Source organism: Aquila chrysaetos, chromosome 2, assembly GCF_900496995.4.
Source record: "Aquila chrysaetos chrysaetos chromosome 2, bAquChr1.4, whole genome shotgun sequence".
NCBI classification, from domain to species: domain Eukaryota; kingdom Metazoa; phylum Chordata; class Aves; order Accipitriformes; family Accipitridae; genus Aquila; species Aquila chrysaetos.
In genome coordinates this window covers 67,914,167-67,986,255 of record NC_044005.1, presented here as the reverse complement: position 1 = coordinate 67,986,255, position 72,089 = coordinate 67,914,167, and the positions used below count along the sequence as shown (strand labels likewise).

The window sequence follows — 72,089 nt, the reverse complement described above, 5'->3', positions numbered from 1 at the left end:
TCTACTTTGTCCCAACACTTACTGCTCCTCTCATCAGAACACTGAGCCCGTGCTTTGCTCTGTAAGTACTCAGGAACTCAATGTGAGTTGGTGACGCCTGTGCCTCTGCCACTCTTTTTCACTCCCTCGGAAGGACTGGAAGCTTTTGGAGAGGCAGAATCAGTCTTGCACATCCTTTCCCTCCAGCAGAGTCTTCACTCAGTGCCGTGAGGAAGGTCACGATAGATGGGCCAGCAGACATGGGCATTGAGAGGCTTCTGCTGACAGAAGCACAGCTAGCTCTGAGACTGCTAGCTCTTCCCTCCCCTTCCCTTCATCTCCTCCAGATCATGGTGGTTAAGTAGTATCTGCCCATTCCTAGCAGAAAGATTCAATCCGTTCTCCCTATTTCCTTCCTCTGCTGGTCTATTAAAGACAGCCCACTGTTGTTGCCAATTGCTTGTGTTTAGTTTGCTTAGCAAAAAAAAGTTCTTAATCTGATGTTAAAAAGTTAATGTACATTTTTATTCTGTCACCCATTTTTCTTTGGAAACAAAGCAAAACAAAACAGCAGCTTTTCATTTGGCTTCATTTCTAACAGAATATTTTTATTTTGGTTGTTGAAAATAAAAAAAAAAGAATCCCTTTTTTTCCTGCCAAATGACTGTGCTGAAACTTGATGAGGAAAAAACTATGAAAGGTGACTAAAAAGGAAAATAATTGAACTGCTTACTTTTACTGCATGTATTTTAAAGAATTAGTTTGGATTTTCTTGTCAAACTTCCTTCTCTCTCCTTCTTGCACCAAAAAAATTTCCTTGTTCTTGTAGCAGTACAAATATAAAACTTAAAAATGTCAGTCACTGAATAGATAAAATGTTTAAAAAAAGATACCTTCTACTCCAGACATGTTGAGTAACCTCCTTCACAGGGAACAGTTTGTAAGTTGTGTTTCTTCACTTTTGATAGTTTCAACCTTGAATCCAACAATGACCATAACACCAATTTTGGGATTCACAGCTAAGCTTTTGAAAATTCCAATTTTAAATTAAAAAAGCATACAGTTCCTCATAGCAATGGTAGGATATAGTTTACTCAAATGATACATTTATTTTGGTGATTTCTGGTCAAATGATACATTCAGATAAACTAGTGGTATTCTATTTCTCTGTGTGTCAGCTTGATAGGAAGACATGAAAGCAGGACTTTTGTTACAAAATATTGCAAGATGTCTTGCCTTTATCAATTATAACCAGAAACTGATGCAGAGAGCAGAATTAAAGCACTGATGAGCTTTTAATGTCATTTTCAATGAAGATTATGAGTTTCAAGATTCAAATTCAAATTATGTTTTATGCAGAGATCAGTTTTGGTTATCTCTGTAATAGATAAAGCAGTCAGTAAAACTAAACTACTGGAAAAAAGAATAATTTTGTAAGCAGTTCTGCAAGATAAAAGAAATTTTTTTTTTCCATGTTTTTTGTGGATTCAGTTTTGGACCAATGAAGGTTTGCTTGAAGCACTTTGTAACATTAATTCAAGATGTTAAGGAAAAAGAGAGAGAAAGAAAGGGTTAATATAGATATTCCTGTATTTTTTTGGAGCCCAGCAGTATAGCTGGAACATTGCCGAGTTACGGCATTTTGTGAGCATTTCTACTCCAACTGAAATATAATTTAAGTAAATAAACATTTTCCTCCAAGGAATGTTAGGAGATGAACAATTAGTCACGTAACTGTAGTTAGATCTTTTGGAGCAATTTGGAGAGCAAACATCGCTGTACGACACTAATAAAGCCCTCATTTAAAGGAGAACTTTAGGAATTTCCTGTAGTTTCACTGCATGGGAATGGTGAGAAGGGCTTTGATGATGTCTGTTTGGGCAGAAGATTCCTTTTGTAAATGGCTAGGTAAAAGAGAGAAAATTTAAAGAGTTTTAGAGGCTCTAGATTCAAAACTCAATTCAATCATGTAGCCTCAATGAGTCTGGAAGTATCCTGAGAGCCGGTCTCGGCCCTTCTTCATTCCTTCTTTTTAGGTCTAGGAAGATGTCAATCTTTCATTTCCTCTCATGTACACTCTCTGATATCAGCATTCAGTCATAATTTTAACTTCTCTAATTCCTCTCGTTAGACAGCTGAGAAGGCAGAATTTGTCCCCCCACAAACCCAGAGAATTAATTTGAAATGTTAGTCAACAGCTGAATCCATAGGGTTCAGGAAAAAAGGAATGCCTTCTAGTAAATGCAGACATATTGCCTTGAAGAGTCCCTGTCACTCCTATCGGAAATCAGAAACTAAATTTGCTTACCTGTGTCAGCCTGCAGCAGTGGAGCGCTGAACTCTCTTTACTTCAATAGGTAGATATGGAAGTAGGAAATCTGGAGCAGTTCTGTGTTCTTCTCTGTCCTTCTGAGTGAAGCAGGCAGATTATTCCAAGTGAGATGTCATTTACCACACTATTGTTAATTTTATACATGGCCTACACAATTTGACAAGTTTTCAGAACTTGGCTGAGCCCATTTCTTCTATTTCAGATAGTGCACAGGATGTAGATTAAGTCATTAGAATTTGTTAATGGAATCAGGAGCATCGCCCTTGACTGTAACAGGTGGTAGAACTTGTTTGATTTGTTCATTCTTAACTTATACTACAAGTATACTGCAGTAAGTACACATATTAAAGTAATATATTTCTACAGTAAGAATATATTTCTAAAATATATTACAGACTAGTCTACATCTTTCTGACAGGCAAAAAGGGAGGAAAGCAGTGTGTTATTTTATTGCAGGAGTATGGGGCTGATTGTTTGGAAGTGAGGGGGAGAAAGCTCCTTCTCTGAGAGCAATCTAGTATGGGATGGGGTAATAAGTAGGGAGCATGCAGCCTAAAAGTGGCCTGCGAGTCTAATGTTGAAAGGAACAGGGGCCTATTAGAATACTGAAGTAAGGCTTCAGAGATGGTGGAAAAGAGTCATCCAGATTTTGTTCCAACCATGGAGTTGCCTAAAGTTGCTGGATTGCCAAGAAGAACAAGAGGAAAGGCCTTCCATTTGCTACTGGAAACATGCAGTGGCCATGACATAGATTTACTTTGAATTGTTATTTTATTTTGTAAGCAATCTCAGCCAGGGAATCTGCACTTTCCCTGTTTAAATTGTAGAAGTTGCTGGCTTTTTGAGAACGAAAATTTTCAATGTACTTTGCTTGACTTCTGTTAAAGAAAAGATGAATAGTTCCAATTTAAGACTTCAGTTAGCTGAGGTTTTACCATAAACACTAAGACTCAAACAATATTAGGGCACAAAAGAAAATACTTGAAATTAATAAATATAAAACATAGGCAAGAACAACATTTCTATGCATAACTTCACAAATATAACATTTCAGTTTCTGAGATCATAGTAGATGTCCAAAATTTTCATTTCTGAAAGGGTAATACATAGGTCTTTGTGCTGACCCACAAAAATGTATAATTGATTTTCAAACCAACACCTGTTTCAGTACACAAAAACTCTGAATACCCACAGACCAAATCATACCCTTTCATTCTTGAACTGAGGTAACTTTGAAAGAAAATTACTCTACTGTGAGGGGAAAAAGTTTCCTGTGGTAGAGTATTTGCAAGCTATTTTTAAGGTACTGAGGAAGTTGTAATGTTACATCAAGACGTGATGACAGGTGATGATATTCTATTTGTGTTGTTCTGTATGCTGCTCTTATATTTTGGATATTACACATAAGTACCTGAGGTTATGCACATAATAGAGGTAAAACTGGTTATTCATGTAAGTAGTTTTCAGCTGTTCTCATTGCAAAAGCTGTTTAAAATTCAAGTGGCACAAGTACCAACACATTCTTCCATGACAGCCATCAAGTCACAAGATAGTGTCTTTAAAAAGCGGTGACTCAAGTCCAACCAGTTCTCATAGCAGATAAGAAAACAGTCACTTCTTAATGTAGGTGGGATTCTAAGTGAAGAGGTTGGGGCTTTTGTTTACTTTTGTTTTCCAAAGCTCTTGTGTGATTTCATAATGCACCAAACCAAGGAAACAACTCCACAATCAAAAAAAGTTACAATACACATAGCTCCAGTACTCCTAAGATTTGGGGACAGTGGATGATAGGCAGGAAGAAAACACTTTGAAATGAATCCAATGTCACGTCATTGAAAACTCTAACTGCAAAGATTAACTTTTTTTTTTTTTTTTTTTTTTTTTTTTACTTTTTCAGTCTGCAATGATTTACAAAGCTTCAAATGCCCACAAATCTACTAAGCCAGGCCATTTAAAGAATCTAAATAAGCTTGCACGGTTTTAAGCTTTCTGACTTTGAATATTAGCTTTGAAGTCATGCCAGAAACTGACTGCAGCAGAGCTGCTTTAGAACTGAATTCCTGACACTGGAATTAGTGTTGGGTGTGTGGCATGCCTAATGATAATCTTGACCACGCTTGCTGTAGACAGCCATCACACATGGTGCCTCTGAGTCAATAATTCTCCTAAGATAAGATGTGGAGCATCTTGGTTTTTTTTCATTTTTATAGACTGGTGTTTTGGACACTGTCCATTCTGCAAAGACAGCTTGCCTAATGACACATGGTGTTTTTCCACAGGACAGAAAGATTGCTTGTACATTCCTTTAGTTAGTTCCTGGTGAAAATGTATAGCAGGAGCTTAAGAAAAACATTAAAAGTTAAAATGCCTCACATATAGGTTACAACCACAATTAATTGTATTCTCAAGCTTCTTACATTTCTAAATTTATATAGCATCAGTGTTTTATTTACAGAAAAGCTTAGTATTTATATCAATACAAACATGGTCACTGTGTAAAAGAAGTAAATTTAGCATGCTACTTCATCTATGTAACAGCACACATGTTCTGTGTCATATTATTTTTACCTGTGCTGCAGTGAAGAGTATATGCTTCTCTTACTGAAGGCTTTTGAAGTAACTGTTATGTTAGAGCTAAAAAGAAAACCATATACAAGTAGAGGTTTTTTCTAAAACACATGCACATATGTCACTGTCGTCTTAACAAAATACTCCTATCCTATGTTCAGAAAGGTAAACAACAGCATTTTCATTGAATTTGGTGGAGCAGAATCAAGTTCTAGGTTCCCAGAAAAGAAATATGTCTTTCACTCAAACATTAGTCACTGTGAAAGAACAGATAATTCATTTGAAATATTGAACTCTTAAAATGCATTCTTCTTCCTGGCTAGATGATTTCATTTAACTTTTATGACATGATTAGTCATCCTATTGTGATGCAGCACAATGTAACTGAACACATCAGGCGTTTCAGATAAGAGTTGCCTTGCAGATAGAGATGTTGGCAGTGGTTTCAAAGCGCATTCTGTCATGAACGTACGAGAAGATTACACAAACAAGGCAAATATCAAAAAGTGGCATGTGTATTCTATACATTGTGGGCTGTATATATTAATTTTCCTGCATCTGAAGTGATATTCCAGTCCTACCTTTAGAAAGAATAGAGGGAAAAAAACCAGAATGTAAACTTTAAACCTGTCACCAAACCTCATGTTTTGAAGACCTTTGGCAAATATATTTGCAAGTTTCTATATTTCTATGAAAATTATGTGTTGGACTTTATTGAATACTGGTTCATACCTTGTGAAGTTATTTCTGCTTTTACAAAGAATAAAAAATATGACACATAACATAAATGAATTTTGTAAAAAAACAATAGTCATCTAGAACTCTATATTTTAACCACAGAAAGCCTACCAAAACCAGCAAAACAAAATATAAATGTCTATTTAAGGTGAGAAAGCTAAACATAAATAAATAAGAAATTACTTGATGCTCAGAAGCCAGGTTAAATGCTGTTCCTTTCACATTAACATAACAACCACCGACTAAATTTTATTCTGATGTTCTGAAGTAAACCCAAAAGTGCTGTGTTACTACATCTTGGAATATTTGATGTGTGAAAAATATGGTGAAAATTCTTAAGATTCTCCTTGAAAAATAATTGTCACAATTTTGTATCATCTATTGAATGTTTGTGAAATGATGGTGGTTTTTATAACTCACACCTCTAAAATATTTTATTTTTGTTTTAATGGTCTAAAATTTGCTGGTAGATGTTACATGATTTACTTAAAACATTTAAACTTTTATTACTTACACTTTCATGGATTGATTATGATAGATTATAGACACACATTAGAAGTTTTATGTCTAGCTCAGAAAAATAAGACAAAAGCAAACCAGAAAATATAGGAAGCTAAATGTTTTAATGTACAACGTTCAACATCTCAAATCTATCCTCCATTTTGCTAAAGCAATTCCTTTCGTGTCATGGTTAACATCAGTATTTTTGTGTGAGTGAATGTTTCCAAGTGTAAAATAGTCTGCAGTCTATAACAAAAACATGCTTTCAATAATTCCCTGAAAAGAACATAGCAGACAGAAATATAATGGTTGTGAAATGCATATACATTGTCTGTTTGTAAAATATGCCGGTATGTAAAGTGTTAAATTAAAATATAGTCAGTTATACCATTTGTTCTGGTTTTAGTTCACTTCATAGTCTCATGGTGCATTACAGCAAAATATTTAAAGTTTCTTAATTAAGAATTCTTTTGTTTTCAGTAGTCCACTTAAGGAAGAAAGGAAGTAGAATTACATTTACTAAAATTTTTTTTCTAGAATTATAAATCTTACCCTTTATGTTTATTTTATAACAGACATTCTAAGGATGATTTTGATTTAGTTTTAATTTGTTTTGTATTCCTCCTTTACATGACTTTCTACCTGCAGGAATAAATGAATATTTTCAAACAAGACATTGGTTAATGGAGTCATAGTAGAGTTATAACTACCATGATGGCTGAAGGATACAGGCAGAACAAATTATGAAGGGAGAGAGACTGTCTCTTAGGCTATGTGTTAAAAATATGTTTCGAATTCATATGTCACTGACACAGTCATGGGACGTAAATGTAATTCTAGAAAGACATGAATTCCATGTAAGTGAGTAGGTAAGTAGCCATTTCTTAAGCAAATGAAGTCTCCCTCTCCACTCATGTTCAGCTGTAAATAGTTTAAAATATTAGATTGTGGTATAGAGAGAGGTTTTAACTTTAGAAAAAATATATTTATTTAAAGAAAAGCATTCTCCCAGATTTTTGCTAATATAGAATCTAAAAATAAAGAGGATCTTCTGTCTTTTATTGCTAATTCTGTGGAAGTGTAATGCCGTTAGTCTCAGAACAATTACTTGTGGGATGAAAATCCTGGCTCTGCTGAAGTTGTAACTCCCACTGACTTCACTGCAATCAAGAGATTGCCACTGATTTTTATCAGTGTGAGATGAAACTCGGGCTTCAAGATATTGTCTGAAATTTGACAAACCAAAACCAAACAGCTTCACTCAGGCCTAGCTACAAACAGATCTGTTCATTCTTCTGAGTCTTACATGGAAATGCCAAATGTCAGCCGCTTCGTAGGCTGCCGTTTAGAGAGTCTGGCATACCCTGTTTCAAAAATTGGCCTTCAGAGTGGAACAAGTGCATCGAGAATGCAGCCAGCTTCTTTCTTCATGGGAGTAGTATAATAAATTCATGTCATCTTCCTACATGCAAACTAAACAAAGGTTCTTCATGGGAGTAATATAATGAATTCATGTCATCTTCCTACATGCAAACTAAACAAAAGGAGAGTCAAATTAGAAGTTACCATAGATAAGAAATCTGCATCCAGTACCTCTGCTTGTGTGAACTGACTCTGTAGAGCTCACCCTCTTCCTCTGGTTGGGGGTATACCACAATGACATAAGTGGAGAAATAACTTTTTCGTTGACTGCAGAAGAAAAGAAATGCTCTATTGGATCTCAAATTTTCTTGACATGGCAAGGAAGATTTTTCCATTAGAACACATGCATTTTTCTGAAATTTTTACTAAAGATTATTGTATATGTTAAATTGTGACTATATACATAAGTGTATGCATGCATATATATACACCCTGCCAAATGCAATGAAAGTTTGCTAAGAAAGCCAATATCTAAGGAGAAGTTATTTCTTAAGACTTGTTTGGTTTGTTTTGTAGAATCCTAGGTCAGATAATTTTTCCTCCATACATTATTTCAACTTCTGCTTATACCATAACATTTGAGTTCCTTCTGTTCTAATTGTGTAGAGGGCATGATTTCAACGTTCTAGCTTTAAAGCTTGAAATACTTGGACTTCCTGGGGCCACAATTTTGCATTTTAGGAAAAAAAAATCCCAAACTCGAACAAAAAACAATGCTGCAATTTATTCTTCTGAGACTATTATTTGTGCTTTACTTTATGTTCATAGTAGGATGGTGCCCTGCTTTCTATACATTGCGGCAATACGAATAAAACTCAATGATTTATTTGAGAAAAGAACTTTAGGTGGTTTTGAAAGGGAGTAAATGTACGGTATATGTATGTGTAAGTAAAGCTTCTTTATCTTGTCTGAGGGCGTTATACTTTGTTTCGGTGGTCTATAGTCTAGTTTTCTTTGGAATGAAAATTACTGTACAAATGGTAAATATTTACTTGGTCAATAGTTAAGGCACTATGTCAGAAAAAAGGCATGTATCTCTGTAAAAGCATAGATCTCAGAACCAAAGTAAACACTCACAAAAAGTCCTCCAAATTACTTTAATGATTTTGGGGCCTGATTTTTTTTTTTTTAATGTCTGGAATTGTTAACACAGAGGTAGGAGTAAAATGGAGAATAAGCCCCACGTTTTCTCCCTTTTAAACTTCCAGCTGGATCTCTTGCCTCTTAATACTTTCCACAGGCTTTGAAATGGCTGAAAGTAAATCAGACATCAAGCCCTAACCTTTACCTTCCCAGAGATACAGACCTATGAAAAATTCAGTTTTGTTTGGGACCCAAGAGCCAAGCGTACTAGAAATTACTCCCATCCCTGTATTATTAGTAAAAGCCATGGCTGTGCAGGCAGACAAAAGATTTCTATCAAAGCCAAGAAAAAGTAGCTAATCTGCTTTCAAGTTTTGAACTAAATCCCCCTGAGATCCTGTAGCTCTAGAAAGGGTTGTTTAGGTGGTTTTTTTTAAGTATGTTTAAAACTAGAAAAAAATATATATCATAGACTGTAAAGTGTGGAGCACTTTGCAGTTCTCTTTTAAAGTGCTTGTTTAATTGATTTTTTTGTTGTTGTTGCAAATGGAGATTTCTCTCTCGACAACAGCTGCTGTGTTTTTTGTAGAGTCTGGTAAGCATCAGTGCTCCAAATGAGCCTGAGTCTCAGGAGGAGGAAGCAGGGAATCAGAAAGAGCATTGTGCCTCTTTTGTCACTATTCTGTTAGCAGCCTTGAGTTAATGTATGCCTGCCTCTCAGGCAAAAAAAGCTCGACAACTTGTCCTTGTTTGAAACGATAATACACCACTGGCTCAATTTTGTAAAAATCAGTCTGCTCAGCTGTGGAAACAGACATGTTTTTTCTGTTGTGTGATATATGCAATGAGTTATCACCATACGCCCAGTACTTGGATGATGGGATTTTAAATGTCAGGAAATAAATGAAAATATCAACAGTTTGGCAATAGGAAGATTTCTGTTTAATGTGAACCTGACTTTCTGAGAGTCTTTTTGTGAGCTTCTCCCTAAAACCTAATCGCTGAAGATTAATTTTAAATTGAAAAATGACAGCAGATTTGGGTTTGCCTGTGTGTGGTGCATTTCATTGAGGAAGAACCAGAAAATTGTGTCTTGTTATGGGTACAGTGAGAGGGATACTTGAGGCAAGATTAAATCTGTTTCACACTTTAATTTGTCAGATTAATGGAAAATAAGAATTTTCAGAGTATTTTCAATTGGTGAGATATTTACCAAAATTTAAGGAGGTATTTTATAAAACTTTCTTATTGAAATGTTGTCCTGTTTTCCCTGTTTTGTTTGGTTTATACCCCTCAACATTCACACATACGTACACTCTTACTCATTCACTCTTAAGATAAACAAAATAAATACTCCCCCTTTCATAATTAAATTGAGTTTATCCCAGAGTTTCTGCTGAAATCCAACTGCTCCTTATTTGCAGTACCATCTCCCGATGCCCTAACTTAAGGGAGCATGTCTGTGAAAAACAATTTATTTATTTGTTAAATAAAAATATACATGTAGGTTATAGTCCTGTTTTCTGTGTGAAATCTGAGAAAAGTTAGAGTAATCATGAGAGTTTGTAGGTTTTTATGATGTCACTAGTAGGGAAAGGAGTAAAAAAAGGGTAATGAGGACAGTTATGAATGTTTACCAAGGTTTTAGAGAAAATAGAGGGTGGGAATAGTTTGGGTGAGATATAGCCATGAAATGAGATGAATGGCAATGCAAGGCCTGGCATATGGAAAGGAATTCCCCTATAGAAAGATATTTGCTTCTAATTTTGTTTCCATTACAGTCAATAAGAAAATCTGAAAATATCTGTCACCTTCATTGGCAATAGGAAAAGGCCTATGAACACCTTTCCATGCATGGGAATAAAAAAAAATGACATTGCTAAGACTTCCATTCACCTAAGAAGTTATTTATTTGCCTCAGTGTCTTTTGTGGGACTGACAGTATAGCAATCCTCACTCTGCATGTATGTGCACATGTACATATATATATGTGAATAAATGCATTAAAATATACACATACTAGATGGTACAAGCCAGCAGTGCTGAAACAGTGCAACCCAGACGTTCCTACATTAATTGTTTATTCTGAGTTTGAAGCAAATCTATTGTAATATTCCCTTCAGCCATCAGCATACTTACTCCATTGTAATATAGAGCAGTGAAGGTCAGTGTGATATATTCTTAGTGTGTTTTGAAAAAGATTAATGGTTAGCAATGAACTCCATATGAAAGATTTCCTTTCAAACAACTTCTTAGGTTCACTGATTCAGCGTAAAACATGAGCTTGTATCATAAAGGTCACAGTTAACACTGTACTTGACTGTCGGGTCCCTGGTTTAATGTAAGCTGAATTATATTCCACTTTTTTCCCCATTACAGAAATTTAAGACTAACCACCACTGAAGCAAGAAGTTTTTTCACCTGTTACTTATACACTGACAAGGATTAGACTCCTGGAGGGGTCCTTCACATAGGCCACCCCACTGATAGGGAATTGCTTTATTTTATCTGTCAAATATGTTAGAAAGTGTGATGTGGCTACAGTTCAACAAGGACTGTGTTTGGCTCCAAGGTAATGGAGGGCATCTCTGTCCATCTGGACTGAAGAGGCCTGAGCCCTCTCCTTGGGTTAGGATCTACAGGCAGTTCAGTCCCAACTGGAGAAGGAGGAGGGGCTCTTTGGTTCAAGCTTTCTGGTTCAAGATCTTTCTTCTATTCTGCAAAGGACTGAAGTGAAAATCCCTCTGCTGACAGGCTGGGGTTGAGTCCCAGTGTGAGTGTCTTCTTGCCTAATTAGATATTTGAAAGTGAGACGTTCAAATCTGAACCAATCTATCTAGTTTCCCTTTGTAGTTAGCGGTAAGAGGATGGGGGTTTCTGCTGATTATCCCAGACAGCTATTCTAGGAGGTATCTCTGGATGTGTCTATTTCTCTATGGATTATAAAGTCAGCCTAGGGTAACTACTTCAGTCTTATAAATGAAGCTTTTAGTTGCCTGAGTCAGGACAGATGAATCCCTCTCCAAGTCTCTAACCTTAATGATAAAGTACCCTAATAGAGTGAGTCTTGGTTAAAGCTGTTTCACTTTGAATAAAAAAATTTGCAATATTCACTTGGAGAGGAAGGCAAAGGAAAGATTTCCTTACCAGCTGATTAAGTCATAGAAACCTGGAGTGTCAGCCCAGTACATGGTCTAAAGAACATGTGTATCAGGAAGAGTAACACAAACAGGAGACAGTGACAAAGGCTCACTTCACAATATGTAAGAGTCCAGCATGCTTAAGGCTGTGGGTGCCCACGAATCAAATCCAGTAGAGAAAGGAAGATGTTCTAACCACTAAACTTAGTCGTAAAGGGTAATTTTTCTCCTCATTATGCATAGATAGACTAGGCCCTAGAGGTGCGAGTGGTAGCAAAATCCTTAATTTTTTCCAGCTCTGCTGATGTGAGTCAGACAACAGCTGCCACTGCACTGTCAAGAATTTAAAGCTTCTGCCAATGTTCAGGGCAGAAATTAAAGTGTTTATGCTTGACAGATTTATGCTACTAGGAGATTTAGGAGCTACAGGGTTTATGTTGTGCTTTTGAAGATCTAGCACTGAAAGGGGAGTTTGTAATAAAACAGATGGACACCAAGAGCTGCAAGAACCTCCTAGACTTGTTGCATTTCAGCAAAAGATTCTATTGTACAGGAACTGCAACCATAGATTTAGCCCAATGAGAAAGACATGAATAATTTTTTTTTTCCTTTAGTCTTTCCAGTTTGGTATATGCAGAACTCCCCCAAATGGTGAAGACGCTGTGTCAATTCTTAACACAAACCTAAAGAATGATTTCTTACAGTCACTGAGCAAACATTTTGTTCTTCTCCAGCTTTTACACTGCAGTCAGTGCTGTGAGGTCTAAGGATCGTGTTGCCAAACTGCAGTCCTCAAGCATCAAGGCTCTAGTCACAGCTTTTCAAACAGACATGCTCTGTAGTCAATGGAGAGAGAGGGGTCCTGGAGAAAACAATTCGTCTAGCTAGCAAACGACCTCATCTCCAGATAGGTGTATAGATAAATCACGCTCTGGAAAGGCTTATCTGTTCCCACTAAACCACAAAGGCAGCCTAGGTGATGAACTGAGCTTACGTGGCTAGGCCTTCCAGTGGCTTAAGGGTAGATGAGATGAAACTCGTTCGGCCTCTCCAGCATGCATGCAGTCTCTCTGCAAAGACAGGTCTTCACGTTGACTCCATTTTTTGTTGATGTTGTTTAGAAGGATGCTTTGTTTGTTTTGGGGAGGAAGATGAGGAATGGGATTACAGTAGTTGGGGTTTTTTTTCCCTAGAAAATGTAAGTAAATCACTGTTCTGATAACTTTTTGTCCCTCCATTCGCTATGTTTTATGCACAAGAATAACCTTGATTTACTGGCAGTAGATAAATGCTCAACTGTATCTTCTAATATTAGATAAGGTAACCTTCTCATCTTTCACCATGTATTTCCTCTGCTTCATAGAGGTTACAACTAGACTACAGTGCTTGACTGCTGCTACATTTCTATACAGTCAAAAAGTAGATAATCTACTGAGACAATCACCTTCTTAGAGAAATCATGAAAAATCCAAGAGGCAGACACCATGCTAACAAATTCATAATAAAAATGGATTAATGTCAAAACACAGACTTTGAGTGTGTATGTACACAATGAGATCTGAAAAAAAAAATTAAATTATGAATCCCTCTCTAAATGGCTTTTCCACTTACTGTTGCAGAAAACATAAATTATATACTTTGTAACCATCTGTAATGTCAGTATCAGCAGCTGCTCCCAATTTACTGTATAGTGCTATTGTACATATTATTTGCTTTGGAAATTACTTGCAGTTTCTAGAACTACAACTTGACCGTTTGATTTTTTTTTTTTTTTATTTTTTTTTTAAATGCACTCCAAAAATTTACAAAGCTATAGCTAGTTAGCAGGAATGACTCTACACTAACAGTATTTTTGTAGTAGTGATTTCCTTTTTGCCATCTTCCACCAATGTTTATTTAATATGTTAAGTACATAAGAGTAGTGTTTGAGTATGTGTATGTGTGTAAATTTACATGCTGGCATATGCTGACACAGTTTACTTTCCCGATGTTTGTGGAAACTGGTTGCGAATCACTTCTGTTAGTCTGACTTCACATCATTTAGATATCTTATCCTCTTAGGATAATTTCCTAACTATGGAAAAGAGAGTGCTAAAAAGAATAAAAACACTGAAGAGAGCAGATGTAAAACCTGTTTAGAAGGTAATACTTCAGGGAAAGTTGAGGAGGAAGGAAGAAATAATTACATTGCAAAAAAAGTTCCAGTGATTTCAACTGTAAACTTCCTCAAAGTTGAAAGAGAGAGTATTTTTAGGTTTCTCTTAGGTATCAGTCTTATTCTCACACAGGGCTTCATGGGGATGGGACAGCCTAGTACGGAGGTTAGAAGTGTGTTCTGCCCTGTTTCCTGGGTGTCATGAGCAAGGAAAACAAGCTTGTATTAAGCAAAAAGTCTAAGACACTTCTTACTGGAATGGTACGTTACTCATATAGTGTGTGATGGATAATGAAAGATAACCGTGACTTTGAAATTTAGTCATTTTATTCCATTCTTGGTAAAGGACTATAGCATTAGGCTCTTGTTGTCTGACGTAACTGATGGACTGGACAAATATTCAGCTGTTTTCCTGAAACATATCAAGAACGTTCATCAGAAACATATTTCTGTAACAGCGTCAGCCTTATACCTTTGTGGCTCTGTGGATCATAGCTGCTCCAGGCTGTTAAATATCAGACCTTCACATTCTTTCATTTTGTAGTCAGCAAGAAATGTTCTGCAAAAAGATGTTGTAATAGACGAGAGAGCCTCAAAAGGTCTGTTTCACTAAACTTTTAGAAAGTTCACAATTTAAATCACTGGAACCTTTGTGTAGTGTAATAATTTCTTCTTTTCTGCTTTACATTCAGAAGGTAACTTCTGGAAATTTGATCATCTATTTTCTTATACAGTGGTCTCCCCCGACCTCCCTTCTCTTTTGTCCTTACTCTGTTTTTTTTTCTTTCTTTCCTTCCCATCTTTAGTATCAGATTTTTTTTTTTTTTTTTCCCCTCTTTTCTCACATTCCACACTCAAGTTTTAAATTTTATCTGTGGGTAGATTTGGGGCTTGGGCATAGCTATAATGGACTACTTTTAAGTTGTTATCAGCTAACTAATACAGTCTTTCATAAATGATGTCCCAGAACTTCGTGGAAACAAAGTATTTGGTGAGTCAGTACTTGAAGTCACCATTCTCAAAAGTCTGTGAGGGTGTTATGTGTTTGTTTATTTATTTTCTTTCCTAATGATCAAAGTTTCTTGAGTAAAAAAGATCCACTGACTTTCAGCTGAAGTTTCTTTGACAGTTTTGGAACTGTTCTTTCTTGTCTCCATTGTTTCCAAGGTGATAAATTTCAGAAAGAGTAAATGTATTACAGAAATACTAAACCAAAGCAGAAATAAGGGTTAATTGTTGCTCTTAAAAGAAAACAGAAAAATAACAGCAGCAGGTTGGGGGTTTTTTTGGGGGGGGGGGGGGGGAGAAAAAGTTTAATTTTATCCTGAAGACAACAGGCATTTGCACCTCCTTTTGCCCTTCCTGGAATTTCAGTAATTTAAGCTATTTTCTTCAGGAGAAACCAAGGTGATGCTAACTCCTGCACATCCCCTCTGTTTCATGCATTATCCCCAACAGTAAGAAAGACAGAAAGAAAAAAAAAAGACAATAAAACCTGAAAGAAATATTTAGTTGGCAATTTTGTGGGTAGTTTATATGGTCAAAAATAGTATTTCTTTGTTTTGATAGGATTGAAGGGTATTCTAAAGGTGACAAAAAACAACACAGCCATAAAAATTATTTTCTACTGGCCTTATATATGTAAAGAAAAAATGAAATACCAGAAATATTGGCATTCAAATATCAACAGAGGAAAATAAAATAAGGTCAAATTAAATAGAAAGTTCCTTTTTATAGTTATGAATATTAGCATGGTATGCCTCACAATGCATATACATCTGAAAAGTGTAAGTATCTGGGACTAGGCTGAAAAGGCTCGGCAGTTCTCGCTGTTCCTCTTCTGCCCCAGCCTTACCATGACCTTCAGCAAGCCCTTCATGCTTCCTATCAGTAAAACAGAGACAATGATATTTAAAGAAGAAATCTGCAGCTACAGCACTTCAGCTGCCCATCTCACCCTAAGAAGGATTCCCAGGCTGTTAGTGATTATAACAGTGGGAACGTATTTCTGGTAATGATACCACTATGGTGAAAAATTAAGCTCATGTCCTGTCCTTAAAGTTCCTGTGCATGTCCCTTTTTGCAAGAGGTGTTAACATCAGAGTCCTAGCTATGTTCTGTCTCTGTTTATTGCTCTCCAAAATCCACTTGCAGCTGAATATAGCCTTTATTTCCTGCCTGAGACCCCTGCAGGGCGGCAGAGTGTGATACTGAGCTGTCATCGTGCTCCTCTTGCGGGAGTGTGACATCCGGATGAGGTCTCTGTGTGTGTGTGTGTGCGCGCGCGCGTGTGCAACTTGATTCCTTGCTCCTTTACAGCTTATGCAGTCACTTCCTTTTGTGTAAAGCAAAAGCAGAATTGGGAAAAGTTGCTCTGGCGATATTCTTTACGTAGGTGGAAAGACCATGTGTGAGGTAAGGCAAAGCCAAAGTCAGGCTAGATATTAGGAACTGTTTCATGGAGCCAGCCACTGTCTAAGGTAGGTCTATGAATAGCGTACTTCACATAAGTGTTGTGGTTTTGCTGTCAGTACACTGTGGTTTTTTGAGCCTTTGTATTGTTACAAGCTTGCTGACTGCAAAACACTGCTGCCATTTTGTGTTCTGGCTGGCACCAAAAGAGAGACTTATTCCAGGCTGCGTGCAAGAGACTTCACTGTTGTTTTCCTTTGTAGGTTTCACTAAAGCTAATCTAAAGCAAAAATTAAAGAGGCATTTGTATGTGGATGATCTCTATTACTCCATTTACTAAAACGTAAAAATGTTCTAACGAAACTAAAAACTTTATAAAGGACAACAATGAAAAGTGTTAGCCTACTAAATGTCTAATTTACTAGCTGCTGCTCCAAGATCTCTTACATCACACTTTGAAGAACTGTCTCCTACAAATGTTGCAAAGAATCAAGGAAAGAGTAAAACAAATGAGATACACATACAGTTTTGAAAATTAATCATGAAGAAAATGCCAGAATTCTTGATGACTGAGCTAATTAACAGGGGATGAAACAAAAGATGACACGATGGAAAAAGCTGTATCAGAGACTTAGTGTCACAGTACTTTACTTAGCTAAGCAAAACCCATTTTCAATGGAACAGTAAACATTAACAGGCCCTTTTTTTTTTTTTAATATTTCTGAAGCACAAGAATGTTCTCAGTAATTAATATCATAGATGCTATTTGCTTCAGTCTTCAAACACACTTTTCAAAAAGTAAGTTTTTCAGGCAACTGAAAGCATTAAGGACTCTAATACAGCACAAGAGCACATTAATTTGTAGGATAAATAAATAAATAAATAGGAGTGTGGTAACACTGAGTTGCCACACAGGTTCAATAGCTTAACTGAACTTGAACTAGTAACTTCTAGCAGAGAATGCTTATGAGTTCAAAATTAAATATATTCATCTTTCATTTAAATTCTGTGTAATTGATTTTTTTTTTTTTGCCAAAAGTACTTCTTCAGCCTTTTCATTCTGCATCTTAAAAGTTATTCTGGAAAAGCCTCCATCATTATCCTCCTCTTCAGTTCCCATTTAGCCATCAGTTACACCTTTAAAATCCATTCTCAGCTGCCTAACTCCGTAAGTCCCTGCACACACAAAGGTGCTGAAGCTGGACCCTGCTAGGAGTTAATTAGTTGCTTGAAGCTTTTGTTCAAGTTAAAATTCCTGAGAGTTTCCAACTCTGCCAGGAGAAAAGCCTTCTTATAATAAGATCATGATCCTTTAGGTTCAGAGCATGCCCAGAAAAATACCCTGACAGATTACATAGCAGGGAAGACCTGGACATATACATTGTGTGAGTGGCTACCAGATCGTGCAGCATATTTCTCTCTCTCCTCCAATATGTAAAACTTATTTATATGTGATGGAGTAGCTCCAAAAGAAGATTTAAAGACACAGATTTGTACCAGAGTAGCCAAAAGACCATGATGAGGACAGTCAAATATAAAATAATCAGGATCAAAAAATTCCTCTTTTAGCTTACTCAAGACAGCCTGGTAATAGGGATGTTCTTGAAGGATGTAGAAAATTAATTTATATCTCTTCTCTGCATTCAGCACCACATAGGGGATTTAAGACTCCTACAGCACCAGTGGGTAACCTACCAACTTACCAACTATTCCCTCTCTCTTCAGATTTTTGTTTGTTTTGTGCTTTTGTCTTTTCTCAAAGGAAAGGGAGTAAAAAGCATGCCTTGCCTTAACAGGGGACTTTGAACAAGAGCTTAATTACAGATTAATGTTCATAGTTCAAGAATCCAAGAGAAGGAAGTTATGTATAATCTCAGAGACGTTTACTCATCTCTGGCTACTTTTACCAGGTAACTCCCAGCCTCTGCACATCAATCATAATTAGCTCAAATAGTGCCTTGCTTAGTTAGTTTCTAAAAAGTCCTTCCTCCGACATCTAAATCTGATCAACTAATCTAGAGTTAACTGAAGATTAGGCATGAATTATTGCAGGCACTAAATATGTTTGATGATCTGACTCTTAAATCATGAGCTCAAAACTCTCAAAAACCTCAGCAAGGACTCTCACCTATACCCAAGAAAACAGGGGAGAAGGACACCCTAGGGACTCACGCAATGTGAACATCTCTGAATGTTTTATTTATACAGTGCTGAGGGAAATTCATCCTCACTCCAAATGCTACAGCTGGGCTAATGAACTTGGAGGCATCAACTATTTGCTTGGCCCTGTTTTTAACAATGCTGTAGTTAAAAGTATTTTCAGTCTAGGGGAATCTTCAGTAAATGCACTAGAAGAAGACCTCATTCTTTATCCCTTACAAATATGTAATGGCAGGGCAGGATAACACACTGCTTTGCTTCTGTTCAGAAAGGAGTTCACACTAGAGGGATACGTGATACAGGTTGACAGATAAGTACATCACTCTGTTTAAATAGCCTATTTTTCTTTGCTGTAAAAGGCTCAAAGGGATGGATACCCAGCCCCTACAATAATAACACTGTAGTTGGGAGGCTCCTTGTGAGGCAAGTGGAATCCGGATTTCATTGCACTGCATGATTTCAGCATTCAGTGGGAACAATATTAAACCAATTCTGCTTTTGAAAATCCAACCTATTTAGTACACGCCAAACCAAGATAAATAGTTTCAAATATGTTCTATTTGCAAACAAAATATCTAACTGAAAAAAAAAAAATTGCATTAAAAAAGACGTTTTGAGGCACGGCAAAGTCAGCTTGCTTTTCAAATAGTTATTCAAATATGTAACAGAAAAAAAAAAGGAAACAGAAATTTATAGTTTATAAAACACAAGCCGTAGTACAATATCTACAGTGTGAAAAGAACATTTGCATATTTCTTCCGTGCAGTGTGCAAGAGAGATTTATTAGGAGACGTAAGGAAATGTACTACATGATATTGAAATTAACTTTTCCCCCTAATGGTTGGGTCTCACAGAAATGTACCAGCTGCTGAGGCTGGCAGACTTTTTAAATTCCATGCCTGCAATTCAGAAATAATTTGGTTTTGGGAATAATCATGAGTATGACAGTTTGTCTACAAATATGTCACTATCTGTTTACTTCACCATGTGTCAATTGGATTAGTTCCTTATTCAGGGAGAAGAAGCTGAATCAGCCGCTGCAGATTCCCTGCTGCCTGGTCTGCCTCTGCAGCCTGGAAAGGACCCCTCCTGCTACCAAGAAAAGCAGGGAGTGAAAACCCAAATACCATGCCCTTGACTTGGTTATGGAAAAAACAGGTTAGTAATAAATTAAAGGGGCTTCTATGGAGACAGCCGTTAGCTGTATGCATCAGGTTACCCATTTTCTGCACAATAGTTTGTGTAGGTGTCAGAGGAATCTCAATAGTTCACCAATTACTGGAAAACTCTTGGAGTCAAATGTTTGACTGAATGATGGCTGGATGGTTTTTAAGTCTGCTTTTCCCTCTGCAAACAGCTGATGCCTGCATTAAGCTAAGATCAAATGAAAAATGTATTCAGCATTTCAGAGATACCCAGAAGCAAAATAACAGTATCAGGAGCTAAGCTTTCTTATGCTTCCTTTGTATATGTCAACTTATATTATCCTGTGCGATGTATCATCCTTCCCAGTGTACTTAATATTATAATGAAAGAGGACCATTAATATGGAAAGTCACGAGACTGTTTCTTTCATATGCAAAATAAATTGCATGCAACCACACCTCTGACCTGAACTTTTGAACCTAGAAACTGTAAAATCTGCTTTTTATACAGTCCTGAGAACATTGATAGGGCCTACTACCGTTTTTTCCTGACAAATGAAAAATATCCCCGTTCATAGTGTGGAACAGCTGCACTAAAGCTGTGATAACTGAATCACTGAAAGTATATATGACCCCTTCCTAAAATGTTTGTTCTTATTTCTTTTAGTATGAAGGTGCAGTACAGAAGTGGTAAACTCAAAAGAAATATTCTCTAATATCCTAGGAGGGATAAATCTTACTGAGAAAAAATAGTTTCTTTCTCTCTTATGCTGTCTTTTTCTCTAACTCTCTCTAAGGTACAAATCCTTTTATTTCTCTAGCTGTGACTTGTGTTTTGCCCCTTTTGTATTGGTGTCTCCATTTTATTGTGGGGTGTTTGTTTGTTTGCTGTTTTTTTTTGTTATTGTTGTTTTGTTTGTTTGGGTTTTTTAAATTTATGTATACTTAATATAACCAAGATTAAAAAAAAAAAAAAAAAAAAAGGAAGGGGACACAATTAAGCACTGAGCACATCATGCAGACTCTGGGTAGTGCTACCAGCTCCAGGGGGCTAATTCTTCTTCCTTAGAAGCCAGTTAATGTTATTAGAGATTTTCATGACATCAGAGTGGGGTTTTGGTTTTTTTTGTTGTGGTTTTGGTTTTGGGTTTTTTTGTTATTATGTAAATTCTAAATAAACTACTCAGATTATATTTAGGGGAAGAGCAGTTCCACTCTTTATTGTAGATATTTCACCTGACCCATGTGGAGCAGCCAGGATGAGACCACCTTCCTCTCAGCTGCTTTGTGACAGCCTTTTTAGCAAAATGTATTTCACCTTAGCATAGACTACAAAAATTTTAAAGAAAAATCCCAAACAGTTATGAAATCCTTTCCATAGGTCAAGGCAGCTTAAGGTAAACATGTGCTAGGATGTGGCAACAAAATCTTTTTGACAAGCAGATAAAAAACACCGACTAGCAAAGTCTTCTGTAAGGGGAAGGGAAGGGAAGGGAAGGGAAGGGAAGGGAAGGGAAGGGAAGGGAAAGGAAGGGAAGGGAAGGGAGAAGAGAAAACAAGAGAAGAAGAAAAATGAAAGGAAAAAGATTCCAGAAGGACCCATAAATCACTTCCATCAGGTCACTCAGAAGAAGAGGCACCCTGCATATATACATCTCCATCACCTAGCAAGCAGATGAAGACTTCAGTTTTAAGTTTAGGCCCTTGACTTAATATCTCCTACCTAGAAATTCAGCAGAGTCTGCAATGTCGGACCTGAGTATAGAAGAGCCTCTTTTTTTACAGCTATGACAATATTTGTCTCTTCTGGATGTAAAGTTCCCTCTCTAAGGGGCAAGGGAGATATACAGCCCAAAGGAAATACAGGGCACTGTATTTAAAGCTAAATTGAAATAAGTATCTAAGCAAACTCAGGCAAAGTATGTTGTATTGATGATGAGTTTAACAGCTTACAAATATATATTCAAAGAAAAGGACCCTCACTGGCTGTCTTAATATTTCCAGTATATGTGGTATCTCATGTTAAGCCTAATGGTTTGCCACATAATTGCATCATTAGTAAACCAGCGTTCATGTTCAGTTTCAACTTTCCATTGGCTTAGAGAAAGGATTTCAAATTTGCATTTAAATGAAATTGAGCAAAAAGTGATAAAGGCTTCAATTAAAAGGCCACCTGTTTTTGTTAATTCATTTTTAATAGGAACAGTAAATATTTTCAGTTGATGCACTTTCTGCTGCAAGATTGGTACATTCTTCTCTTCTTTATCTCCAGTGTCAGACACCCCTCATTAGAGGAGTCTATCATTTTCTCTGACTAAAGGAACCTGTCCCAAGCTTTATGAATCTGTTGGTACAAGACAAAAAAGTAAACCAAATAGCTATTTAGAAAATGTAAGCATAACAAACCACCATGTGATCAAAGTAAATTCTGCAAATAAATTATTTAAAAAAATCAATAAGTTCAAGTGGAAAAAAAAAATTGTTTCCTCGAAATAAGCCACATCCTTTTTTCATTTACACTCTTCTTGGAGGTTACTGACCTCACTTAGGCACGCTGGTATGAAACAAAAGCAATCTTCTATGTCATAATTATGTAATGCAGTTAAAACTTAAGGATTACAAATATGTAAAACATAAATCACGACAAGCAGTTTTCATGGAGTATACACCCAACTGGTGTTCAGGGAATATGAGCTTCAACTGGCACCTGGAAACATTACGTCCTCCTATAAAATTTCCTCCTTTGATGATAAATCGTTTGCTTTTTAGTCTTGCTTTATAGGTTTACAGCTCTAGTTTCATCCAGTTGCCATTAGTAACATAGTAGCTCATCTTGTTTTTCTAATACTTTTGAAATAATTTGTAGCCATAATTGCTTCTCTGTTTTCCATTTACTGTAACCATAACCACTAATTTGCTAACAACTGCTACACTTCGGTTACAACCAAAGCTTAAAAATACAAGTAATTTCCTCAAGAACAATTTGCACTGGACACCCTTCTCTTTGGGGATGCAATGTGAGCATTTAAATAAAGAACTGGAGCATTTAATTAGTGTGTGCTTGCTTCCTGCTAGCAGGACATCACACTAGTGAGTAAATGGATTAAGTTTCTTGTAACGCAAGCCAGGAGACATCTTGACAGTTGTGTTTTTCATTCTCAGATGTCTAGTTAAGGGGTCTAATCCCACCTTTAAAAACTTTATCTTTGACTTAAATTATTAGTGTTTTTTAATGCTTTGTGGTTTTCCACAATAAACTTAGCAAGGGATTGTGTTTTTCATTTCTGGTTGAATGAAGAAGGGAATTAACAGAAATGTAAATAGAAGATATTCACGGGAAACTGTCGATTAGGGGATATACCCCCTATTTGTTACAAGTTAAACATTTGCAGAAGAAAATAAATACTGCAGAACTCTCTCCTCACCTCTTTCCCTCTCCACCCACCTGGTATGTATTTCTGATTGACATACCCATATAATTTCTTTGGTTTTTTATTTACTGGATGAGGGAATGTACCAGGAGTTTTAAATAATTGATTTTTATTTGGCTCAGATTCTAATTCTTAACTGGTAGCTGCTGCAGTTGTTTTCTTTTTAAAGCTTACAAAGCCAAACTAAAAATATCTCTTGAAGTTCAGCATGAGTACATGTTGTGAAAGGTTTGGACCTAATGCTCTGCCATTAAATAAATATATTAATCTTCTTCTTTAAAGTTAGAAGGCTAAAGAAACTGGAACAAAGCATATAAATAACTGATTTCAGTTCAGCTCAAAGGTTCAAAAGACTCTGACTAGTTACTATGCCTATGGAGAAGGGACTGCTTAATGCTCTCCAACCCACTTCAAAGGACTCGGTGCTCTTTCTCTCACTCCCCTGGTAAAGCTGTGTATGAGTAATTATTGCCATAGCTGTTACAGATTAAACTGAAATGGGGAAAAGAGACTGCATTAAAATCAAGGTAAAGTAGTGGGAAATAGCAGCTTCTCACTCAATCGCCACCTGCAGCCCTAGAATATGAATATTGAAGTTGCTGACCAGATCAGTGTAAAGGCCACAGCATGCTCTGTCTTATTGATTGAAATGGCAAGCACTGAAGGTTACGTGCTCATCTAATTCCTATCAATTTCAGCAGGATTTAAATGTCTAGGTATATTTTCCAAATTTGGAAGTGTACATTACCGTTATTGTAATTTTAAGCATCTAAGTTCATTTGTGTCCACAGAAGAACTAGATTCAATAAGAAGCTAGGTTTTTTGCAGCATTTACCACCTATGTACCTACAGGAAAAAGACTCTCTCCAATAAAAGCATAGTTAGGAATGTCACCAAGTGGAAAACTTCTTTTGGAAACCTGAACACAACAAAGTTACATTAAAGAAACAACAATCCTATTTTCATTTGCAGATTTGTTTATTTATTTAATTAAAAAAAAAAAAGTTTAAAACTAAAAGTGGCTTTTGGCATCTTGAGTTTTCCATAGAAACATAAAAGTTTTACTGAAAACCTTTTTTTCCTCCAAAGAATGCTTTAAAAACCTACTTTGAGACACAACTCTATTGTCTCAAATTATAAATACTTAATTTTTACCAATGCAAAAGGAGCAGTATTTTTCAGATCAGCCCTCTTTTTTGATGGGAGGAAGAAATTTATGACTATCAGATTAAATTTTTATGATATTTGGATAATTGCACAATATTCCTAGTGAGGGCAATGAACCATTTCTCAGCAAAAAAATAACTGGTGCTGAACAGAATTCACATAATTCTAATTGTGACATTTATTGGCCAGTAGAGGAAAATATTTAAACATCTCATTTTACTGGACTGTGAACATGAATCTAAAGGATAACCTATAATTGATCATTTAAAACCCTGCAGAAACTTATCTTTCAAAGAAAACCAAAGTAAGTTCAGAGTCCTGTCTTTGAGTTTTTGTTTGGTTTGGGGGTTGGTTTGTTTGTTTGTTTTGCTCGTGGATTGCAGAGGTTGGGCTGAGAGCACCTTCAGTACTGATTTCCTCTAATTATACAGTGGTGGTCTGTGATCCCGACCTGAATAATGCAATAGGGTAGGAATTTATCACGGTAGGTTGATTGCATCTGGAGAACAGTTAGCAGGAAGCAGCAACATGACAGGTAGATCTATCGTTATGGGGCTCCACCAACTGCTGTCTACCCCTTCCCGTGGACAGAATGAAGATAAATGGAGTAGGCATGTCACTGTCATTGGGTTGAGTTGCACTATTCCTTTCAGCTGTTCTGTCCTCCTCTAAATCAGTAAAGAAGCCATAAACCACACTTTACATTTAAACCACCCTTTGGGCTTCTGTCCATCTCAGGAGTAATACAAGCCAGAATTGCAAATTCAACCTATCCTTTTTCTTCTTCTGAGGTCTTTTTGAATTACCCTTGTCATGCAGGAGGTTTAAAACATCTGAGGGGTTTGTTTAACATACCCTTATGAGCAGTGGAGGGCAGGGGGTAGGACAGGAATTTTAATAATATGTCAAGTAGAGGTTAATGATATTGTTTTCTGCTAAATATGTCCCCCTGGAAACATTACTTTGTCCTGCCATGCTGTTCCCAATTCAACTCAATTCATTGCATAGGTACCATTGAAACTCTTCAAACTGGTCCAAAACCTGGGTGACACTGTACCCGTCTTTGTCCATGTAGTCGGATCAAGACACATCAGAAGAGTTATAGTTCAGCTTAGTACCGAATTAATCAGAAAAGGTCATGAAGAAATCTCTTGCTCAGCTTTAATTAGGATTAACCAGTCAGAGGTCATCCTCTATTCTGGTTAATACCGCTTGTACCACCTGAAAAATAAATGGATTATAAGATTAAGTCTAGTTTCTGAATATGTTAAAAAAACATATTAAACCTGTAGATGACATTAAAGTATAGTTAAAAATACATTATGAAAGAGAGGCTTCACACACTGATTTTTTTTTAATAGAGCTTAGCTCCATTTTTCTTTAACAATCCAATTACATTTGTAAACAGTCTAAGACGATTTTACGGCCTCATATCCCTGATACACAACATATACACAGGATACCTCATATAACCAGTGGAGTTTGATCAAAGAATCTCAGTGTCACTTCCTCATTGTGTTGCTTTCTCCAAAAAACCACCAAACTCCCCAAACATTTTTACCTCAATAATATGGAAAATTGTATTGGGTCTGGCTGAGATGGAGTTAATTTTCTCCATAGCAGTCCTCATAGTGTTGTGCTCTGTATTGGTAGCTGGAAAGGTGTTGGTAACACCCCCGTGTTTTGGTTGCTGCTGGGTAGTGCTCGCACAGCATCAAGGCTGTCTCTCCAACATTTCTCTCCCCCCCATCACCTGCAGGCTGGGGCTGGGCAAGATCTTGGGAGGCGACATAGCCAGGACAGCTGACCCAAACTGACTAAAGGGATATTCCATACCATATGACATCTGCTCAGCAATAAAAGCTAAGAGAAAGGAGGAGGAATGGGAGACATTTGTTATTTACGCTTGCCTTCTGGAGCAACCGCTATGCGTACTGAAGCCCTGCTTCCTGGAAAGTGGCTGGACATCGCCTGCTGATGGGAAGTAGAGAAAAATATCTTTTGTCTTCCTTTGCTTTTGCATGTGACCTTTGCTTTTGCTTTATTAAACTGTCCTCTTGACCCACGAGCCTTTTGTTATATTTTCTCTCCCCTGTCCAGTTGAGGAGGGGAGTGACAGAGCGGCCTTGGTGGGCACCTGGCATCCAGCCATGGTCAACCCAACACAGTCCTTTTTGGCACCCAACGTGGAGCTCAACAATGGCAGTTTTTTATTAAATGTGTTATAGCTATAGTAGTTATTAAGTGGCAAGCTCCTGTCCAGATCACGGAGTTTGTTGGCTGCACTGCTTATCTCTTTATTTTGCTGAGCTTGGGAACATGTTAATACAAACTATGGCTATGTGCTTTACTCTGGCATTAATGGCCTTGCTGTGCTGGGGACCTATCTTGTGGAGGAGATGAGGGAATATATCTCCCTCTCCCTACCCAGGATGGATGTGGATGGTTTTATTATGCAGGCTCCCGAAGTCCTTGTTCACCCTTATGCAAGCTATTTAATACTACTAATTAATACGGTTAGCATATTATGATTTTTGTGGAATCTGGTCTCATCCTGGTGTAAGAGAAGACAACTTTTGGGTGAGGCAATACTGAAACGTGCCCTGAGGTGGCCAGTCCCTGGGTGGCAGGGTGTGTAGAAGGCTTGGGGCAGATTCCTAGGCTGGTTATCACCTCCCATAACCTGGGACTTTACACCCAAACAGGCAAGCAACTCTGGCAAACTGACGCGCCACCTGTTAGAGGAGTGCCTTGCCTACCCCAGTGAAAACCAACCGCTTCTACCACTGTACTGGGGCCTGGCCTGTGCCTATTGAGCCACAGTTCAGTACTCTTAGAGGACTGTGGTTGAGGCAGGGACTCAAACTGCATCTGAGGACACCATGCTTGAGATGATAGAGACCCAAACAACAACAACTACAGTAATTGCCCCAGTAGTGAAAAAGAAACAGTAGACAAGGAGAACAATGGGTCCATATCACCAGTTATTAAGGGAGGAGGAAGAAGAGGAAAGGTTTGATCAAGAAGCTGGTCCTTCGACAAAGAAAGCGGAGGAAGGACTGAGGGAACTCAGACAGGAAGTGGAAGCTGCCCAGTCCCTGACCTCATCAAAACTTCGAGACATGCAGAAAGTTTACAACTGCCAGCCCGGTGAGCAGATTGCTGCCTGGCTGCTCTGATGCTGGATTAATGGGGCCAAAAGTCAGCAACTGCAAGGTAAGGAAGCCCAACAACTGGGATCCCTTGCTAGAAACTGGGGAATTGAAAAAGAGGCAGCAATTTATAGTCTCTGGAGACAGCTCCTCTCAAGTGTGAGGGCAAGATATCAATTCAAGGATGATCTTGTGAACTCCCCAGGAAAGTGGACTACCACAGAGGAAGGCGTCCAGTGCTTGAGAGAATTAGCAGTGCTGGAAGTCATCTACAGTGATCTAGATGATGATTAGGTCTCCAAAGATCCAGAGTATGTCCTGTGCACGCGGGCCATGTGGAGGAAGGTGATTCAAAGTGGCCCTGCGTCATATTCTAACAGCTTGGCAGCGATGTATTGCCTGGATATGGATATACCAAGTGTGGAGAGAGTGTCTTCTTGGCTCCAAAACTTTGAAGTAAATCTCTGTACCTCCTCATTCCTAGGGGACAGTGCCTTGGCTGTTAGGGGCATCCCAAGAAATCAGTCCTCTCCTGCCGCGGTTAGAGGGAAAGGGAGCCCTAGGTGCATGCCGTGTGATGCACTCTGGTTCTTCCTGCATGACCAGGGGGAGGACATGAGGAAGTGGGATGGTGAACTTGCCTTTAAGCTGGAAGCCAGTGTATGTGAACTAAGAGGGAAGTCAGCTGTTAAGAAGGGGTCACCCAAGAAGGCTGTCAGCGTAGTTGTTGTAAAGACATAAGAAGGCAATCAGCGATCTCCCAGACATAGAAGAACTAAAATAATGTCCCTTGATTCTGGTGAGAGGACTTGTGGTCTGGCACTGCAAGGGTCAGACATTGAATACTCTGACGAGGAACAGGAAGAGAGGGTGTCTGCCTTTTGCCAGGAGGAGGAAAGGCATGACCGGGTATACTGGACTGTGTGGGTTTGAAGGCCTGGCACATCAGACCCACAGAAATATAAGGCTTTGGTAAACACTGGTGCCATCAGGGTATAGGGGCACAGAACCCATCTGGATCTCTGGAGAGACAGGGGGATGCCAAGAATTGTCTGTGTTGGAGGCTGAGGTGAGCTTAACAGGGGACAAGTGGGAAATGCACCCTATTGTGACCAGCCCAGAGGGCCCCTTGTATCCTTGGGATAGCCTACCTAAGGAGAGGGTACTTCAAGGACCCAAAGGGGTATGGATGGGCTTTTGGGGTAGCCACTGTGAACACAAAGATAAAACAGCTGTCTACTCTGCCTAGCCTCTCAGAAGATCCCTTCGTTGTGGGACTGCTGCAAGTTAAAGAACAGTAGGTGCCAAGTGCTACCAGGATGGTGCACTGGCAGCAATATTACACAAACTGAGACTCCCTGGCTCCCATCCATGAGCTGATTCATCAGCTGGAAAGCCAAGGAGTCATCAGCAAGACTCACTCACCTTTTAATAGTCCCACATGACCAGTGCAAAAGTCTGACAGAGGGTGGAGGTTAACAGTAGACTATTGTGGCCTAAATGAAGTGATGCCACCACTAAGTACTGCTGTACCAGACATGTTAGAGCTCCATTATGAACTGGAGTTGAAGGCAGGCAAGTGGTATGCTACAACTGACATTGCCAATGCATTTTTCTCAATTCCTTTGACAGCAGAGTGCAGGCCACAGTTGGCTTTCATGTGGAGGGGTGCCCAATACACCTGAAAACAACTGCCCCAGGGGTGGAAGCACAGCCCTACCATTTGTCATGGACTAATCCAAACCACACTGGGAAAGGGTAATGCCCCTGAACATCTAAAATACATCGCTGACATCATTGTGTGGGGCAACAAGGCAGAAGAAGTGTTTGAGAAGGGAAAAAGACTAATTCACATTCTTCTGAAAACTGGTTTCACCATAAAGAAAAGCAAGGTCAAGGGACCTGTACAGGATGTTCTGTTCTCGTGAATAAAATGGCAGGATTGATGCCATCATGGTGGTCAACAAGATAGCAACTATGTCTCCACCAGCTAACAAGAAGGAAACACAAGCTTTCCTAGGCCTTGTGGGGTTCTGGAGAATGCATATTCCAGGTTATAGTCAGCTTGTGAGCGCTCTCTATTGAGTAACCCAAAAGAAGAACTGTTTTGAGTGGGGCCTTGAGCAACAACAAGCCTTTGAGCGTATCAGACAGAAAATAGCTTAGTAGGTCTTGGGCCTGCCCAGACAGGACCAGCTGTGCAAAATGTACTCTACACTACAGCTGGGGAGCATGGTCTTACCTGAAGCCTCTGGCAGAAAACATCAAGAGAAACCCAAGGTTGACCATTAGAGTTTTGGAGCCGGGGATATCAAGGATCAGAAGTCTGCTATACCCTGACTGAAAAAAAGATATAAGCAGCATATGAGTGGGTTTGAGCCACTTCAGAAGCTGTTGGTACAGAAGCATATCTCCTTTTGGCACCGTGATTTCCTGTGCTACGCTGAATGTTCAAAGGGGACATGCCCTCTACCCATTGCACAACCAGTGCTACATGGAGTAAGTGGGTAGTGTTGATCACGCAATGAGTTCAACTGGGGAAACCCAACCACCCAGGAATCCTGGAAGACATCATGGACTGGCCAGAAGGCAGAGAATTACTGTCATGATTAAAAGCACCATTGGAAAAAGGTTTTGCTCCTGAGCTCAGCCATGGCACAAAGATTTCAATGGAGAACTTGCCCGTTAGTAAGCACCATTTCATGTATTGCAAACAGTCCATCTTTTCCCAGTTTCTGCTCTCAGCATGGCATACACATAGTGCTGGTCAGTTTTTGTATTGAACTATCTACTTTTTGGTATTTTTAATCAAATTTCCTTCTCCTCACCATTATGTGAGATCCCTTATGCAGTGGGTATGTTTCTCTTTAAACATCCCTGAAACTAGAATAGTTGGGTTTTGCCTAATAAGGAGCTCAGTTGAACTAATGAAATATCTACTCTGCTGCAGCATTCCTCATACTTGTCCCATGTAGAACCATTTTAATGATTTTGAGCCTCACTAAATACTTTATTATTAACACACACATGCTAATATTTAATGTATTTTTGATCTAACACTTAATGTTAGAAAAACCCTCCTTCCCCCACTCCCCAAACAACTGTTTGGTTAAAGAAGGTGGTTAAGCTTTCTCTACATAAGATTCGGTCTAAAATTACTTGATACAGGTCAACATTTACACCAGTTTAGAACCATACCCAATACAGAACCAAACCCCAAATAAATAGAGAGGTGGCGGCAAATTATGTGATCCTGGATATATTACCTGCTTTGAGCATGCCTGCTGCATTGGATATTGTTAATGGGATGACAAAAAGCCCTTTTAACCTCCCTAGTAAATCTGCAATTTATCCCTGTTAACACTGTTGTGGTTTAACCCCAGCCGGCAACTAAGCTCCACACAGCTGCACGCTCACTCCCCCATGGTGGGATGGGGGAGAGGATTGGAACAGTAAAAGTGAGAAAACTCGTGGATTGAGATAAAGACAGTTTAATAGGGAAAGCAAAAGCTGCACACACAAGCAAAGCAAAACAAGGAATTAATTCACTATTTCCCATGGGCAGGCAGGTGTTCAGCCATCTCCAGGACAGCAGGGCTCCAGCACGCCTAACGGTGACTTGGGAAGACAAACACCATCACTCCCAACGTCCCCCCCTTCCTTCTTCTTCCCCAGCTGTATATGCTGAGCATGACGTCCTATGGTCTGGAATACCCCTCGGGTCAGTCGGGGTCAGCTGTCCCGGCTGTGTCCCCTCCCAACTCCTTGTGCCCCCCCAGCCTCCTCGCTGGTGGGGTGGGGTGAGAAGCAGCAAAGCCCTTGGCTCTGTGCAAGCACTGCTCAGCAGTAACAAAACCAGACCTGTGTTATCAACACTGTTTTCAGCACAAATCCAAACCAGAGCCCCATGATAGCTACTATGAAGAAAATTAACTCTATCCTAGCCAACACCAGCACACACTGATTTTTTTCAAGATTGTCCATGAATTGTATTTTTTAAATGTCTTTTTAAAAATAATTAAACTCCAGAAAAGTAGTATTTAGAAAGTATTATACATGTGGAACTGAAAGCTTAAAAAACTGTATAGCCTCTCTGAAATAAACAGGTCTAGGCTTCACCACCTTTCATTGCATGTCATAGAAACCACAGGGAAAATGGCTTTCTTTTCAGGGTTGAGAAAAAAACATGTGTTAGCATATTCCATATTTTTTGCTCACCTACTTATTATTATTGTCCTTACTTGTATCATTATATTATCATATACTTTCATTTGTTGTTTTAAAAGGTATTTTTCAGTTTTCATGTATTCCAAATTTTTTTAAAAATCATTTCATGTACATATGAAATTAATTTGAAACTTAGTGTTAACTGATTCATTAATAGAAAAATATCTGTAATATTTCAAAATTTGATTATTCAAAGGATTTTTTTTTAAATCTGGTGAACTTGACAGTAGAGAGATTTTCACCACACTTAAACACCTTCAAAATGACAATTTCATAGTGTATAAAACCAAATTCATATCGCTAGAAAATGTAGGATACTTTTAATCTGTGAGATGATTATCACTTTGGAGATGTGCCTTAACATTTCATTTGAACACTGATAACGTGAAATATTTCTCATAGTTCTGAAATTGCTTTGGTGGATGAGGATAAAATAATTGAAAACTTTTGTTACACAGCTTTTAAAGCCAAATGAGAACTTGTGTATAGTGTACTTTACTGCATTATGCAATATATGAGGCAAGCAATTAACTTCAAGCAAATATTCATTTCCTTTTCCCATTAATTCTGTAGTCACAGGGATGTCCTCCAAAATTAGTCTTAGGGGTACTGGTTGTAAATGATGATATGTTGTCAAAGTTCAAACTATTTGATTGTAGTATAAATTTTCTTTCTTCAAATATTCCTAATTCAGTTTCACTGATGTCCTGAAGATAATCAGGCCAACAGTAGATTATTCTCAAGTGTGCATCACAGAACAATGACCACAAACTTTTTTGTATTTCTGCTAGATGTAGGGGAAAATATATTGTTTTCAGCAAAGAATTAACTGCTTTGTTTTCAAACCAGAAAAAGTTGATATATCATTTTCAATACATGAAGCTTTTGCTTTATCAAGATTTGTCCTGTGGATTAATCTTGGAAAATGACAACGTTTGACTTTTTTGTAATGAAGTAAACTATATGAAAAGTAATAGATCAATTCTGTTGCATCTGCATATTTTTTATTTCTCATTATTAATAACAACAAAAGTTAAAGTATTCTCTTCCTAGAAGATACGGTAGAATTATTTTTATATGGCACTGATTAAGCCATTTGCTTGCCTCATTACATACATTACCTGGAACACAGTATTCACCAAATTTTGCAATAAAACATAAAAGCAGCATACGTGAAAATAATTTTCTGTTTCTTATAGCTCCTAATGTACTTTTTCTAAAGCAGGGGGTTTGTTTTGGTAAGTTCTGTTTTGTTTTTTCTTGCATGGTACTTCAATATATGTATAAAGTAATCTGAGCTATCGTATTTATTTTAAAAAACACAAGTCAGGGAGACATAAATCCATACCTATGCTTTCATTCAAAATATACAATTTTAGCACACTATAAATGGTGGTGGTGGTTTTTTTGGTTGTTATTTGAGGAGTATGTAATACTGTTAAAGACTCAGTGTTTATATTAAAGTCTGCATTAAACACCAGGCATGGATTGCCTGACATAGTGCAAATGTGCCGCAGAAGCATCCTGTTGTTCAGATCAGAGCTCACCAGGCATTTCGTCAGGCAGCGTGACAAAGGTTCTGCTTCTGAGACCAACGGCAGAAGATGGGGTGATTTACCCGTGTCACAGACAGCCATCTTGGATTCCTAACTCTGATGAAGTAATGCCCATGTGCACTGAGAAGGACAGACAGACCCCGTTAGCACAAATTAATGATGTAACTTGCTTTTGAACCTTTGGGTCCAAATCAAAACACTTTAAACCTCATGCCCACTCTAAATCTTATGAGGCTGTGCTTATGACAGTGGATTTATCTTGTGAAAATCTGAATTTTAACAGCATATACAATGTTATCATTATGATTGCTATTATTATCCTTATGACTCTGATCACTGTTGGTTTTAGATATGTGACAGAAATGGTGCTTTTTTGATAAAAGTAAATACTAATTTGACTGTCAGTTGAAGATACTTCAAGATATATTGTAATACAACAGAGGATTATGCAGCCAACAGACTCTGTTTATTATTCCTTTTTTGTCATCCAAGTGTTGATCCCTCAAGCATTCTTATTTAAAATTTTGTAAACAGGGGTGAAAATGAAGAAAAAAAAAGGCCATATTTTATGGAACAGGATTTATCCATGCTTTCATTGGGTAAACAGCTGGAAAGGCACCCTGACTCATTTCATTCAGAATGAACCCAGTCACCTTCTGTAAAACTGTATTTTCAAGAGGTTTTCCCATATAATGATTTCTATGTGAGTGGAGAAACTAGGCAAACAAACATTTTTGTTTTTTCCAAGATCCTTTACATTAGATTGAGAACAGCTGACATCAATGCAGGGTCAGATACAGCTGCTGTCTGTGTAGGGAAGAGAGGGGAAGCAGTAGAGTGTCTTAATTATATCAGAGGGCCAAGAGCATTTCCTCTTGACACAAGGTAGTGGCTAGGATATAGTTCCTTTCATCCAGCAGCCTTTACTCTTTCCTCTGTTCCTGCGCAAGCAAACAGAACACACTTTGTACTGGTGAGTACTCAAATATAAAGCACATATATATTGCAGTGGATAAGGAAATGTCATTGTGGTGATTTTGCAGCCTAGAATTTGTGAGTCCTGCAAGACATTAGCAGCTCTTCTATATGTTCAGAGGAGTCAATGTACCATTTGAACCACTGGCAATCTTGCGTATATGAAACTGTGATTTTTTTATGTTAATATGAGGACAATAAAGACCAAAATAATAGTGATCTGTGCTACAGCAATTAAACTTTTATTGGAACAGTTATGACTGTGATTTTTGTTATATTCAATATCTTGTCCTACTTTCTATAGTTTTAATGTTTTTTCATTATGAATTATGAGGAATGTTTTTCTCCATTTGCAAGAATTCTAGCACAAGATCCAGGCTCAAGCTTGATCCCATTTAGCTCCACAATACAAGGATTAAGAATATGAAGACCACAAAAGGATGTTTTGTAGGCATGAATTTCATGTTATGTAACTAAATGTACAGAACACTAAGAACAGAAGATCATCCTCCACTTTTTGAATTTCCAACAGCAATATTTGGAGTTACAGTCATCTTCTGTAAATAGTATGCATTTTTATCACAATCTATTTTAAGTTCTTTTTTTCTGATGTATGCTTCCCCTTTCCCTAAACTCAAAGACTTTAAGAAAGATTCTACCTAAAGGAAGTAAGTTATAGCAGTAACTCAGTGCAATATAATATTTTTCACTTTGTCATTTATTTTGTAATGTTATTGTTTTATTGAATTACACATCTAAGATATCCTCTATCCTCTAATAAAGACATCCAAATATGGTTCTAAATTCTACCATTTGTTTTTAAGATTGTGTGAACAAATGTACTGCAAGCCAGACTTCAGAGGTCATTTGTATTTGTTACAAATGTCTTACTCTGTCTTCTGTACTTATATCTGTCTTCAGTCTCCTACCCTCCAGCCCTCTCAGTAACAGAAATACTTAGGACTCCATACTTGACTTCATTCAAGATTCATAGGTGACTTCATTAAATGCAACATGTACTTACAACTGGGCACAGAATTCTACTTTGCTTCATCGCCATATGTCCATTCTACATGCAAAGTCTTCATCGTGAAAAATATCCAGCTCTCTTCTAAGTACAGCTGAAGGACTATAGCAGACATCTGAAGAATCCTTGAATTTCATTTCAAGTTTTCTCCTAAAAATATCCCTGTAACAAGACAGGGCATAGTCCCAAACAGAAAATGTCCCTGTAACAAGACAGGGCATAGTCCCAAACAGAAAGAGGGTAAAAAAGAGGAAAAGGCAAGTGAGGCCTTAAAGAGAAAATCTCTGATAATATGTAGGTGGAATTTACATGGAAAATTACCTGTAACCTCTGAATGGATGACAGCATTTTGTTACTCTTTCTCAGCTAAGGCTGAGAGTGGCGCTGATTGGGCCTTCCCAATAAATACTGTCCCCAGACAGTAAAGCTGAGGGTAATGCAGAGCCAAATTCTGCTCTGAGCTGCAAAACCACATTCAAACATCTACTGGTTTAGAGATCATGCAGTATACTGATTTCTCTGCCTAACCATCCCACAAGAAAAGAAGGTTTCAGATGTATACCAGAAAGTCTGGATAAAAGCATGGCTCACAGGAATCCACCAGACTTGTCCAGCAGGACCAAATGAACTCCGGAGAGTTTGGAGATTTATGAAGCTGACTAGAATTTTTTATGCTAAAAAGAAAAAAAGAGGTTTTTTAAAAAGGAAGGTGATGAATCTTCACTCATCAGATCAGAAACTTTGATTTTTGAGAGAAAATTTATTAGAACAGCTCTTTCAAAAGGAGCTGTTTGAAACATCAGGAGACTGATGTTTGAAAATACTCTAATTCTTAGTGTCTTTCCAGGACTGCCAACTGAGTAAAATGGAAAAAACACATCAACATAAAATTTCCATTTTCGTGAGAGACACCACTCAGATATCACTCTGTTCCAACACGTTTCTAATAACGTTTGGCACATATAATATAAACCAATGTGCATAAGAATGAATCTTGTGTTTTAAATACCATGGGTACTGCGCTAATCAAAGTTCAGTTATAGCGTGTGGTAAGATAGGAACTTTTGATAAGATACATTGGAAAGGTTTACATTTCTAAAGAAACATAAATGCATTTATTTTAAACTCACAAGAATTCTTAAAACTTTGTTAAGAGAGGGATAGCTTCAGGTTACCTAAAGCAGTTAGTCAGCAAAATATTTACTTAAAATATGTAAATAAAAAATGTGGGTCTGTCTTCTACATCCAGAAGCTAGACACATATTGCTGTCTTACCTTGGTTTCTCTGATTTTCTTTTATCTCTTTTAAACTTTTTGCTTTTCAAGCTTTCATCTTGATTATGATCAGTAATATGAAATTCTTTGATCACCTAATGTTTTTTTACAGAAAACTCTTAGAAAAATAAACAACACATTTCTTTTTCAGCTAGTGTCATATACATAGCAACAAGGCTCTAAACTGCTTTCACTTAAACTTTACCCTATCCCTTACTAACTAGAAGTATTCACAGTAAATAGTGATTGCCCAAAGCCTAGTCAGATCTCTCTAAAATCTGTGAAAAAAATCCCAGAACTGCAGGGCCCAGATTTTTAGGATGAAATACAGAGCATTCCTATCTTTCTTGGGAAGTTCCCAACGAACTGAAATATTCAGAGCTTTGCAAAATTACCATATTGTTGATTTATTCTTCAATTCTTTTGGTCTAATTGACAGTGATGGAGTAGAAGCTTTGTTGTTGATAACATATTGAAATATGTGTTTTAAATCTAATTAGGGCAGCTTACTGAAAACTACAGATAGTGGGTTATATGTATTTCATATGAAAAAATAGTAATAAGCAATAACAAGTAAAAGAAAACTGTGAAATGTGCTCATTCCTCTGTCATGAATGATCATAATAAAATTTTATAACTAAGTTAAATTAAAAACACATAAAGGAAATAAAACCAAACCGCTCAACAAAAAAACCCAACCTCAGAAAGAGAATGAAACCTCTGTCAAATAAATACTCACATGCACTTGAGACCTTAGTGGTTGGTTAGGAAATACCAAGAAACCCTCCTAGAGGACATCAGATAATGTAATGGAGTTTATAATGAGGACAACATAATTCATGTTTTCCAAAAGTACAAAAGTATGTTTTTTACATTAAAAATAGTGAAAAATACAGGTAATATTTTTTAAAAACATGAAAGTCAACATTTCCAATAGTGACCAATAACTGTGCTATTAAGGACTTGTGTTTTCAAGATCTGCAGTCAGCGGTATTTTAGAGTTTCAGTACGTACAAGAAGAAAAATCTGATCTAAATTACTTTTCCATTTGGAATTTAGATATAAATTTAGAAAGGAACTTAATCTTTTCAAAATTAATAACAGGAGTATAACTGCGATGGTGTCTGGCACAAGAAGCAGCACCCTGTGTTAAGCTTCCACAGTTGTGCTGGGGCAAAATCAAGTATCTCGGAAAAGTAGTACTAGAAGTCAGCATGCTCCGTGAGGTACAGCTTAGATGGACTAGGACAGTGTGAAGACCAGTCTGAAATGCCACAGACGGATGTTTCTGGAAACACTTTTCAGTACTTGCTGAACGTTGTTATAATTATTTTTACTCCACCTCATATTAACAATTCTGAATCCTTCAAAACATGGTGTTTAATCTGTTCGTGGGGTTATGAAAGTTAGGTTTTAAATACTAAGTGAAAGGACAAATCTAAAGACAAACTTCCTCCTCCATGAGTACTCCAAGTGTAAGAACATTGCATCAGGAAATGAAAAGTTTGCTGTCACTGCCTTTTGAATGGATCATATCTAAGAGCTATATTTTTACAATAATTCCTGGAATAAGTTCCAGGACGGGGAGCTTAGGTGGTGAATGTGTACTTTCTGGGTCTCAGTCAAGACTGGGCATCAAGTAGGGTCCAAATTGTCAGTATTATCCACACTAAAATCTTTCTGAGCATACAGAGAATCTCCTTGCTGTCCAGGCAGTCTTCATACTGAAACTGGGATACCAATAGAGTAATGTTTTCTTGTTAATTAAGCAGAAGCTAAGCATAAGTTTTCAGGATAATAATTAAATGCAGTGAAATGCTTTAGCGATGTGAATCCTTCTGGGAAGATTTCTTCTTTTTGGACAATTTTCCCCATAGTCCTATCCAGTCAGCCATGTCAGTGATTTGATGATCACCAATATGACTGTTAACATTTTTAGAATTATTTTATATTATCTCATTAAAGCATTTTAGAGGTAAATCCCTGACATGTGTAACACTTGGGTATTTCTTCTACACCTATGTTTCAAGGAGGGGGGAAAAGGGAAAGAGAAGACAGTAACAAAGCAGAAAGCTGCCTTCATACCACCGTGATCTTAGAGGTTTAGTATGGTTCAGCATTATGTTCAGTTTCTTTTCATTTACCTGCTAGAAACACATAAGTATTTTCACATAACTATTTTCCCTGGCTTGATTTCTTTTAGGTGTGAGTCTTGTTTGCTGTGCCGTGCTCTGCATTCTCCTTTTCTCTATATGCATGACACTTCGCCTGGGACTGCTCCTGTTCCCATTAGGTACACATTCTTCTTTTCCTTACTGTTTTTGTTGCCTTTTTATGCCTGTTTGCTTCTTTTTTCTTTTCTGTATTTATCATTCCTTCTCCTTCACCCAGACAAATCCTGTGATATTTGTACAACAGTTGACACTAAATGATATACAACACTGTCAAACTTCACTTGAAATTCAACATTGAATAATTCTGAGATGTGATCTACTAATCTAGGTTTCCCAAACTAGCTCAATGTTATTGATCAGTGACAGCAAAGAACTGTAGAACAAAAGGAGATGGTGGGATGACAGAAATCATGCAGAACCCCAGCAGAAAGATTCCTACAGACACATGAGACATTCAACACCAGTGAGCACAGGTCAGCACAATGTATATTTCTCCAATTGACTTTAGTGGTTATAGTCACATAATTATGTGTCTGACTGAACAGAAGTCTTAGCAAACAAGCAGATAGTTACATGGTTGTTAAGGTTACAGCATTCCAGTCATCTGTAGGTGGAAAAAAAGTTTTGCAGTATTTGTCAGAATATTATTTTTTATTCAAAAAATATATTGGCTCTCTAGGGATGAGCATACCTTATTAGAGTTTAAATATTTCTGGGAGTGTTTTCCTTCATAAATTACCACATCTGCTAACTTTATAGGTGTTCTTCAAAATAATTTCAAATGAACCATATGCATTGAGTTCCTACAAAAATATAAGTAATATTTTCACATGAAAAATTAGATCTCCATACTGAGATTCTTCTGCTTCAGCTCATGGCATGTATTGAATTTATAACTGCTTCTTTCTGTCAGGCTTTTTCCAATAATGTGTATTAAAATGATTATATAAAAATAAATTGCATTACACAGTATTGTAATGTTTTCAAAGATGACATTACTGTAGTCTAACACAGGTCAATTTTCTCTGGTCCTCTAATAGCATGGATAATACCTTGCTTTGTGGGTGTTTTTGTTCTTGTTATTTCTGATTTCCCTTTTTTTCCTGGAAGAAATGTGCAACATTTCCCGGCACACATAAATAAGATCTGTTTTTACATTGTACTGCGGGCACTGTGTCTAGGTTTACTTCAGCCAGCTAAATCTAATAAACATCTACTGGGATAGTAATTTTTAAGTTCAAGTTCAATATCAAACATGTCAGCAGTGCACTTAGCAAGAAGCAGGGCAGCAGTTTGAAGAAAATGCAGACCCAGTCACCAGTAATTTTTATTAAATTATAAACCCTTGTTACAGTGCTGGGATTTCATCAGCTAGCAATACTTAAATAAAAGCAATCCTTCTGCAGGAGGTGATTGTTTTTCTTAGGCATAGGCAGATTAAACATCAATTCATTTACATACTTTCGACACATGCTCTGCTACTCACATCTTCATTATCCACATTTGTGAAATGAATACTAAATTTTGCATGGTGTTTTCAGGAAGTTTCATGCTGTTCAGAAATGTACTGGCATTTGTATTTATTATCTAGTGCCTACTGATGTCATTTTCTTTCAGGTATTTTTTTTTCCTTTGTAAAATAATTGCTGATGACCTAAAAAAATTAATCATCATATTTAGAGGTAGGAAATATTGTGGTAAATGATATATAATTATTTTTGAAGGTTTAGTTATACAGTATGATACTGAAGGTCTCTGTATAGTTAGCAGATAGATTAAAGATACTGAATACATTTTTCAAACAACGGAAATTATTTCTGGCCTATGATTACAAAGAGAAATAGATGATACCTTATTTTAGGAAGTTAAATCCAAAATTTAAGGCATTAAAATTTTTGTCCAGTGGCTGCTGATGAGTTCTGAAGTTACCTTGTTCCACTACATGTCCACCAAGCCCCTAGATAGGTAAATGGTTTGATGCCTAAATCCAAGAGGATTCTCAAAGTAGTTATTCCACCCAACTTGGTCTAGATTCAGAAAGATTATCAGCAGTCACTTTATGACCTGAATCTCCCAGCTGGAGAACCTATCAATCAGATGAGGAGAGGCTAAGAGACCTGGGTCTGCTCATTCTGGAGAAGAGAAGGCTCAGAAGGATCTTAGTGTGTATTAATACCTGATGGGAAGGAATGAAGATGAAGGACCCAGACTCTTCTCAGCAGTGCCCATTGACAGGACAGGAGGCAACGGTCACAAATTAAAAATCAGGAAATACCATCCGAACACAAGAAAACACTTTTCACTGAGAGGGTGGTCAAACACTGGCACAGGTTGCCCAGAAAGTTGGTGGAGTCTCCATCCTTGGAGATACTCAAAACCCAATGGGACCTGGTCCCAGGCTTCTGATTGAGCAGGATAATTGGGCTGCATGGTTTCAAGATGTCCCTTCCACCTCAACTGTTCTGTGATTCTGTGATTCCATAACACACACCAGGAGACAGTATTTTCAGTGCCCGGTATCTAACTGGAATGTGGGTGACCTGTGTACAAACACCCACATCTGACTTGCCTGGAGTTCTGGACTTGCATGAGCCAGTTCTGATACTTTTCCTGTAGTATGTATTAATGCTTTCATTACAGCATACTCCAGGTTGGTTCTTCCGATTTTTAATTTATTTATTCTTCTTCCTGAAGCTCTTCTTTGTGTTTCAGGGACTATTATCTGTATGTCCAAAACAATGGAAAAAATAAAGATTATCATGAAGCTATTCATTTTAGTTGTAATCTCAAAGGAGAAAAATGCTTAATAGATTTTAGAAGATAATCTTAAATCCTGTATATCTTCTCAGAATTTCCTCTTAAATTGCTTAATTTTCCACTGATGATATCAATATATAATCATGTAAAAAATATCTGCAATGTTACTTAAACAATGGCAAATATAATATCTACAGTGGCAGTATCTACACTACCATCACTTTTATAGTTTCATGTTCATCTTGCACAAAATTCAAGATATGGCTCAGAACTAAGACTTTGAATTGCCTGTGAAAGATATTTGCTTTCCCTAGTCCGGTAAATTAATTTAATATGACTTAGCTATTGGGAATCAATTACTTTATTAAGGAAGGCTTGAGACATCTTGTCCTGTAATCATCTCATCGTAGAAGTGACAGGTCAGGTTAGTCTCTTTTTTTACTTGTAGTCTTGACAGTGCTAGAGACTGTGACATAGGTCATAATTTTCTTAGATAACATGAATGATCTCTGATTTGTTAACTCTGTCTAACTCTTCTTAATTTGTTGTCATTTACTCCACATACCTGACTAAACTAAATGATCTTTTCCCAGCAACAGAATTTGGGTATACTTATGTACTCCAGTAAATGGACTGTAGGGAAAAAAAAAAAACATTAAAAAAAAAAAAAATCATAGAAACTCAGAATGGTTGAAATGGAAAAGGACCTCTGGAGATAATCTAGTCCCAACATCCCCTGCTCAAGCAGATTAAAGCTAGTGCAGGTTGCCCAAAACCTTTTCCAGTTGGGTTTTGAATATCTCCAAGGACAGACACTCTGCAACGTCTCCAGGCAACCTATTCCAGTGCTTGATTGTGCTAAAAACACTGTTTTCCTTAAGCAAATAGATCTCAAAGTACAGTTATTTTATATATCTTTGTACTACTAATTCTGTTTCCCCTTACAGCAATATGCAGCTACTATGTCTTCCCCACAACTAGAATTTGAAATAAAATTTCATCACTGTCTGTCCTGGTTTCAGCTGGGATAGAGTTAATTTCCTTCCTAGTAGCTGGTATAGTGTTATGTTTTGAGTTCAGTATGAGAAGAATGTTGATAACACCTGATGTTTTCAGTTGTTGCTAAGTAGTGTTTAGACTAAAGCCAAGGATTTTTCAGCTTCTCATGCCCAGCAAGCAAGAAGGCTGGAGGGGTATTCCATACCATGTGATGTCATGCCCAGTATATAAACTGGGGGGAGTTGGCCTGGGAGGGATCGCTGCTTGGGAACTAACTGGGCGTCGGTTGGCGAGTGGTGAGCAATTGCATTGTGCATCACTTGTTTTGTATATTCCAATACTTTTATTATTATTATTGTTGTTGCTGTTGTTATTAATTTTCTTCCTTTCTGTCCTATTAAACTGTCTTTATCTCAACCCACGAGTTTTACTTTTTTTTTGATTCCTTCCCCCATCCCACTGGGTGGCTGGGAAGTAAGTGAGCAGCTGCGTGGTGCTTAGTTGCTGGCTGGGGTTAAACCACGACACTGACCAATAATGCTATTCTGCAAACTGTCCTAAATAAAATGGAGGACCAAGTTTTTTGTTCATGCTCAGAGTCCTGAAGCCACATCCAGCTTCTTACAAAATGAATGATATTTTCTGTCTCAAATCACATTTAATAAAGTGTGAAGTTCTGAGATGTCTTCTGTGCTGCCCTTAAAACTTGCAGGTAACTTTTAGACATGTCTTTTTTCTGTTGAGAACTTGAGGACTTGAGGTAAATCTACGTAACTTCTGATGAGTTCATATCAATTTTTCATATCTTTTTCTTTCTTCTCAGGAGCTCCTGAGGCTGAATTGTGGGCAAACTGGACTGATTGCAGCTTCAATAATCCATCTCGGTCCACCCCTGTCAGCTTGATAAGTCAAGCTCCTTTTGCCTCTACTTTCATTGAGGTTATGAGTCTGTTATTTTAAAGTCTTAAAAAAAAATAAATACTGTGAATGACAGATTTTTCACAGGGATTTGGCTTTTAACTCCCTTCATGCTTTCCTGAAACTAATTTTTCTCAGATTGATGTTTCCGAATTGCCTCTCTTCTAGTTCCTACAGTGTGCTTCTTTTTGCTGATATGCTGAGGTGCAGAATTTAGACTGTTCTGGTTTTGGTTTTGGTTTTCAAAACTTCATGGATGAGAATAATCTCCTCTAGTTGTAGAAGCCTCCATCAGGAGAAAGTAAACTGTACTCTATTCATAATAACCCTGGCATTTGGAATATTAAAACCAAGTAAAATGACCATATTATTTTTGACATAACATCAGCATAAGAATGAACGAAGTTATTCCTCAGGTTTGTTCTACAGATTTCTGTTTCAGGAAGTTGCAATGGGTCATGTAGATTTTACTTGAAAGTCCCAGCAAAAATCTGTTTTAAGAATTTAAATCAGATCTACATGTTCCTGATGCACAGTAGGGAACTGCACTCTTTCTGAGTTTGTTTGGTGATACAGGAAATTTTTCAAATTTCTCCAGTGTAATTTTCTTCACTTCATGGTATTTCTTTCACCCCTTTCTGTTCTGTTCTGCCCAGGCATAGAAGAAGATGGAATTTCAGGTCTCAGTGTAGTCTTATCAGCCAAGACAATATGATCTTTATGATGTCTTGAAATTTATGCTAGGGGACTAGAAATGTAATGGTGCCAATTTGCCAAGACAGAAATGTGAAATTCAAACAAGGGACCATCCAGGAATGTTATTTTAATTACAAGATATTTATTTAACTATGCAATATTTTCTTCCTAGTCAGGTACTGCTAGATATATAATATAAAATAAGGAAAAAATACATTTATAATATAAATCATCTTTTATAGTAAACTTATCAAGTAGAAACTGCACAGAAGTGCCATCCATTATGAAAGCTGAGAATAAGTATAAATAATAAATATAAAGTTCTAGAGTTTAGATCAAATGGACCAGTAGTAGAAAGGTGAAGACCACCTAGAAAAGAAATGAGAAAATACCTTTATATAGCTCCATGAATTAATGTGGAAGTAAATAGCTAGTAGTCTGCCAGGATTTATTTCTGGAAGGGGAAGCAGCAAAGAGATTTTGGTGGTTTTGTCAGAGTAAAAATATTTTCTTATCTTTGCTGGTCCAGAAATTTTCTTCGCGTGACCCCTGTGAGACATAGATGTAAATATAAACATAGATTGAAACTATCTGTAGAAAAAAAATACCTCAATGTTTTCAGTTGATTTAAAGGGACTTTTATGTTTAGAGTTAAATGTGTGCCTATGTGCTGAGCTGGACTAGGTAAGGAAAAAAATCCTTATAAAATACATGTTAAAACATGAAAGAGCTTTCTCAGCATTATCTATTGAACAATATATTACATGAAACTTTTCCAACACTGTATTCTGGATCCCTGTTGTAGAAAGTAATGAGGAGGAACTAAACCGACAAACTTCCCTAACCAGCTGCACCTCACAGTCCAATTATGTACTTATTCATTTTACCAATGAAATTTGGCTTTGATGAAAATCAGAGCATTGAAGCTGAAATTTAACATTTTTATTTATTTATTTATTTATTTATTTTGTTTCTTTTCATTAAATTAGCACACATACAAAGGCACCCATCAGTAGCCCTGGGCACCCTGAGAGATATTGCAATGGAAGTCAAAAGGGGGGTAACAAACATCAAACAAGATAGTACAACTGCCATACAATAGACCAACAAATAGTTATAAAAATAAATGTCTCTAAACAGTCATGTCCTTTACTAAGTATAATAACCAACAGACTGACTTTGCAGTATATCTTGAATGTCAGCAGACCTATGCTGTTTCAAATCAAATAGGCTACCCGTTTTGAAAGCTGAGGGACTCACTCTGAAAGTACTTTAAATAGTCTAATTCTTCTAAATCAAGTGTATTGCATTTTGACTGCACCTTTTAACTTCAGTTATTTAAATAATATAATCAGGCAATGTTGCAAGGAAGGATGTCCTATGTCATTTGAAACTTCACAGGTAAACCCATGTTGCTAATAATATCATTATTTAGAAAGAATTAATCTTACTTGGTTTTAGATATTTAGGGATAAACTTCTAAGTCTAATCTCATCATATTTATATAGAAAGAAACAGGCAACTTCAGAAGGCATTGAACTCAAAATTGTAATATTTGAGGATGGGGTTCATTTATTAACTCAAGCACCTAGCAGAAGTTTCTCTACTACATATGTCTTGCAGTCAACGGAGAGGGAGCAAGTCACCTCCAAAGGATGATTCATCTTTAACAAACTATAAATTTATTTTAGAATAAGATAAATTGCCCTCAGATACCGTCCTTTTTATTCCATAGAATGTGAAGCAGCTATGTTCTGCATTATTGAAGTGTTTCCCTATCTAAGAAAAAACAATCATCTAACTTTCAGGTGACAGAAGCATGGATAACTTAATTGATCAAACAGAAGCATCAGAGATTGTTAGAGGCAGACTTCAAAAAGGTTTCTCACTCTGTTGAAGAAAACTGTTGTTTGAGTGCAAACACATTTTTACAGAATTTTTCCTGCTGTTATTCACTAAGACACAGTTATTATAGTGCCTGCTCAGCAGTCCATACATTGTTTTATTTGCAAGGAAATTCTTTAGGAAGTAAAATGCAGGAGGAGGTACAGAACAATTCATTTCATCTTTTTTTCATTCTTTTTAAGAGCACATCAAATTACTCATTTCAGATCTGTACACTTCTACAGCAGGTATCTGTACATTATGGAGGGAGGGAAAGGAAAACAGATACAAGAGACCTCTAGATGAAAAAAAAAAAAAAAAGATAAAAAAAGCTCTTCTGTGTGATAAAAATCAAGTAGTTCCCTTCTCTCACACCATTTTTAGTTTAGCACACTAAATAGGCATTTTTTCTTTCCCTGTGTGGTGCTGGTGTCTCTCTTTGCCTTGCATATGTTCTACACTGCCATAAATTTTTATTTCTTATACTTGTGCTAAATTTTACTCTTGTCAAGCCTTGGAATAAATCCATACTGATTACATAGTTAAAAATTCAGAAATAAATATTTCTATGTATATGTTTCCAATCTCTCAGCCTCTGGATGAAATCTTGTCCTACATAGAACCAAATCAGAGGCTCAGCTTTCATGTCTGTGCAGCTAGAAGTTTCTCTGAGTTTTGTCTGATATAAAACTACAAGGGTAAGTTCTGAAAAGAAATCTGGAAAATCCCAAACTTCTCATTTTGTTTAAAGATCTGCAATTTCAACCAGTCTGTTACATGCTTGCTTCCTGTAGGACTGATGGGGGAAATAGGATAGGAAACAAGCCTAAACTTCAGACTTCTCCATCAAGGATCCAGACATGAAGCCAGTTCATATCAAGGAAGTAGCACTTCTCACCCTTACTTGATTTGAAGTAAGAAAAATGAATGTAAACATTGAATTAAGGTAAAGACATTTTTAATAAATTTGAATATATCAAAGCTTGTGAATTAAATATGATCATTGATTAAAAATATAAAATGGGTCAGGAAAAAAAATTACCCAGAGAAGATAAATTCATGCTTAATATTTTTTCCTTCACAAGATGAGGTTTTCTTTTAATAAAATATATCTACTAGGATATGCTTTCTAAACAACAATAAGTAATCCCAATTTTATTGCTTTAAACAACACACAAATGAAACTATAATATACTGAGTATATTATCATATATGGAATGATACATTGAATGATGTATTTTATATAAATATATTAATTTTCAAAATTACACTTTAATTCATCATATTAGAATCCCAAATTAGTAGCTGTCTCTAACTCTGTGATAGGTCATATTAACTCTTTAAATTCAAATTCTTTCAAACTTTAGTGTGTTAAGAAGCAGAAATGTAAGTTTAAATGTTAGTGCTTATTCCCATCTCTAAGTATTCAATGAACACGTCTTGCTAGTCATTAGCCTTATGCTGCAAACCCTATGAGTGCATTGCTCTCCCTAAAGCTAATGAAGCCGTTAAAAAGTTGTTAGTGTTGATAAAGGGCAGAGTCAGAATCAGGCCCCTGCGTGCTTTGTTGCTGTTGGTTTGCAGCTGAACCTCTTAATCTCTTACTGAAAGCTAGATGGGACTTGGACTGCACAAAATCTGCCACCATGTGCCTATATAGATGGTGGTTTATGACATGCAAAGAGAAAACAACCATATCCAGAGTAGATGATAGAAAGGAATAAAAAAATTGTAACCTCTTTGCAGCTTCATGTCCTAGTCATCAAGAGAGTTGGGGTGTTATGCTATAAACTGGCACAGGCCAGCAGAAAATGGCTTCTATATCCACTTGTGATAAGGAGGAAGAAGGACACATCTCAAAATACAGCTCTAGGAATTAGTGAACTTTACTGCTGTACTTCCTCAAAGCCATGATCTTCTTCCTGAAACCTTTTGTCTGAAAACTTTTATCGAAGACTACTCCTGAAATTTATATTGATAATATGTATTTTATATATTAAGTATACATGTTCCTTGTAACTGAATCCCATCTAAAATGTTTGCATTAAGGTAAGCTTGATCACTCCCCAGGTGCCTAAAACAAGATCTACCTTAAACACTTAAGAAGCTTAGACAAGCAAGATAAGGCTCATGTTATATGTTAAGTGTGTATTAATCTTTTGGTACAGTTACTGTTATATAAACATTAAAATTATGGTCCTGAGTTTGTAAATATTTTGTCAAGTAATAGTTGTTTCAAAATAGTCCTATACAATATTCTGTAAACTCAACAAGCTATGACAGTTCATGCTTTAAGCATGAAAATAGAAATTACGAAAATAAAGTCTTAGTTCAGTTAAGACATTTTGCATATCCTTTGTTAAGATGAGACCCTGATATCATAAATTTCAGTGTTTGGTCAAGAATTTAATAGTTTTTGAAAGTCGTTTTCATTTGCTTATATCAAAGGTTGTTAACAAATGCACAAGTAGTTGTAACTGTTCCTTTATCAGCCATAAACAGCTTTACTTTTTTTTGACCCTGTTGCACTTCTGTTATGAACAACAGTATTCAGCATAGGACAGAATGGAATTCAGTCTGAGAGTTAGTCACGTAGGCTTGCATATCTACAGACATGCAGTTAGGATTCAGTTGCTTAAAAAGAGGCATCTAATGATGTTTGAAACATCCTAATGTAACCCACTTGGCTTCTGCTTCTTGTTCCAGAAGGTATAGATCTCCTGTAGTTCTTGTGGTATAACATGCCAGCCCTGTACAGATGCTCAGGAAATATACGATGATGCACAAGATCATTAAAATGGTGCTAGATGCATGTATTTTAACAACTGAACCCCATCCTACTTGTCCACACTTGAAGGAGATCCGGCTCATAGCAGCAGCAGAGTAATTCAGCTCTACTGAATATAAATATCTAAGATGTGATTCAGTTACTTAGCCATAAACCTTTACTGTCTTTTGAGATGAACGGAAAGTGTCCCAAAATGGCCTCTAATTGTTGCACGAGAAAGGCACTAATTTCCCGTATGTCATATCTGTCAGTTTTGTGTGGTCATCTTGGATGGCCACCTAAGCCATCTCTCAAATAGCACAAGATGCCTTTGTGTAGGTAACTGAACCCCATCTTAGATTTTTACAATAGTGGGAGATAAATCCCTCCTCAGGCTCCACTGACAAGATCTCCATAAATTATAATGGGACGTAGCACAAGCAGGGTGGGATTCATCTGCCACACATACAGATGCTCCTGGCTACCTAGTCCACATCTTGGTTGTGGGCAGTTGAATCAAATTTCTTGTGTGCCATCCATGAAACCACTCAAGGTTTCACCGATTCTTTTGACTAGGCTTCCATTGACTGCAGAGGAAGCTTTGACACCTATCTCACCCATAGACACCTGAAGGTTTGGTGTCAGTGTTTAACTGAATCCCGCTCATAATGCCTAATTCTCAGAATTCTGTATCTTTCTTGCTATAGAGATGTCTCTGATGTATCAAAATAGATTTTTAAACAAAACAGAAGATAACGTTACAATATTGCACGACACTCTATGGTAACTTTGCATCCATACTGGGGTTTTTTTGGCAGTGTTTATTTCCCAGTGCTGTTCTGGAAATCTCATAGTCTTTACAAACGCCATTTATAGCAATACTACTTTCATTTTGAAAAACAGATCAGTTTTACATTCTGAGAATTATTTATGCTTCACTTATTTCCTGGGCTTTGTAAATACCATTTTGTTATTTCAAAACCAAACCAAACGAGGTCTTTATATCAAGGTCCTAAGGCTAAATTTACATAATGACATTGTTATTTGCTTTGAAGGCAAATAAAATTTGTCAATCACCTGCCACTTTAGATGTCCAAGTCTGGAATTCTAATCTTTAGAAGTCCTCACAACATTTATAATGAGCTATAATTTACATTATAGATCACAGTCAAGTGTGTGAACATGGTCATCTAGTACTATTTTAGATGGTTGTGTATCTGTACTTCTGTATGGGGCCAGCAAATATGACATTGAACCTGCAGAAGATAGATGCCTTTCAAAAGGGGCAGCTAGAGGCCAGTCACAGTACCCTAAGACATCTAAAACTACCCAACTGTTTTTAGGTAACTGAATTTCCCATTATGGGATTAATTATGAAGACTTTCAAAGTCATGAAACAATAACTGCCACAATATCAATCAATATTCCAATGATGTCACAAGAGAGACCTCACATTAAAGTCTTCCTGAATTTTGCTTCACTACGCTGCAAAGAACAAAATAAATTATATTTTCCGTACTTAAGCAACATTAGCCTTTATACTCTTAGTTTTTGTAGTCAAAAAATAACAGCCCTAAGGAACAGAGGCTTAATTTACAGTCCAAGGCACAAAAGAAACATGAGCTAATATGGTCCTACTCCTCCTCCCAAAAAACACAAAATAAGTGTATTAATGATCTGACTGCAAAACACGTTGCTTAATACTGTTCTGCAACATTTACTGATTCTTGAAAGACACATACTATTAAAGCACCATTCCTGTACTGCCAAGATTAAGTTTATCCTGCACCAATGTTTTAGTTTGATCATTTAAATATTTTGCAAGTTTGAGGTTTACATTTTAATTTATTCTAGTTAGCTTTGTAACAAAGCAACTAAATCTTTAAGAGTTTGCTTACTGGAATGATTTAGTTGTAATTTTAATAGAATTGTGCAAATTGACAGCCTTATATAAAACCTTTCCTGTAAGCAGTATGCCCCTAGAATTTAGTCCATCTTAGACATAGTAACACAAACATCATGAGCAGCTGAAGTGTGATTATACTGAAGAAGAAAAAGTATGCAAAATATACGGGTAAGTGTGGCTGTATGCTTCAGCTAGTGTAAATCAAACAAGCCCATTTAAGTTAGTGGATCCTTACCAATCTACATTAGCTAAAACCCTGGCCCTGCATTTTTTTCTCAACAGGCCTGAACATCAACATTGTTTTTATTTTCTTATGAAATTCTATATTATAATAAAGTACTTAGGTATGTTTAGCCAATCAATTTGCTGGGTAAATGGAATAGTCTTAATGCTGTAATTGTGCAATTAGAGTCATTTGGTCTGTGTAGAACTAGCCACTCTTAGATTAGCAGATTGATAAGGATACAAAGAGAAGGCCAAAGCATTTTTTTAAACTGAAACATTATTTCATTATCATGTAATTGGGTTAGGTTTTATTTTGTTATTCCATATTTCAGTGGGTATGATAAATATGAGGTGCCCTGAGGGTGATGCTCGTGCTATGATTTGCCTTGTCCAGGGTTTATCTGGGATAACGTTACTGTCCCAAGATTTAGTTTTGGAGCACAGTATTTGGAATAGCCCTAGTATCTCAGTAACCATGGAATTATTGTGCTTTACCTATATGATTTTAGCGCTTATGCTTTTGTGTAATGCAAGTTTTGGTGCATTGCCATTGCTAACTTCAGGAGAAAATGCAAGTGGATTTAAAGCAGTGTTGTTAAAGATCTTGCCCTCCTTTCTGTTGCTTTACAGTTCTTAACAGAGCTTGATGGTAAATGTGAGAAAGCATGGGAAAGGAATGTTTAGAAAAGATACAAAATCTTCAGCAATTATTTTTATTTCTATCAACAGTTCCCTCCTGTGTAGGAGGATTATACCAAAAATATAAATGATCTGTTGCACATTAATGATGAATGGAATTCACCTTCCTGCTATATTTATCACAGCTGTCTTTTTAGTGCTGTATGTGCAATACAAGAAGGTTATGTCTATAGTAGGATTTAAACAATTCTTGGATAATGGCATACAGTTATCCTTCCCATTAAATTGTTTGAACAGTACATGGCATGCCTTTGGCCTGGGCCAACAGGTACTCTGCAACACAATTCCTAGACATTGTTTGGGATTTAACACCAACCAGGAACATTTCTGAATAAACAGTTTGTATTTGGCCACTCTCTTTTTAGGGTAAGAGAGTTTAGTAGAACAGACCTATGCCGCTTTGTGCTGGTTGGCACAAAACATCTGAAAATGGTCCCAGGCACTGTTTAATTTATTAGGCTACATATAGTCTATGTGTCTTCCCTAAATTGTTCATACTTTTTTTTTTTTTTTTTTTTTTTTTTTAATAACTAAGGTCTACCTGTGCCAGTAGCTTATTTCTGACAGTGGTAGCAGTCAATGCTTAAGGAGAGAGAACAAGAGGTTATTTCCTGCATGTATGTTCTCAGCTTTCTGAAACTTGGATTCTGACTTCTGAAGCAAGAGATTGCACCCATATATCTTGTCTTTCATGAAGCTGTGCAGTTCCTTCCTGAACCCATCCTGCACCGTCCTGTGGCAGTGCATTCTCCAACATATATACACTGTGTGTCTAATTTGTTCTAGAGTGGCCCCTTACAATTTCATCGTGTTCATCTTTGTCTCTTATGCCAAACATTGATTGTTCCATCCCTATTCACCCGTGTGGTGGGTTGACCCTGGCTGGACACCAGGTGCCCACCAAAACCGCTCTATCACTCCCCTCCTCAGCTGGACAGAGGGAGAAACATATGATGAAGGGCTCATGGGTCAAGACAAGGACAGGGAGAGATCACTCACCAATTACCGTCTCGGGCAGAACAGATTCGACTAGGGGAAATTAATTTAATTTATTACCAATCAGATCAGAGTAGGACAATGAGAAATAAAACCAAATCTTAAAACATCTTCCACCCACCCCTCCCTCCTTTCTGGGCACAATTTTACTCCTGATTTTCTCTACTTCCTCCCCTCAGCGGCACAGGGGGACAGGGAATGGGTGTTACGGTCAGTTCATCACACGTTGTCTCTGCCGCTCCTTCCTCCTCAGGGGCAGGACTCCTCACGCTCTTCCCCTGCTCCAGCGTGGGGTCCCTCCCATGGGAGACGGTCCTCCATGAACTGCTCCAGCGTGCATCCCTTCCATGGGCTGCAGTCCTCCAGGCCCAGACTGCTCCAGCGTGGGTCCCCCACGGGGTCACAAGTCGTGCCAGCAAACCTGCTCCAGCGTGGGCTCCTCTCTCCACAGGGCCACAGGTCCTGCCAGGAGCCTGCTCCAGCGCGGGCTTCCCACGGGGTCACAGCCTCCTTCGGGCATCCCCCTGCTCCGGCGTGGGGTCCTCCCCGGGCTGCAGGTGGAGATCTGCTCCACCGTGGACCTCTCTGGGCTGCAGGGGGACAGCCTGCCTCACCATGGTCTTCCCCACGGGCTGCAGGGGAATCTCTGCTCCGGCGCCTGGAGCACCTCCTCCCCTCCTTCTGCACTGACCTGGGGGTCTGCAGGGCTGGTGCTCTCACGTGTGCTCACTCCTCTCTCCGGCTGCTGTTGCTGTTGTGCAGTTTTTCCCCCTCCCTTCCTAAATCTGTTCTCCCAGAGGCACTACCACTGTCGCTGATGGGCTCAGCCTTGGCCAGCAGCGGGTCCGTCTTAGAGCCGGCTGGCATTGGCTCTGTCAGACACAGGGGAAGCTTCCAGCAGCTTCTCACAGAAACCACCCCTGTAGCCCCCCCGCTACCGAAACCTTGCCACGCAAACCCAATACAACCTGCTCTGCTGAATCTACTGTGTTACAGATCCCTCTTGTGTTCCCCTTTAAGTAATTTCTTTTCAAAGCTGGAAAGTCCCAGTCTGTTCAATATCTTCTCACATGAAAGAGTACCCATAAGCCTGTTTATCCTTTTTCTCTTCTGAATCTTTTTTTTAGTTCTGTATCTGTGTGTACACATACAGGCACATACTCATGAACACATCACAGCACAAACTGTTGAGCTACGTATGCAGAAATATTTCCTTCCATACTAGAAAAGCAGAGCACCAGCTGCAGCATAAAAGAATATTTTCATTTATATCCCATATTTTAATTTATATCTCTGTAGAAAAGAAAACAAGGTGAGAAATTAGATTTGGTGTCTTTAGGTGATCAGACAAGGGTTAAAAAAACCCACTCTAGCTACTTTAATGTACAGTGTTTTTAGCATAAGAAATCCCGTGCTTTACTTTTCTTTGATAAGACTAGTTCTAGCATTAGAATTAAGAAAATGCTGCACGCCATGGAGGAAAGTAAATCTAATCAAGCTTAAAACAAGCAAACAACAAAACAGTATATGTCTTTGTTTTAGTTAATATCTGCTTATTAGCAGGGGTTTATGCCAAATTTCATTTACACATTTTGAATGATTTCTACCAACCAGAAGTTCTGAAGAACAGTGAGCCTAACTTGATATGTTTTTAGTATCATTCCCTCTCTTCCCTCTCTGAGTGGACTCAGCTACACAAGCAAAATTTTGGCTCTTTCTTTTGCGTGTAGGGTTGTTATGCTTTTATTTGGACACTTTGCTGTTTATCTTCAGGAACATAAGGGATGCTGTGCCATTTTACTGCTCCTACACTGGCTTGGAAAGCACTGTTAGTGTAGAAGCAATCTACTTCCTGATTTGATCAAGTGATTTAATACAATTATCAGGTTTAATAACTTCAGGGAGGCTAATTGTGCTTCAAGAGTGTCAAGCATTTAAATTGTCTTAATTAAAAGAGAACTGTTTTTGTAGAAGGAAGCTTTGCAGAGTGTCCAGTTTGCAGTTAAATACAGAATCGGTGCAATTATTCCATTTAGGGTAAGACTTCATGACAATAAAGGTTCTAGTGTAGAAGCTAGTCTATTAACATTAAGGTAATGTATGCTCATATAACTCCTTCTGTCATGGTTTAACTCCAGCCAGCAACTAAGCACCACGCAGCTGCTCACTTACTTCCCCACCACCCAGTGGGATGGGGGAAGGAATCAAAAAAAAACCCCCAAACTCGTGGGTTGAGATAAGAACAGTTTAATAGAACAGAAAAGAAGAAACTAATGATGATGATGTTGATGATGATAATAATAACAAAAATGACAATACTAATAAAAGTATTGGAATATACAAAACAAGTGATGAACAATGCAATTGCTCACCGCTTGCCGACTGATGCCCAGTTAGTTCCCAAGCAGCAATCCCTCCCAGGCCAACTCCCCCCAGTTTATATACTGGGCATGATGTCACACAGTATGGAATACCCCTTTGGCCAGTTTGGGTCAGCTGCCCTGGCTGTGTCCCCTCCCAACTCCTTGTGCCCCTTCAGCCTTCTGCTGGCTGGGCATCAGAAGCTGAAAAATCCTTGACTTTTAGTCTAAACACTACTTGCTAACAACTGAAAACATCAGTGTGTTATCAACATTATTTTCATAATAAATCCAAACCATAACTCTATACCAGCTACTAGAAAGAAAATTAACTCTATCCCAGCTGAAACCAGGACACTCTTCTCACTAAAGCTGCTTAAAACCACTACAACTTCCTGATACAGATGAATGCATTTCTTTCTTTCAGGTCAAAGTCTGTGAGATTCTACCAGGGCTTCTTGAAAAACCCAGGACTGTAGCAAATCCTAGCATTCAAAAGTACAAATCAAAGACACACAGTCTAAGAAAAAAAAATTTAAAAATCATGTATCACACAGAACAAAATGAGGCTACAGTTTTTAAAGTCTTTTGCTCCTTACCTTTCAAGAAATAAAGACAATATAAAGCATAAAAAAGGAGGTAAAAAAATCATAGATCAGAGGCAGTGGATGGCATTTATTCAATGCCCAATAATACCACTAAAATTACGATTTATTTGATCTTAGGAAAAACTGAGCAGAAGGTGGGTTTTGGTTTGTTTTGTTTTCCCCTACAAATGGGGATTTCCTTCACTCTGAACATCTTTGCACATAAGTCAAATCTATTATGATATCTTTATCATGCAGTAAACAATTTGATGCAGCAAATTCATTGTAGGGCTTGTGTAGGATGTTGTTGCAGTAAGAGGGTGAAGCTGACTGCTCTTTCTAATTCTGACAGCATAGAAAAAAGCAGATCAGTCCAGGAGAAAGAATACGTAATTGAGTATCGAGGATACCTGGATCTCTATTACTGCTTCTCACTAGTGACAAAAAGAAAATATTTTTTGTTGGGTTTCTGTCTGCTATGGCTAACTAAGCATGCAGACAAGCCCAAGGTCTTCCTACAGAATTGAAAGCTTCAAGCAACTTGAAAGGGGGTATCATCAATAGTAAGCAAAGGAAGAAAATTCTCCAAGATATGTCTTAACTTCTGCTAACATCACCTGGCTGACCTTTAGCTAACATTAGCTAGATATTAGGAAATATTAATAATAATAAGTGTGGGACATCTAGCTCCAGACAACAGGTTTCCTAGCAGAGAAATAATGATATAGGGAAATCCTCTGGCTTTATCTGAAAGGAAGACGTGGGCATTTTCCTGGTATTCTGCTTGCCTTAACAAAATGTTGGAGATAAAACAGGCCATGATCACATTTAATGGAGACAATTGCATGGCTGGAATTCCAACGTCTATGGACAAAAACTGTTAGAAACCAGCAGAACTGAACTCAATTAAACTGAATGAATAGAACTGAAACTTCTTCTGTCAAAGAAGCATTTGGCCTAAAGTTTTTCCTGTCTTCTGTAGTAGTAAATCTGAAATCATTGTTCATATTTCAACATGTTTACTCTGTGTCTCCTGGGTACACTATTGCATGGAAAACATTTGCTGTATCATATTTTTCAAAGGTCAGTAACTCCCAGTGTATTCTGCCCTTGGGACTTGTGTATAGATTCTGATGCTGAAAATTTTCATTGTATTGTCTTGCTTAAAGTGCTGTAAGAGGTCTATTAGTTTATTTTTTTTTATCTTCAGAATGTCATATATTCTGAAGAGAAGTCATCATGCTGAATAAAGAAAATTTTTAGATTCTTTAATTCAAGCCCAATTAATACAGTTCTCTTTCCTGCTAGTACTGTTAAGATCGTTAAATTTCCATATTAGTTCTAGGAATATTTCAATTATAGAAGTCACTTAGTTATGAACATGGCTCATGTTCAGTTGTAAACAAAATGTTTTCTTTGTTTTCAAAGAAATAACTAAAATATTATTATCAAGGATCTCCACATTTTCTAACACTGATATGGTTAATCCTTAATTCCCCGTGGAGTTAATTAATTCAAATATGCGTTTTGACTAAACTAGAGCACTGTGCCCAAAACACTCAACGGAGACCCTAGGCTATATCTGCCAGTCCCAGAGTGCACAGCTTGTAAATACTCAGGTGACACAACCTGCTTTCCAAAACGACTTAAAGAAAAACTTTCCCTCCACCCATCCATCAGAGACATGCTAAGCTACAACCTTGCTGTCCCATTTACCACTCGTACTTTGAAATTGAGTGTATATGTCATTCTTCATATCTCTATTCACTTCCTTATAATACAAGCTTTCCCACATAATGTGCCTGCTTTCCCTTAAGAGCCAGTCTTCAAATTGTTGTGAGATTTTTCTCCTTGAGCCGAACCTAAGTAAGTGAAAGATAGTACGCACAGTGCTTGAAATACAACTGGAGCTCTACTTTTCTCACGGAGAAGCAGCAAGTCAGGTTGGATAAGGACATTTTTGGAACAACAAAACTCCTTTAGAACTGGAATCAGCATCAGGTTATTAAATGTTTTATTGACTGAAAATTAAGACTCCTGTCTGCACACATCTGAAATGAAAAGGATGCAGTCAATGCATTGTTTGGGTCATTATTTCTTTTCTTACCAAGTAGTTGAAAAACTTCTTCATTGGCTTTTTAGAGCAGTGTATCTAGTCTCTGAATTTAAAATAAGCTTTTCTATAAGTGAAAAACATTCAGTTCCTTGCATGCTGATAGAAATCAAAGAACAGAATGGTGTACGGGTAAAGAAAATCAACTTTAATTTTAAGTAAATATTTGTGAAATTTTGTACAGTAATGATAAGGTAAATAATTAGTAAGTATGAAGCAGAAAGAATTTTACTTGTGTCAAAGAGAAAATCTAAAAACCCCAGTGTTTCCCATAGGATTTTAGTGATACCTCAGAATTAGAACAACAATAATAATATAGGTCAAGATAGTTTATATGCTGCAATACATATGGAAAAATAAGATGGAATAGAGATGGAGATTCTTTAACTGCTCTGGGCTGTGAGGAGTTCAAGTCATGCTATCAGTGCTTTTTGAACATAATTTATTCATGTGTAACTATCTAAAGGCAGTGCAAAGTGGGATGTTGTTCAAAACTAACCACATATTAAATGGAAAAGAAGATGCAGAATATTTTTTATTGAAAGAATTGCCAATGCATGTTTGTATTATAGTCATAGAGAATTATGTCCTTTTCTTTGAATTTAATGATGGCTAAGTGAATAAGAGAATGAAAAAATAGGGTGTGGAGAGGAGGGAACGTAAAAACCAGTGTGTCACATTAGCAAAACAAAGCTAAATAATTTTGGCCAAGAAATACAAGTCTTTCAAAATTCATTAGTACCATTGAAAGACAAGCAAGAGAGGAAACATCAAATGCTTGAAGCTGTGTCCACCTAAGCAGGCTGTGTGGTGCATAGAGAAGACCAGTTGTGAAACCCTGTAGAGGTCCCGGTGTGCATTCTGTACAGGTTTTCAGGGATGGGGGATGGGGCAGGAGTGGAGGAGAGTATTTAGGATTAATTCTAGTCTGAATGTCCATTAATGGCTGTAGGATTCTGCATGTGCTCCTGGTATGTGTCTTTTGATTTAGTTTCATCAGAAAGGTATCCAGCTCATGCACTCCAATACCTCTCTACAATAATAGTAAAAGTATAGAAAAAATTGGAACAACTGGTAGATTTGTTTTTCAGATGAACTCCTAAACTAAACTAAGGCATTAATATAAACAACCCATGCAATAAATAGAGGGCAGCCTCTCCATAAAGAGAATGCTGTCAGAGCTCAGACTTGGTTCATTTTATCTTTAAGATGTCCAGAAGTGTCTGACTGCTTTGAATCTCTTTGGTGAAATCAGACAAGGAATTTAGGGCAGGGTTCCCACACCCAGACTTGGAGCAAAAGAAAGCGTTAGAGCTTTTTATATTCAGTGAATAAGGGAGAAGCTTATTGAATAACCAGAGTCCAAGCTGCTGTGCGAAACCAGAAGAATATTTTTTTCTGTAAGTGCAGAGGAAACAAATCATTAACATTAGAGTTGCTCTAAATAAAATTTCCTGAGCATAACTGAACAACTGATTCTACTTCTGGGAACAAATGAAATGAAAACAATAAATAGTTAAAATATGGAAGAAAAATAAAAAAATCTTCAATCTTTCTATGCACAAAATTAAAATAGAATTTTTAAAACCTAATCCAAATAAATCTTAATTTAGTAACTATATTTGTTCAGAAGACCATTGAAGTGCAATGTTTAAACGGTACTGATGCCACTGGAATTTATATATAGTTTTAGCTTTTAGATATAATCTTACAAGGTTCTCTGAACAGGGAAAATTGCTTTAACACTCACTAGCTGGTACATAAACCAACAGCTGGAAGCTCTGGGATTTAAATCCCTACAACTGAATAATTCAGGAATTTGATACTGATACCGAGATTCTGTCTTGGCCCTACTCCTTACATGTCCAATCTGATCCAACCCTTATTGACAGAAGAATCAGCATGTACTGGGGTCATTACAAGACCAGACTTTATCTGTTTAGTCATTTATGTAGCAGATTTCACTTGATATCGGAACCCAAGGGATTAATCTCACCTCATTCAAACAGCAGGAAGTTAGTTATTCCAGTCTAAGGTAGGCCTCAAATGCTCCTTCTATAGTAAGCACAGATAAAGAGGTACTTCCATGGAGTGGCTAAGATCATTAAGGTGAACTGACTTCTGGAAGTGTTATTTTTCTCTATTTACTGTAAAGGGAGCATACAGAGACCAGTTTTGGCTTACACAACAAAATCTGAGATATAAAAACTGAGAAGAATACTTCAGATTTTGGGTGCAGGTCTCTGCTTAATGGCTGTTAGGCTGAACTGGTACACAAGCTCTAAGTCATCCCTAAACTTCACAGAAGCCCAGTTACAATCACTGCTTTTGGGTCCATTTTCACCTTGAACAGCTCTGCTTTCAGTAGTGAAGTGCATATTCTTGGTTCTGCTTTTACCTGCTCTTCTTTTCTTTTCCTCATGTTCTTTCTGTCTTTACTGGGGGGAATGGGAGGGTGTGGGAGAAGAAAATCACATTCTAAAATTATGCTCTGTTTCTTTGAGCTATTGTTTGTATATGACTAGTTTAATCATGCACAACATTCACCCTTCATTACACTGAATGTTGTTAGTAGTAGATGCCTCTGAGCACAATAATGCCTAATTTGCATTAATCTTGCTTTGCTCAATTCTTTTATAGTGATACAAACATATGCCACAAATTACTCTCCATTTCTTAAACCACAATAAATGTATGAGCTACACTGCCATATTAAACAGCACTTAATTTACCGAACTCCTCTGAAGTAACTAAAAATGTTACAATGTTCTCATTTCTGCAAGAAAATACAGAACTAAAATGTCTCAAAACAGGCAACAAAACAGTGTCTGCATAATGATGCAAACAGGTAATTGAGCATAAACAAGATTCCCCAAACCACAAATAAATAAATAATTATACTGCAATCCTGGGCTTTTAAATTTTTTAACTTCCCGCTCCTCTACTCTCCTGCAGGTACTGTTTTTGCAGGTGCAGCCCAGACAGTTCCATTTATTTTGTTAGGGTCTCTAGAAGAAGGCTTTTAGCTAAATACAGCTGTCATATAGGTACTACTGAAAGTGGTATCCATTCTGTTTTCCATTTAAATTCTCCAATATATGCTATTTCTTTGCCATTTATTCTAATTGTTAAAGTTCTACTGTAAGTTCTTGTGGGTTTTGTTCAGAGAAGTCTGCATTCCTCCAACTTAATTAAGAGATGCTGATGTTGTATGACTTCTATGTATTAGTCCAGGAGCCACAGAGTTTGTGCAGAAAAGGAGACATGCACCTCAGCGTTATTCTGTCTGAGGCAATATAAACCCTCTTTTGAAACTCTCAGAAGACAACTGCCCAACACTCAGAGCAAGGAAATGGGGCACTCTCCAGCTCTCAGGCCCCCTGGACTCCCTCTCTTATCCAGTAATAATGGTATTCACTTCCTCCTGTGGTACTGAAAAAGACCTGGAAAAACAAGATCAGCACAAAGGATCTTATAATAAGTATTATGACCATTAGGTCAGATGGCTATGTCCTGTCTTAATCTTACTCCTATTTTGATCCAGCAGATGTAGAATTTCATCTTATGCAGTGGCACATCTTTAACAAAAAAAGAGGCTGAGAATATCCAGGGTATCTTGGACCCTCATGAATATGGTCCTCCTTAAAGCAGTTGTGGTTTAGCACAGTCTCAGACAAAGGAGCAAGTTGCACCTGCATATTTTGCTGGGCAAGTTTTCTAATCACCAAGTAAAATGGGACTGTCACTTAATTTTTATTTCTTTCAGCAACATTTCCAAATAAGATATTGTTCCCTGTTCGATTGCTGGATAAAAAATACATAGACATGTATCTCCTGGGGAAGGGTTGGAGCTGAAGGTTCCAAGTGGGATCATGTTTCTGCCTACAGCCTCATTTAAGACACCTGGCCTGTGTACTAATTTAGGTTAACCCTATGTTATACTTTTTATTAGCTCTGGAGAACTGTGCGCGTGTTTAGCAGCATGCCTACACTGTGCAATTATCTCCGAACTGATGCCAAAATACCTGCCTCTGGACTTGAATGTAATACAGTTGTTTCAATGCTGACACCAGAACCCCAGCTCACGAGCTACGTGTGGTATCTTGTTGTCACAGAGGTAACTTGGCAAGTCAAAACCTTATCTGGGATGTGTACTCAGACCCTTACATGCATCCCAAACATCCATCATCAAGATCTGTACAAATGAGTTTGAATCTTTCCGTGCTCAATGATACCTGAACAGGAAAGCTGCAAACCACAGCAGAATTACTGCTAGGGCAATTGCTAAAAGGTGAAGGGCATTATTCTGCATACTGTCCTCTCCTCCCCATTCTATATTGCTTCTCAAGGAGAATTTTATCCATGAAAACTGTCAGAATTCCAAACTGGAACAGCTTTCAGAGGAGATTAACCTTCTCCATGGCACAGCAATTTTCCCTCCTGAGGAAAGCCATATTATTTCAGTCTAGAGAAGGTGTCTATTACTTTAGAATTTAAGAACCCACATGTTTCTTCTCAGAGAGAGAAGCAATTACTTTAACTGCTGTGCTCAGCATGAAAATGTTTGGGGAAAAAATGTCTCTCTTAATCATATTTTGACATCTATATTTAAAATGGGGCTAAGTATATGAAAAACTAAAATCTAAGTTAAAAAATATGCACCTATAATAATTATCATGAAACTGTAAAATACAATGTATACATTATTAATATTTTGCTGTATGGAAGTACATTTTAATGTAGTATTCTACATTAAACCTTTGTGGGGCTTTTCTCATTAAAAAACAGTTTCGATAAAAGATATTCTCATAAACAAAACCATACTTTGGATATATAAATAAGTATGGACCTTGATTTATTATTCATTAACAATTCTCTGTTAACAACTGAACAGTTTTTGCAGTTACAAGGGGGAACTCCTCAGTGCTTTTCTATATCTGACAAAGAGGATTCACCCTGTAATCTTAATATACTACCGTGAATAAAATGTTTGATTACCACAGGACATTTTCTATTACCAGGCAATATATTTTAATTTTTTTTTCCCTTTTGTTTCTTCTGCCAGTTAAAGTACATGCAAACGCTGAAGCAAAATAGCACTTGAATTTCTTCTACATCCTCCCATCTCCCTTATAGAAAGGAAAGGATAACAAAATTGTATAGCTGCAAAAAGCCGGCTCAAAGGATTTGCCTTTGGTGTGGACCATAGAGGTACAAAATGGCTGGGCTATAGCACATGTGCCGGGGCAAGGCTCACACCCACCCGTTTGCCTTCCCAGCCTCTCCTCCTGCTACAAGAGTCTCACTGCATCTTCAGGGGCTGGTCCAGCGCCAGACAAGCACAATCTCCCCAGGCGGAGGGGACCGTCTACTTTAAATCATCGGCCACCATGCACAGCTACAGCACTGCTGAGAGGAAAGCCTGTGGGAGAGATGTTTAATATATCACAGTTATCTTAATGCTCAGTCAGCTATCGGTGTGAGGCCTTCCTAAGCATCCTAGAAATCTACTGCTCAGTCAGTTCATTTACCTTTCTCTTGCCCTTCCTTCTCTTTCTCTTATCCCTGCATTTCCAGTGAGGAAATTGATAGACACTAGGAGATACAGAACAGTCCATGGCCATGTGTAAAGTAATTTTTGGTGGCAGAACTGTAGCGTGTATCCTCCTCTTTCTTGGTTCCCTGCCAGCCGCATCCCAGTGGAGTTTCCCTTTCAGACATCTCCCACTGTGGAGGGTTTCCACAGTCACGATAGCTGCAAAAACACGGGACAACCTCCATCTGTATTATCTTTTGAGAGGAATCGTTTAATTAAAGAGGATGGAAAAAGGGACAGGGGATTGTTAATGACTTGAATATTTTGTTCTACACTACAGCTTGCTGGAGCCTGTGAGTGAATTAGTGTAATTCAGTCTCTAAGTGATTAACTCAGGAATTTTCATGAGCAGTAAATTCACTGTGAAAATTAGGCCAAAAGGTAAAAAATACATTGTAATTGTAATCATCATCAAGTAGAAAAAAAATCATTCATAAAACAAAATTTATGGCCAAATAAACATTGTAAAAAGGAGCATTGAAAAACACATTAATTTGAGGGCACCTTCCCCCTTCCCTGTTCTATTCAAAGAGAGTAACAGGAGATTAAATCAGTAGGAGAGATATAAATGTCATACTTGCAATTTATTTTAGTGCTATTGAAAGAACACATCTGAAAACAAACAATCTACAGAGACAAGCAAAGGCTTGATCTGTATCAGTGATGAGGAAACGGGCCAACCATCTACAGAAGAATTTGTAAAGCACAGTTGTCAGAGAACCCAGTACAAATAGCTTTACTGGGGTTTCTAAGAACTCTTTGAAGCTCTGTTCTACCCTCCCTAAATTGTTTCCTTAGTGCTAAAGCAAAGCTTGTATCACGACAAGGTTATTCAACTGCAAACTGTGCAGTGTGTTGCCATATCTCTCTCTCTGTCTTACGTGGTATCAGCTCGGAAATGACAGTGCGTGACCTGTGGATAAAAACATCAAGTTACAGTTTTTTAAAAAATGTGAGAATAGTGCATATCCCCAAACCTTGAGGTGATTTAAAACACAGAGTAAACCTCCTTTCCTCCTTAATAACTGCTGGCATATTAGTGACTTGACTTAAAAATCACCTTCCGTGACCCAGATCTTCCATAGATATTTAATCTAATAGAAATACATTTGTTGTTGTGTTTGTATCTCATATCACAAATTACACTTCTACAAAGACAAGCTGGTTCTGTGTTTTGCACAACATAAGTGACAGCACATTCTGATGAAATATTGCTGCATTTGATTGGAAATGCTCCATACAGGAGTTGAAGCTGCAGGCCGCTCTGAATACCATTTAAAAGTGATTCTGTTGAATTATACCCCACTACTGCAATTAGATGTAGAAAGATGTGATTATTGGGACTTTGAAGTCTCTCCCTATATTAAGCAGAACACATAAGAATAACTTTGACTTCAGTTTTGTTCTTAAAATACTTATCTGGGTTTAAGAACATCAGTAAAGGTTTTGTAAGCAAATATTACGAAAGGAGAGACTTCTTACTTGGCTACGTAAATCCACACTTACTAGGTTTCAGTCTTGTCTCCTAATCTTGCCTCTGCCTCTACCATTACTTCTGTCTTGGGCAACTCATCTGATCTTTATGTCTATACAATGGAAATAATACAGTCTAATCATCTGCTGCAAAGAGAATTGTTAGGCATCTTTATTTAACAACTGCTCTGAAAATACATTGAGCTGTAAAACTGCTAAATAATTTTATTATCATTGTATACCCACAAGTGGCTAAGCTCCCATAAACAATGATCACAGATGTTATATGAGTCAGAGAGGTACCATCACTATTGTCTCTTATGAATCCAGGTTGCCAGTTTAGTTGTATTTTTAGTTTGACCTGTTTCTTGGCTGTAGATTTAAAATAGCAAGCTCAATCTATCCATCAAACATAACACTTTTATTCAAGGGTTTCTTCTAAGAAAAATAAAAATAAAAAAACTGTATTTTTTTCAATCTAATCATAACAAAGAAACTCTGGATTATAGTATTTAATGAAGATAAATCTGCATTTTCACATGGCTAAGAAAAAGCTGAACTTCAGACAGCACTTAGTCTTCCTTCACTATGTTTTGCTTTCCTATATAAAAAAGGAAAGAAGGTGTCATATTGACAGAGCTATTAAAAATAGTCTATTCAGAGAAATTCGGACTATAGAATGGTAGCTTAGGAAAAACGAATTGTCAGCTACAGTATTAATGAAACAAATCCAGAATTTCAAATCCCTCTGTCTGGCGGTGACTTTATTAAAAATTCATCTGTTGGCTGAGTTCAGAAGTGATCTTGATCCTCCCATGGCTCTTACCCTGCAGGTTAACAAGGCTACAAGCATTAAGACCTCGTTCAGCAAAGCACTTTACCAGTCTGCAGGGGAGAGAAGGTGATAGATCACATATGGTTCAAACATCCCCTAACCCCACTTGCTCAGAGTACATTGATAATAACATCAGTCTTACAAATTAGACATGGAAAAAACCCCTATTGAATCATGCCACCTATCTCCTTGGCAATTTGTGACTTATCACGTTGGGATACAAATAGCGCACTGTTCATTTTTGGTTTGCATGTTTCAAGATGGAAATGTTCAACTGAATCCCATTTAACACAGGCATCTATTGAACTGCTAGGAAGTTTGGGGTTTTTTTCCCCTCAGATGTTTAACCTAGCTTGGGTAGGTTTTTTTATACTGCCCCTATAAATCTACATAATGAAGCAATCCAATTTGGTCTTTCTAAATATTTTTAAATACTTAGAAGGTAGCCATAATAAATATAACTCATTTTTCAAATATCACAAGAAATGGATAATGAATCTGACGTAAAGTAAAATATATCCCTCTGGCAATATATAACATGTAAAATATAATTGTATATAAAAATAATTGCATGTGTAATATAAATCAAATTAATCACCTTTATTAATACTTTCTGCACATACCCAAAGGAAACTGTAGGAAAACAAGAGGGGGTTTTAACAATATATTTATAGATTTCCTGTCTGTATATAAAAACTTTAAATGAAAATAATGTTATCTAAAACGTGCTTTTTATTGTACTTGGGCTTACTTATACTTTATCTTAAATACTCTAGAATTTTATATATATTTATAGCATCCACTAATGCAAAGTGACTATATAAATGTGTAAAACCAGTATGAATAAATTCTATAATTCAAGAAAAATTACTATGCAGGCATAATTACACCTTCAGTCACTTTAAAATGTTTGTATCTTTTCTTTGAACACTCTCCTGTCTGTCTGTTAATATCTTCTTTGTAATGCTTTGCTCAGAATCATATGTAATTTTCTAAAGACAGTCACACTTCGATCATACCAAAGTGCTTTTATCTCCCTGCCACAAGACCTGATGGTTTTTTGCATGCATGTCTCAAAAATGAGTTGATTTCTTCATCCCACATGGGTATGGAAAATGTGTCTAAATGACTCTCTTCTTACACCTACAGTAATTTTTATAATTACTGTTGTCCAGTTTGCTGTTTCTGTTGAATGCTTGTGATTGATAGTGTTTTCTGTCTTTTCACCTTACATTTAAAAAAGAAAACAAATGTATGTTTTACTCTTGTTCATTTTTATAACAATTCACTTTTTACATTATATCACTTCTGAGGGGCTTCAGTCAAGATCAGTGACCTGCTGTGTCAGGCATTGTGTGAGCATACAGGTATTTTCTGATGATGATTCTAAGATAATTAAGTCTCCTTGTATTACTTCCCTGTCCTCCAAGCATCTCTTTAGTATTATCTGTGAATGTAATTAATGCTATTTACTTCTCTCCTGGGTTAGTGAAGATATTAATCCCTGACTTAATACAGATCCCTGCAGCACCGTGTTACACACCTCTTCCCATCTGGATATATTGCTGACATTATCCTTTGTTTATGCTCTTTCATCCTCTTTCAATCTTTCAATGAGACAGTGTTTCTATCGAAGCCAATTTTAATTAATGTTGACAAAGATTTTAACATGTATTGCAAGCCAAATATATTGCAGCTATTGTTTTTCATGTCCCCATTTTTCTCTGTAGTTCTAGTTAAAAAATAAATCAGATTTATCTTCTAACCCTTTGTTCTTTCTGCATCTATTCTGCCTCTTGCTGCTAGGTGCATTAGCCTATAGATATTCATGGTCTTTTCTCTTGCTACGAGCTTTACTCTCTGAGGGAGAACAAGGACAAAGCAGAGCAAGACAGTGAGCAGGATGGCCCCAATCCAGCAAAGCAATGAAACACGTGGCCATCTTTAAATGCAGACATAATCTCACTGGAGTCAATAGAAATACTTGCATGCTTGAAAGTAGTATCTACCAGCTCGAGGCTGCTGCGCCGAATGTATAAAAAGATCGTGTGCTAATCGTCTCATATTTCCTTTTGTATTTAAAAATAGTTCCACATTAACCTTTCAAAGCCCCCTTCATTCTTTCTGATATCTGAAGCAGTGATAAAATACATTTTTGAGGTAACATGCATCAACACAGTAGGATGCAAAATATTCAGATTTTCTGAACTATATACTTTCATATTTCCCCCATTATTCCCTAACTTGCTCCTCATCCGAACAAGAATTATTTTAACATGATATTCATATCACCTATTTATAAAGTTAGCTTATTAGTGTTATTTATTTATTCACTAAAAAAGAATTCAGTATCTCAGTCACTTTTGAAACATCATTAATTTCACCCCTCCTCAGGACATACTTGATTTCTTCAGTAGCAAATGCAATTTTGCTTTGCACCCAGCAGCATAATGGTTCTTGTTGACAAATGTTAATTATTTGTGTGGATTTTCTGTTCCCGACATTTTTGGCTCTGAACTTATAATCAAAGCAAAAAGTAGGGGGGAGGAGAGGGGAGGGAACTTTTCCCCAAATAGTGGAACAGCTTTATTTGTGAATGTCATGGGAAGCTAGAAAGAGAAAAGAAAGCAAGTAAGTGAATGTGTTAGCCCAAGGGAAAGGATTTCTAAGGATGTGCTCTTACATCCAGCTGGGACTGGTCTCTTCTTTAGCTCAATGGATGGAAAAAAAAAAAAAAAAAGGAAAACAGCCCCGTGGCCCCACACCCCTAGAAGATACAATGGGATTTTAGCACTCAGAGGGAATCTCTCCCAACCACAATTGAAACACAGCTTAACTAGCCTTAAATCAGACTATCTAATCAACTGAAATCCAATGAAAAATAGCTTCTGTTATGCCTTAGAAGCAGAGTGTGGATGAGGAGATTAGCTGGGGTGAGATTAATCACTTTAGAAAAGAGAACTTTAACTACTTTTTAATAACACACAGTTCAATGTGGTTAAGAATATGGAAGCTCAGATAAAGCCTTTTAAAAAGTAAGAGCCATCAAAGGAGTTTGGAAATTTTTAGCTGCTCAGATACAGTAGTGGACAGAACTCATTTTCATCTGTGCTTGTCTGAGGTGATTCCTTATTATCATTCTATAGGTTTCATGTTAGGCAGAAAGAGAAAGAAAGACTCAATAGGTTTTTTGTCATTAATGGTTGTCATTTTGATTACAAAAAAAAAAAAAACAAGAAACACTATAGTTTAATGGGTAAATGCAAATGGACTCTACATTGCAGTTTTGTACTTCAAAGAGAAGTAAATTTGTTTTGAAGTTTATTTAGTAGATGAATTGCTGTCAGAGATAAGCAAAAAGTTTTGAACTCCCAAGGGCTCTGATAATGCTTCAGAAAGGAGAAAATTCAAGAATTACCACACTTGCGATCAAACATAATGAAAATTAAGGCTAATAAACAGCTTTTCTAATGTCAGTCTAAAAGGTGAGCCAAGGAGGCTTGTGGAACGTAACATTATCAGTTAGGAATTCACAAGGCTTGTTATCTTTCTTTTTTTTTTAATCATATTTTTTTGAATGAATATTACTTCCACCCCTAAATTAAAAATATTCTTCTTGCACAATAACCCATCCAGATTTAGCTTTTACAATCAAACTCCTATATGTGGGCGAAATTAACAGTTATGGTAGAAAGCTTTCTTCCCCACAGTTCCCTTGATAGGCAGAAGCAGGGTAGTAACTCTCAAAAGATAATTTAAATAACAATTGAACCATTGTACAGAAATGACATTTCATATAGACTGTTTGATTATCATATTCCATGCTCCTAGGAGCTATAGGACAAAAACAGAAGACAAGATTACCCTGCCTTATGCTATAAAAAATTTTCCCCAAAATGTCTCTGATTAAAGACATATAAAAGGTATGATTTTACTTTTGAACTATCCAGACATCTCTTCGGTATTAAACACAGATACATGTACATTTTTAAACATTGCATTGCCATTGATGTTTTTTTCAATGTCATATTGTAATTGGAAGACACTGGTGTCTGAGTAAATTTATGCTGATTTGTATCTCCTGTGAATCTTTTCTGGTAGCAAAGTTGTAGATGTTTTTATCCTCCTCCCTCATTGATACACACTGTCCTGCAAAACTTTCAGACAAGGCAGTCTTGTCGGTGCTCGCTAGCAGCAGTCGATGCCCATTGAAAGGGGTATACTTTGTCTGACTTTGCTTTTCAACATCAGACATATATAACATGACAGAGCTCATTGTGTGTTTGCTTCAGAAAGAACGCCATGCTGTCAACATGACAAAATCAAGTACGAGACAAGCCAGGACACTGTAAAAATCATTTACCCTCTACTGCATGTAAAGATAGCTTAAAGCAAGGAATAAAAGTTTTGACAAGGCATTTAAATACTCACAACTAACCATTTTCTGAAATCAACCAAGTCAAACAGATTTCCTTCTAAGGTCCAAGCTGAACAGGAAAAACTAGGACAGAGCCTGGCTGCCTCTGCAGTCTTTCTTACATTGACAAAGACATGCAAAGGAACAACTGTAAGACTGTATGGGCAGCCCACTGCTGACCTCTGGCTCAGCCTTCATTGGTGGAGCACAGCAAGGAAGGGACCCTGGCTGTAGTGTGGCAGAAAAAAACAAAGCAGCTCCAGAACATCTCAAACTGCTGCTGATGTTCTCACCAACATCTGAATGGGCTTATCACTTGAATCCTACAGAAACATTTTCTGAGACTTTTAAGTGTGGTACATACGCTCTATCTACCCTCTGCGACAAAAGTGGACAGCTCATCAGCTATGAATGTCACCCCAGGGAGATTATATAGAAATATAAATTAAATACTAGGCAAGGTAGACAACTGCATTGTATTCTTAGTTTTCTGTCACACATACATTCTGCATGTGAACTCGAACAAGTCATACAGTCTTCTAGTGTCTCATTTTTATCTATTAGAATCATTCAACACAATCAATTGTTTTGGGACACAGCTTCACCTCACTTCACTTGAGGCGCTCAAGGTATCTAAGTTAGATGTAGGTTCCACCGATAGCTGATGGAGATAACCTTATAGAGCTGACAGAGAGAAATAGGTATTTCATTCTCATCTTATAATTCAGACCTCAGATTGGCTGAACCATTTTGGAAGACTCTTTTTCTCTTTCTCCCCATTAACTACAGAAGAAGCCTTGAGGTTAGTTATCCAACTTCGGCAACTGAACTAGACATCTAAAATTGGACCAGATGAATCTAGGCTACAGTGTCTGCACATGGGCTACATATTCTAAGTTGAAGGGCTTTTAGATGGGAATATCAATACTTCCAAGGTGACTACAGTGATGAATGCATTAGGAAGTAAGTAAAGCTTGGTTTATTTCCATTTGCCCTTCAGAATATGTTTTGAGCTCAAGCTGCTTGCCTTTTTTTATATATATATATATATATATATACACACACACACACTCTTGCACAGTCTTTTTTCAGTTAACTACCATTTTATATTGATTCTGCAGTGCATACATTGTTGTTCAAGCAGACCTTTGGTATTGCTATCACACTTCAAGAGCTCAAGGGAGAAAGAGGTGTCTTTCTACTGCTTCTGAGTAAATTTGTAACATTATTAGTGAACTGAGGAAATATGTATGTATGTCAAGACCCCCACCTAAGTAAGTAAAGAAGAGGAGGTATTAACCGAAGCCTAATGTATAGACATAGTTTAATGGTTTGTTGAGTCCTACACAGAGAGAAGAACATGTCCTAAATCTCTGTATGTATAACCTCAATACCATTTGAGTTAATGGGAGTCTTGCCTTCAGTTTCACTGGAAATGGGATCAGGCCCCATGCTGATTAGCTGCAAGGATACTTCCAATTTTGGGTAAGGAAAGAAAGCAAACATTGATCACCTGGATATTATCCAGACTGAAGCTGTCCCTAAGTCTATGGATGTTCATATATGACTGACAGTGTTTTCAAATATTGTTTAAATTCACATCCATGGAGTAGCTTCCATGTGGAAGATTAGACCTTTGTTTGTAAAATGCTCAGTTGCAACTCCTTGGGTGTGCAGTTAGGGCACTCCAGCTTTCCGTGTGGTCTCCTTTCCCAAGACTGACTGAAACTATGATGCTTAGCATTCAAAATTGGGTACATGCAATGCTGACTTCAGTCTTCAATAAAATAAGGAATTGGCAATAGGACATGGAAAAGTAATCACTGGATTATGAATTACTTCTTTTACGAAGTGCTCACAAAGCAGTCTAAGAATCTATGCCTACTATTTTACCAGATAAAAAATTTCAAACACTCGTTTCTCTGTTTGTGCTGTCAGCTTGATTACTGTTGATTTCCTTGGAAGTTACTCTTGTTTCATCAGCAAAGAGGACTCAGTAAACTTTGGTTACTTTAAAACAAATTATGAATGAAACTAATCACAGAAAAAATTACTTTCTCAGTAAAGAAAAACTGTTAGTCATATATACATCTCCCTGTGCCCTTCAGATCAGCTTATAAATATCACAGCTGAAAAAGGCTCTGGAGTTAATGGTGTTTTGGTTTGTTTCCTTAAGAGGCTGGGGCAAGGCTAGTCATATATATGATACTCTTTTCCTTTTACTAGACCATTCGGAGAGATC

At 37.3% G+C, this 72,089-nt stretch overlaps 1 long non-coding RNA gene across 1 annotated transcript; it reads left to right on the top strand.

The window, feature by feature from the left end:
• Positions 1–19,535: 19,535 nt before the first annotated feature.
• LOC115334871 lies at positions 19,536–46,524 on the top strand. The gene is made up of 3 exons (XR_003921281.1): positions 19,536–19,648; positions 43,199–43,269; positions 46,466–46,524. It is a non-coding gene; the product is annotated as an uncharacterized LOC115334871 (long non-coding RNA).
• The last annotated feature ends 25,565 nt before the right edge of the window (positions 46,525–72,089 follow it).